At 51.9% G+C, this 71,411-nt stretch overlaps 1 long non-coding RNA gene across 1 annotated transcript; it reads left to right on the forward strand.

Annotated features, from left to right (window-relative positions):
- Positions 1–21,769: 21,769 nt before the first annotated feature.
- On the forward strand, positions 21,770–30,048 carry LOC136116229 (uncharacterized). The gene is made up of 3 exons (XR_010653389.2): positions 21,770–21,881; positions 26,660–26,850; positions 26,946–30,048. It is a non-coding gene; the product is annotated as an uncharacterized lncRNA (long non-coding RNA).
- The last annotated feature ends 41,363 nt before the right edge of the window (positions 30,049–71,411 follow it).

Below are 71,411 nucleotides of genomic sequence, written 5' to 3' on the forward strand. Positions count from 1 at the left end.
TGTACGGTGGTCCAATGTAACAGGAGGAACAACAGTACCATGGTGGAATTGTTCACAAGTAATAACCTGCCAGACAGATGTAAAAGAAATACCTCTGTCCATCATTAAAGTTGCAACAATTGCAGGTTGCATTTGTCAGAAACAATTGGATCCAAAGGAAGCAACCAAAATAGGCATTGATGGAGATAGAATTGATTGTAGAGGCGTTATAGGTAGTGTGGGACATCTGGTTTGGGCCTTAAGTGATGGGACCTGGACAACTCACCTACCAATAGGAGGACCAGTAAGGGAAATTACTCTGGGACTGCCGACCCTATGTCCTATTTGGAAAAAGTCACCCTTGAAAAATAGGCAAGAACTTCTACAGGTTAGGCACAAACGAGAGGTAGATGAAGATGTGTGGCACGAACCATCAAGCAGTGTCAAATTTGGCTGGGCACTAGAATCTTTCTTTGCACCAATTGCAGCCTACAGAAATAGAGAAATGATTGATAAATTGATTGGGCAAATGGATCGATTGGCTAGAATAACTAAAAAGGCTTTTCGGGAACTTAATATACAATTACAGGCTACGACTAAAATGACCTTGCAGAATAGAATGGCACTCGACATAATGTTACTGAAAGAAAATGGTGTCTGTGGATATTTGAAAGACAGAATTGATCGTTGCTGCATCCATATTCCAAACGTAACTTTGGAGGTCGAGAAGGACATTTCCCAACTGACCCAAACAGAGATGGAGCTGCAAAAAGAAAAGCAGGATGCAGAACAGAGCTGGATAGGCGCTCTGTTGAATACATTTGGCTTAAATTTGGGAGGATGGGTACATTCACTACTAGAAAGTGTAGTGGTACTTGAAATTGTGATTGTGCTTCTTTGCTTATTGTATGTAGGTATTAGGCGTGTACTTAGTCAAACAAGTGATCGCATTTTTAGTGTCTTGAGCAGGAATTATGATAATCCTGTATTCAAAAACCCTCCAGCTTATGAAGAATAATCGAAATAGTTGATGAAGGTGAGAATGCATTGTCTAAGAGTAGAAAAGCATTCTCAAAGGGGGGACATGTTAGAGATAGAATCAATTTTATAGGGGATTATACTAATACAATCAATACAGTCAATCTTAATAGGAGACTAACAGGATCAATTTTACAAGATGTTCTTTTCTGGGATGGGTACCAGGCTGATTCAACCTTTGCATACCGTGTTTTACCTAATAAGGGAATTGAGCATACCTTTATCTTATCAACCTAGCGTTTATCTTAGCCCAAATATGCTTAGAATGAGGAGAAATATATACAGTACCTCTGGAAAGTAAGCTAGTCAGCAGTTGTGCAATTATAGAGTAGTGCGCATGTGCAGCATCAAAAGGTGAAAAGGACAGAGGCGATGAAGACTACTTACTTCATCCTGAAGACCCCCTGAAAGACCACCAGAGGACACTGCGCATGATCAAAGTAGTTCCAAGGTGTTGCAATCGATGTTGCAATAAATGTTGAGCAACTGTTACATATTCTAATGATCCTAATGAATATATGAATATGTATGTGAATGGACTGCATAAATACTGTGTAACCTAAACTGACGATGGAAGCCAGTTTTGGGTGCGAACCCCTGGTTTCCCAGCGCTGAAATAAAGCACCGCATATAACTACGCCCGTGGTTATGTGTCCTGATTGCTAACATTTTGGCAACCCAGATGGGACCTCGCGGGCATTGCTGAGACGGCTCGCGTCTCGATCCTGCTCTGGCTAGCACCGAGGTATTCTTGGGGAGTGCGTCGGACGCGACCGGCTCTCTGCTGCTCACGACGGACCTCTGATTGGTAAGAAGGTGCTTTATCTGTTGTTTTACCTGGATTACTGGGTACCCATCTGGTCTGGTTCTGTTCTGGTCCTGTAGCCTGCTGGTCAGGCATCCGGTAGCCTGCCGGTCAGATGCGGCGAAAGCCACGCTCGGTTGGGCAGGGAGCTCCCGAGGTATTGCCTAGGCAGCCGTCCGTTAGACAGAGGGAAACCTCTGCAGGTTCGGCATCTGGTATCTGGTTATCTGGTTCTGGTTTTGCCTGTCTGGTTATCTGCGTGCACCTAGGGTCTGGTTACTTGTGCACACCTGGTCTGTTATTTGTGTTATTCAGGCTCACCACTTGGTCTGGTTATTTATCTGGTTGTCTGGGGTCGCCGGTTTCAACAGTGAATATAGATCATCGTTCTGGTAGTTTGACCTGTGTTCGCTGTTGAGACTGGTGATTTCAAAGTTATCCGTGCGTTATCTTTCTGTATTAACCCGTCTCTGCGTTACTCTTTTGTGTTGGTATGTGTGGTACAAAGATGTCACCATTAGACTGTTTGTTGAAACATTGGAAGGAGGCTGGATTTGCACAATCTATGAGTAAAAAGAAATTAGTTGAATATTGTACTCACTGGTGGCCTGAATATGACTTGCCTAATGAAGTACGTTGGCCACCGGAGGGTACTTTAGAACATGGAACTATTGTTGAATTAATGAGGTTTTGTCAAAGGGAAGGTAAATGGGATGAAGTACAGTATGTGGATCTCTTTTTCTATCTTGAACAAAAACAGGACTGGACGAAGGAATGTGGGTTAATGTTAGTCCAGAGGAACGGTATTAATGATAAATGTACGGGCTGTACGGTGGAAAAGAAATGCATAACGTGTTTGGCAGTAGAGAGCAGCCGCGGCAACGCTTCAGATCTGCCGTGTTTAGACGTTGCGCCTTCAGAAATTGATCCCTCTGCACCTAAACCCCTTAAACCCTCGGCACCTGTACGTCTTACTGAAAGTGATATCGATTCCAGTGGGGATGAGGGGGCAGCAACCGGAGTAAAAGGAGTAACAACTACACCAATATCCCACAGAACTAGGAACAGAGAAAAGGAAGCCCAAAAGGGGGGTGAACCGTCAAATGTAATAGCACCCTTGAGACAGGCGGGTGAACCGTCAAATGTAATAGCACCCTTGAGACAGGCGGTAGGAGTCGGGGGAGAACCAGTTTATGTAAAAGTCCCATTTTCACCAGGAGATCTAATGATTTGGAAACAATCAGCTGGTCCTTACCGGGAAAACCCAGACAAGGTTGCAAGCATAATTAAGATGATAATTAAAACGCAGAATCCCGATTGGGATGATTTGCAGGTGATTCTTGACACATTAATGGATTCTACAGAAAAAGATATGGTTATACGGGTAGCAAGAGATAAAGTAAGAGAGGATATTCGGAATGGGGCTGTGGGCGGTAATGTTGATGAGAATTTCCCAAAAGAGGAACCCCGGTGGGATTATAATACTGGGGCTGGTCAGCTTCGCCTCCGGAGGTATCAGGACTGGTTATTAATTGGCGTTCAGACTGCTATGCCAAAACAAATGAATTGGTCAAAATTGTATAATGTTAGGCAGGAAAAGAATGAATCCCCTTCAGCCTTTTTAGAAAGATTGAAGGAAACTGCAAAAAGATATATGGATTTAGATATTGAAACGGAACAAGCAAGGGTCCAGTTGGCTTTGATCTTTTTGGGGGAGTCTCAGGATGATATTCGGGAGAAATTACAGAAACTGGAGGGGGCACAATTGCGAGATCTGGATGTTATGTTAGAAACAGCCTGGAAAGTTTATAATAATAGAGAAAAGGAGCAGTCGAGGCGTTCTCAGCAAGACTTGTTGGCTCTGGTCCAAGGGCAAGGCAGGGGAATAGGAATGGAAGCCCGCGGCAGGGGAGCTAGAGGCGGCCGAGGGCGCGGTTTTCGGAATGTTCAGGGAACTCCTCTGAGGCCTGTTGTAAAGCTTGGTATAAATCAATGTGCTTATTGTAAGGAGGGAGGACACTGGAAAAATGAATGCCCGAATCGTCCGGGCCCTACGGGTCGGGTACCAAGCGCAGCAGGGAATGCAATACAAACTATGGTGTTGGGGGAGTATAATAACAACAGCTGACTATATGGCAGCACAGAAACAGATACCCAGAGTAAGGAACCCCTGGTGACGATACAAGTGGGGGATCAGGATGTGAGATTTTTTGGTGGACACAGGGGCTACTTATTCTGTGCTCAATTCTTTACAGGGAACAGTAAGTAATAAAAAGACGACGATTGTTGGTGCCACAGGGAAGGAAGAAGTACAGCCATTCCTACAACCCTTAGATCTGTGTTTTGGAGAAAAGGAGTTAACCCATGAGTTCTTATATGTTCCAGATCGTCCAGTTTCCCTTTTAGGACGGGACTTACTGACCAAATTGGATGCTGTAATAACATTCGAGAATGGAAACCTGGTAATGAAAATTCCAGAATCTAAGGTAGGACAAGTTTTGCTGTTAAAAGAAAACCCAGTAGCAGAGGTACCACAAGCTGTGGAGGAGGCAGTGATCCCCACGGTATGGGCGACTGACATACCTGGGAAATCGAAAACGGCCCAGCCCGTTAAAGTGGAACTGAAGGAAGATGCCAAGCCAGTACAGTTGAGGCAGTACCCACTGAAACTAGAAGCTAGGTTAGGAATAGTGCCTCTAATTGAAAAATTTTTGAGGTATGGAATTCTAGAGGAATGTGAATCAGAATATAATACTCCAATTTTTCCAGTAAAGAAGCCTGATGGTAGTTACCGATTAGTCCAAGATTTGCGGGCTGTAAACCAGATCACTAAGGACATTTATCCGGTATTTGTAAACCCATATACCTTGTTAACATCTGTGAAGGAGAAATAGAAATGGTTTACTGTACTTGATTTAAAAGATGCCTTCTTCTGCATACCCCTCGACCAGGAAAGCAAAAAATTGTTTGCCTTTGAATGGGAAAATCCACACAATGGAAGGAAAACTCAGTTAACCTGGACACGTCTTCCGCAAGGATTCAAGAATAGCCCAACTATTTTTGGAAATCAGTTGGCTAAGGAACTCGAGGAATGGACTACGAAAGGCCACATCATAATCCCTTGACAACGGTACCTGTTGCTACAATACGTAGACGACATTTTGATCGCGACTGAGACGCGAGAACTCTGCATCCAGGTAACGATTGAAATACTGAACCAATTGGGAATGAATGGGTACAAAGTATCGAAAAATAAAGCTCAAATTCTATCCGAGACTGTGATTTATTTAGGATGCGAGCTTTCTCAAGGACAGCAGAAAACACAAACCGTGTGCATGCTATCTGTGCTATTTCAGAACCACGAAACTTACATGAATTAAGATCCTTTTTAGGAATGACAGGATGGTGCAGGCTCTGGATCATGGACTATGGACTTACTGCCAAACCTTTATATGAGGCACAGAAGAATAAGACCTTAGTGTGGGGAAAGCCACAACGAGAGGCTTTCCAGAAATTGAAACCAGCTTTGATGCAGGCACCTGCCTTGGGTCTGCCAGACTTGAGCAAAGAGTTTCAGTTGTTTGTACATGAGCGACAAAGACTTGCCTTGGGGGTATTCACCCAACGACTGGGATCTTGGAGAAGACCTGTCGGCTATTTTTCTAAACAGCTAGATCCGGTAAGTGCTGGGTGGCCGGCGTGCTTACGGGCGGTAGCTGCTACAGTAATACTGATCCAGGAGGTCCGAAAACTAACTATGGGAAAAAGGATAGAAGTGTTTGTATCCCATATGGTGACAACAGTACTGGAACAAAAGGGGGGCCATTGGCTTTCCGCAAGCAGAATGATGAAATACCAGGTAATTCTGACAGAACAAGATGATGTTATTCTAAAAACTACTAACCTAATGAACCCTGCTGAGTTTTTGGGTGCAGGTACTGAAGAAGGAGACCTGGAACATGATTGCGTGGAAGTCATCAAATATACCCACGCAAGTCGCCCTGATTTGAAAGACACTCCGCTGGCAGAAACTGACTGGGAACTCTTTACTGATGGCAGTAGCTTTGTGGAGAACGGAATGCGGTATGCAGGATATGCCATCACTACTGCCAAGACAGTAATTGAGGCTAAGCCCTTACCATCAAACACCTCAGCACAAAAAGCGGAGTTAATCGCCTTAACCAGAGCATTGGAACTCAGCGAAAACAAGAAAGTTAATATATGGACTGATTCAAAATATGCTTTTGGAGTTGTTCATGTGCATGGAGCCCTTTGGAAAGAGCGGGGACTGCTCTCTTCACAAGGAACAAACATGAAGTACCAGGAGGAGATACTGAACCTGCTTAAGACCATTCAAAAGCCATCACAAGTTGCTGTAATGCACTGTAAAGCTCATCAAGGTGGAACATCAAAAATCATCGAGGGAAATCGGCTTACTGATCAAACAGCTCGGTCAGTAGCACGGCAAGTAAGAACAATGGTGGGCCTTGTCTCCCAGAAGGTAAGAGCAATTGATTTATTACCTTCAGAACCACCTAAATATTCTACAGAAGATGAAAAATTGGCAAGTCTAGTAAGAGCCAGCAAAAATAATTCTGGGTGGTATGTAACCACCAACGGACAAGTTGTGGTACCAACCACTATTATGAGAGGAATACTTCAGACGGAACAACAGAAGTGTCACTGGGGTGCAGAAGCATTGGTGGCTTACCTAAGAAAACAAATTATCTCGGTCCAGATGTTAACAATGGCAAAGTCTATTACAGCTAAGTGTGAAATTTGCTTGAAAAATAATCCTTTAGTAAGAAGAAAAACAGAAATGGGGAAAATTAAGAGGGGTGTACAACCTGGGGATTATTGGCAAATAGATTATGTAGAGCTCCCCAGAACCCGAGGATTCAGGTATATACTAGTTGGGGTAGATACCTTTTCAGGATGGCCAGAAGCTTTCCCTTGTCGCACCAACCAAGCAAAAGAGACTGTAAAATGGTTACTAAAGGAAATAATCCCTAGATTTGGGGTACCACTGGGGATATCTTCCGATAGGGGACCACACTTTGTGGCACAATTAGTAAAAGAAATCAGCAGATGTTTGGGAATTAAATGGGAGTTACATAGCCCATGGAGACCCCAGTCTAGTGGGCAAGTGGAGAAAATGAATCAAACTCTAAAAAGGCAACTTAGCAAGATCTGTCAGGAAGCAAAAATTCAATGGCCTCAGGCCTTGCCAATAGCATTGCTGCGCATTAGGATTAAACCTAGGAGTGGGATGTCAGTAAGTTCATACGAGATTTTGTATGGCAAACCATGTGAAGCACCAGACCCAAACCCAGAGGTACATGTGAAAGGTAATCAGGACTTGCACAATTATGTGTTGTCTCTTGGCAGGACATTGAATCGACTCAGATCCGCACTAGTGTGGAATCGCCCACTAGCGCTCGATAATCCGGTACATGATATAGAGCCTGGAGACACGGTGTATATAAGAACCCGGAATGAAGAACCCTTAAAAGAGCGCTGGGACAGACCCTATCAAGTACTCCTGACTACATTCACCGCAGTCAAAGTTGCTGGAGTAGACTCCTGGATACATTATACCCGAGTGAAAAGAGTTCCAAGACTGTGGAAATCGCAGATAGTGGGTCCTACCACGCTCAAGATTACATCGCAATAATGTCTGGTTTTCATTACCGAATTGTGATTTTGGTTAGAGCATTTGTACTTTTGAAAATTGGAGGGGGAAGTGCCACTCTATTCCACAAGGCCTCTGATAAACGGTGGGAAAATGGGACAATTCAAATGGGATTGCAAATTAGGCCACGAAGAGCAGTAAACAATGATGAAAGTACCCAGGTGCCACAGGTAGTACAAAGCGTACAGAATCAGGCAGAGAATCTGATGATAGGGCTAATTCGAGATTTTGCATTGACCCAGAATACCAGTAGCATCACTGCTTGCCTTCCAATTCCAAAATCGGCTGAATATCCAATACAGTGGGGAATAATATCTACCACCTTACCAGAAGTAAATAAAACTAGTAAAATAGCATGTGAATCTCACACTAGAATAGAAGAAGTCCCAACTGAGCGATGGGTAAAAAGCGGACCCCAGACAGAAGTAATGACAATAGAAGATTGTATGAGACTCAGAGGAAAACTTGGTCCAGGTGCTGGGTGGAAAACCAAGTGCACCTATGAAAGCTGGACCAAAGAGACGGTAAATGAAAAGGTTGAACGGACTTACTGGGAATGCAAAGATCAAAATAGCAAAAATAGAACTGAATCATGGAATAACATGTGGACACTGAGTATTGTACAACAATACCAATATAGTGAAGCATTTCCATGGTGTGTACGGTGGTCCAATGTAACAGGAGGAACAACAGTACCATGGTGGAATTGTTCACAAGTAATAACCTGCCAGACAGATGTAAAAGAAATACCTCTGTCCATCATTAAAGTTGCAACAATTGCAGGTTGCATTTGTCAGAAACAATTGGATCCAAAGGAAGCAACCAAAATAGGCATTGATGGAGATAGAATTGATTGTAGAGGCGTTATAGGTAGTGTGGGACATCTGGTTTGGGCCTTAAGTGATGGGACCTGGACAACTCACCTACCAATAGGAGGACCAGTAAGGGAAATTACTCTGGGACTGCCGACCCTATGTCCTATTTGGAAAAAGTCACCCTTGAAAAATAGGCAAGAACTTCTACAGGTTAGGCACAAACGAGAGGTAGATGAAGATGTGTGGCACGAACCATCAAGCAGTGTCAAATTTGGCTGGGCACTAGAATCTTTCTTTGCACCAATTGCGGCCTACAGAAATAGAGAAATGATTGATAAATTGATTGGGCAAATGGATCGATTGGCTAGAATAACTAAAAAGGCTTTTCGGGAACTTAATATACAATTACAGGCTACGACTAAAATGACCTTGCAGAATAGAATGGCACTCGACATAATGTTACTGAAAGAAAATGGTGTCTGTGGATATTTGAAAGACAGAATTGATCGTTGCTGCATCCATATTCCAAACGTAACTTTGGAGGTCGAGAAGGACATTTCCCAACTGACCCAAACAGAGATGGAGCTGCAAAAAGAAAAGCAGGATGCAGAACAGAGCTGGATAGGAGCTCTGTTGGATTCATTTGGTTTAAATTTAGGAGGATGGGTACATTCACTACTAGAAAGCTTAATTGTACTTACAATTGTGATTATACTTCTTTGTTTATTATATGCAGGTATTGAACGCGTAATTAGTCAAACAGATGCTAAGAATAACCACATTTTTAGTGTCCTGAGTAGGAATTACGCTAATCCTGTATTTGACAGCCATCCAGCTAGCCCTCCAGCTTATGAACTGTCACATTTGCCAAATCACCAACCAAATCAATAATTGAAGAGGTTGTTTCAAGTGAAAATCCATTGTCTAAAAAAAGGATTTTCAAAGAGGGGAAGATGATAGTAATCAACCTTACAAGATGTTTTTTTCCATGGAACAGGACAGGATGGGTCTTCCCTGAATATCGCTGGATCTGTTACAATTGAATAAATATTAGGATAGCAACCAGCCCTGTAGCCATAGAACTCTTGTAATCAGTAACCAAACTCTGTTCTTAAAGCTGACATAGATTTATGGTATATTCTTATAACGCAGGTAACTGTAACCGAGCCTTATTTTTAAGGTGGACATAGATTTACGATATATTCTTTTAAAGTTGGTACCGTAGAAAATAACTGATAATCATAGCATCTTTTAGACAGAAAGTTTGTGTTAGAATAGGTGTGGAATATGCTAATGGTTGTCAGGGGTGTAATGAATATGTATGTGACTGACTTGTATAATAAGGTATGGTCTGAATCAGCTGTTCGAAGCCAGCTTTGGTTGTGAACCCCTGGTTTCCCAGTGCTGAAATAAAGCACCGCATATAATTACGTCCATGGTTATGTGTCCTGATTGCTAACAGGTCCATTTGGCCACTCCCAGGTCCCTCCCGAACTCCTGGGTCCCTTGGTGCACTACTGGGTCCCTCCCGAACTCCTGGGTCCATTGGGGCACTCCTGGGTCCCTCCCGAACTCCTGGGTCCAACTCGAACTCCTGGGTCCCTCCAGAAATCCTGGGTCCCTCCTGAACTCCTGGGTCCGACCCAAACTCTTGGTTCCCTTGGGGCACTCCTGGGTCTCTCTTGAACTCCTGGGTCCCTTGGGGCACTCTGGGGTCCCTCCCAAACTCCTGGGTCCCTTGGGGCACTCTGGGGTCCCTCCCGAACTCCTGGGTCCCTCCCCAGCTCTTGGGTCCTCCCCGAACTCCTGGGTCTCTCCCTGAACAGCTGGATCCCTTGGGGCACTCCTGGGTCCCTTTCCGAACTCCTGGGTCCCTTGAGGTATACCTGGGTCGCTAGGGGCACCCCTGGGTCCCTCCCGAACCCCTGTGTCCATTGGGGCACTCCTGGGTCCTTCCTGAACTCCTCGGTCCCTTGGGGCACTCCTGGGTTCGACCCTAACTCCTGGGTTCCTCCAGAAATCCTGGGTCCCTCCTGAACTCCTGGGTCCCTTGGGGCACTCCTCTCTCCTTCCCAACTCCTGGGTCTCTCCCCGAACAGCTGGATCCCTTGGGGCACTCCTTGGTCCTTTTCCGAACTCCTGGGTCCCTTGAGGTATACCTGGGTTGCTAGGGGCACTCCTGGGTCCGTCCCGAACCCCTGTGTCCATTGGGGTTCTCCTGGGTTCCTCCCGAACTCCTGGGTCCGACCCGAACTCCTGGGTCAATCTTGAACTCCTTGGTCCCTCCTGACCTCCTGGGTTCCTCCCGATTTCCTGGATCCGTCCCGAACTCCTGGGTCCCCCCCGAACTATTGGGAGCCTCCCCGAACTCCTGGCTTTCTTCGGGCACTCCTGGGTCCCTTCTGACGAGCCTGGGACAGTGCTGGACGGCCTGTGGTGGAGATGGCCAAGGGCACTGGCAAGGCTGAATGTCCCTGACAGACCCAAGGGCTTTGTCCCCTTGTCTATGGCTGATGTTCCTGCCACCAAGGCCTACGAGGAGACACATCAGTTGTCACGGTCCCGGGGCCTCCCTGCGCCCCCTGGGGAGGCTGAGGAGGCGCCACACTACTGTCCTCCGCTTGGCATCGCACTCCAAAATGCAACTTTCACCTCAAATCTCCTCACAAACTCCCCCAAAACGCCATGTTTTTCTACCTCAAATCCCCTCCAAGTCCCCCAAAACACGATTTTTACTTTCAAATCCCCTCACAAACTCCCTTAAGATGCCACTTTTTACCTCAGATCCCCTCAGAAACTCCCCAAAAATGAGGGGGTTTGCCCTGAAAATGAGTATTTACACCCTACAGATGGAGCTCTAGGCCCAAAATAAGGCTTTAGGCCCTAGAAATGAGTATTTGGACCCTCAGAATGAGGATTTAGACCCTAAAAAGAAAGTTTTCTTCCCACGGCACGGCAGTGAGCGCGTCTGTCACATCCCCCATCCTGCACCCGTTTCTGGGAGCGCTGGACGGAGCAGCGGACTGTTCAAGACTGAGAGCAACGGGGGTGGAACTTGTAGAAACTGGGATTCAAATTTGGCCAAGGCCACCCTGAGAGCACCCAGGTGCCCAGGGCTGAGCTGACCCTGGGCCTCCCAAGGAGACACCCTGGCCTCCCTCCCCAGGCGCAGGGTCACAGTGGGGCCCTTTGTGACCTCACACTGTGACTCCCACTGCCCCGCATGTGCTCAGCGCAGCCGTGGCCCCAGCCCACACTGTCCGGCAGGACGGTGACGGGACAGGGTGCGAGCACGGAGCTGGCGAGAGCCCCGAGCGTAGCCCACGTCTTTCAGAGATTTATAGAATCAGAGAGTCATTTTGGGTGGAAGAAACGCTAAAGATCGTCGAGTCCAACCAGCCACAACCTATCTCTAGCTGCCCTGGCAGACTCACGCAAGGAGTCCCTGAGTGCAGCTCCCATCTTTCACTAGCGAGGAGCTTCCAACCACAGCCCACGTCTTTTACCGCTGCCCCTGGCAGACCCGCACCACCAAGACGTTTAGCTGAAGCTCCCCAGTTCCCGACTCTCACCCCTTCACCCCATCGAGCAGGATGGCGCAGAGACCCCCCAGCCGCCCCAGGCTGGCCCTGCAGGACGTCAGGGCTCGTGGGGTCGTCCGAGCTCCATCGCAGCACGAGGTGGATGTGGCCCAGCCACCAGAGATTGGTGAGTGAGGGGCCTTGATTGTCTGGGCAGGGTGGGGGGCAGCCCTTCCTCTGCTCTGTCCTGCAGACCTGCAAACCCTCTCTGCAGCCCTCCCTGCTCTCCTCCTTCATTAGATGCCAGCTGGTTACCTGTTTATGAATTTGAAGAGCAAAGCGTGAACTTCATCGTGACCTTTGTCGGCAACCCAGACAAGGTAACCACGGCTGTGTCAAAGGCGGCTGTGCCGGCGTCTGCTGGCAGGGGCTCTGCTGCGGGGCTGCTGGAGGGAGCTGGCTGGGCAGAGCTGCTGCTCCCAGGTCTCCAATGGGCACCGCACCCCGTGCTGCGGTGCCGCTGGGCGTGTCCCCATCTCACACTCCCTGTTTGTCTCTCTGCTCTACGTCTGCCAGGAGGAGAGCCAGACGATTCGTTTTCTCCTGAGCATCTGTGAGCTGTGTGACAGCAGCCAGCGCCGCGGTCTGACCCAGGGCCTAGATGTCTTCTGCCAGAGATACGAGCTGGCAGAAAATATCAAGGTGAGGGGATACCTGGCGGCTGTGGGGAAGGGATGGAGGCCCCTGGCACCGGCACCCTGTGAGGACAGCGTTGGGCAGGGGCTGGTGGCACTGGGTGCTGGCGGCTGCCAGGTCCCATCCCGGCTGTGCTCTGCAGGTGCTGCTGGAAGAGGAGCCCAGAGAGCAGCTGCGCATGGCGGTGTGGTGGCAGGCCACGCTTGCCATTGCCACATTGAGGTACCTGTCCGTGGCTCCTGGCGACTCCCAGAGCCCCATGTCCGCCTGCATGAGGCCTCGAGGCGCTGCTCCCAGCACCAGTGTCTAATTGGCTCCTCTGTCTCTTTGCAGCTCGGTGGAGGGAGTGCTGGAGGGCAAAGAGAGAAGTCTAATCCAAGTGGTCTTCTCCAGTCTCTTCTTGCCTCCTCCAGAAGAGGAAATGCCATACGCCACCTATTGCCTCTACTTCTTGGTAAGTGCTGGGTGAGCTACAGGAGCCCCCGGTCCCTCTGGGCTGCTCCCCTACCACCCCATGCTGCGATATGACCATAGATCCAAGGCAGGGCAGGGTCTCAGCTCTGCTGTCCCACCCTCATCCCTTCATCCCCTGCCTGTGGGCCTGGCCAAGTCCAGTTTCGCAGGCTGCTCTGCCCGCAGCAGATTATTTGCCGCTGGGTCTCTCCCAGGCACAGCAAAGCAGCGTGAGAGTCATCCCTTGCTGCTGGGAGCTCAGATCAGTCCCCTGCGGGCGAGAGGGATGGCAGGAAACATGGCCACAACTCCTTGTCTTCTTTGCAGACCATGACATCCATGGACTTCATGCTGCAGGAGTTGCTTCTCAACTCTCCTGCCTGCAGAGTCGGCGAGCTGCTGCAGAACATCTTCCAGGTCTGGGGCGTGCAAAGTCTGGGCTTCACAAGGGCTGTTCCTGGCCCTGGGGGACGGGATGTCCACTCTGGAGGTGACAGTCCCACCCCATGCTGTGCAGAGACAGCGCGCTGCCGGGAGGGTGCCCACCTCCCTGGGAAACCTGGGGCTGCCCTCCAGGCAACTCCGCGGCACAGTGGCCGCAGAGGGTGGCATCTGCCTTCCTGCCTGGCCACAGGGCTGGCCCGGGGCCTTTGTCCCAAGCCTGCCAGGGATCCTAGGGCAGGAACCCCACTACAGGCTTTGCTCGAGACCAGGGGAAGCCTTAATGGAGTGGGCCAGTCCATCCCAGCAGCTGAGCACTGCTGCTTCTGCTGGAGCGGGGGGCCGTTCCCAGGGCTCACCAGCAGCTTCTCTCTTCCCAGATGCTCTTGACTTTCACCAGTTCTGATAGAGCACATGTGCGGCTGAGGGCCATGGGGAGTATTGAATGCCTGAGCGCTCTGCTGTCCACACGTGCCACAATGCGGGTAAGGAGCCAGGCACCCTCCGGCCAGGCCGTCTCATCACCCCTGCACCCCAGAGCAGCCTGCAGCTCTCCCCACGCAGGGCTGCTGCCCAGCCAGCTGCTTTGGGAGCTGTGACCAGCACAATCCTGGAGAGCCCTGACTGCCCTGGACACACACTTGGCTTCAGGGCTTTGGCACCAGCTGCCTCCCTTCAATCATCCTCCTGTTCTTTTTCCCTCACCCAGGACTGGCTCCACTCTCAGAGAGACATACACGGCGATGTCAGCTATAGAGACATCCAGTTTCCAATCCTCGGACAGCTGCTGGGACATCTCCTTCTCCATACTTCTGGGGAAATAGAAAGTGAAGCCGAGGAAGCCGTGTCTAGCCTTCAGAGATTCATGGCTCGGCAAAACAGTAAGAGAAGTTGCTGTGGGCTTCACCCCCCTACGCACGGACATCTCCCCCTATGTCTGCTGCTCTTCCTGACCTCCTTCAGCCCTCACAGCTGCTTCCCACAGCATCCCAGCTGTCATTTTGCTGCAACAGCTAAGTGCTCTCCTGAACTCTGGGATCCATTCTCTGCTGCTCCCATTCCTCCTTCCTTTCAGGATCTAGAACCCCGCTCTTTTGTGGTTCCCAGAGCCAAAGCTACGGCTGATTGCCATGTCCCAAAGCCATGTGTTCCCTCCCAGTGCAGAGCAGATCCATCTCTGCATCCTCCTGGCTGGTCCTGCCAGTACTTCCAGCAGGAAGCTACTCCTGATGCCCTCCAGAAATCTCCTTGACCACTTAAGTCCTGCCACCTTGCAAGCAGATCTCAGGGCAGTTTGGGAAGCTTCCTGGCAAAGCTACTGTGTCTTAGTGACTTTTCTGTGTTTCCCTACTGTTTAGGCAGGAACAATCAAGCACAACAGCCCCCTTTGGAAGGTGATCTCCCCGACTTGGGGCTTTGGGTAAGCAGCTAAGACATACTAATCAGCTCTTGTTGGCGCTCTTGTTCGGCATCAGCCGGGGACTTGTGTGAGCAAAGATCTTCACAATCAGCGGGACTGCCGTGGTCTCCCTGTCCCTGCTGAGAAGGTTCCTGCTGTCCCCGAGCAGGGACGATGCGAGGGCTGCGCTCCAGTGTCCCAGCAGCAGCCCCAGTCCTCCTGGCCACCAGCAAGCTCTGGTTGGCAGCAGGGCCAGCACCCTGTGCCCAGGGCCCCAACCCGCCTCCCGCGCCCCGAGGCCTCTTTTCTCATCCTCCCCATGCAGACACTGCCACCCCTGCTGCCAGCTTTGCTGCGGGCACTGCCACCAGCACTGCTAGGCGACTCTGCAGGGCTGCTGGCGCTGCCCAGTTATGCAGCACCATCAGGGCACTTGGCGTGATATGGCTTTGCTTCCTTTCTTCCTCCTCTAGTCCTGTGCACCATACCTCAGACTTTCTGAGAGGACAGACATCGTCCTTGTGTTCATTGAGGCGATGAGAGACTCCAGCATCTTTGACAAGGAGCACACGAGGGACTTGCTGGACGTGGTCATGCAAAACCCTGGCTTCTGGCTGGCGGATGTAAGTGGCCTGTGGCTGGAGTGCCCTGCCTTTTGGCCCTGTCAGGTCTTGTTCCTCTCTCCATCCCTCCTTCCCAACCCCTGTTGTCTCAGGCACCTGAAGCCACATGAAGGCAGCAGAAAGGGATGGTAAGGGCAGCCGAAGAATCCACCGCACTCCAGCAACAGCACCATCCTCACCTGTGTCCCCTCCAGGTGCCAAAGATCACGAGCTGCATCCATGAAAACCTGGAGAGCACCAGCACGGCACCAGCCCGGCAGAGCCTGGACTCCCTGCTTCTGGTGATGGCTGACAGGAGACCGGGGGAGGTGGTCCGGACGCTGCTGAGGATCGCTCCAGCAGGAGACAGGTACTGACCCCAAAAGCCATGAGGGTTTGTCCCCTGTGGGGAGAGGGGCCCGGGGACTCTCTGGCTGCCAGAGCCAAGGAATCCTGCAGGACACCCCCGAGGAGCAGGACCCTCCATCCCACCACGCTTTCCAGCCCTGGGGGTCAGCCAGGCCCGCAGCAGCCACAGCTGAGCGAGCCAGCCCAGAGCCCCCCACCGCGCCCCTGCCAGCCCCACGGGAACACCAGCTCAGCCTCTGCTGCTGCCCAGGGCATCCCATGTGTCCTGCAGCGCTGTGGCCCAGGCTGCCCTGCTGACAGAGCGCTCTGGCTTGCAGGACTGCCCTGGCACTGTGGGAGGTAGTCTTCTCCGCACCCCGGATACCGAAGTTCTTCAAGAAGCTCCTCAGAGAACTCCAAGTCAGCAGAACATTCTACAGCCTGATCAGCTCAGCCACAGACCAGGCCTGCAAACTGCCCTTGGCTGTGAGTTACCAGGAAAGGCCTCGGTCACCTTCAAGAAGCCCAGCAGGCTCTGCCAGTGTCTCACTGCTGCCTTTGCTTGAGCTGATGCCCTCCAGTGAGCTTCAGTCGGAGGATTCTGGTGGCGAGTCCCACGTCCAGAGCTGTCAGAGGCATCCAAGCCTGGTGATAGCCTCCCTGGTCCTCCAAGTCCTCATGAGACTGGCAGAAAGACCTGACATGGTGAGCAGGGTGGCGTCAAGGGGAGCACTGTTGTCAGCTGGGGCTGGGGCAGCAGGTGGGGCGGTGGCTTGGCCTTGGCTGGGGGTCAGGCGGTGGGTGAGAGCTCCAAATGCCCTCCCTGCCATGCTGGAGCCTGATGGCTGCCGGGGGAGCTTTCCAGGCACAGAGGCTCTCCCAGGCATCTCCCCTTCAGGCCTGTGGGGAAAGGGAAAGGGGATGGCTGAGCAGGGCACAGGGAGTCCTCGCTTTTCTTCCTGCCCTGGCCCTGCTGTCCTGTGTCTCTGCCTGTGTGCCCATGGCCGCCACCTACCAGGAGGCTGCCACAGAGATTCCTGTGCCACCACCTGCCAGGAAGCTGGACAGGAGGCTGGTGCTCAGTGACCAGCTTGCTTGCCAGGGTGGTCTTTGAGTGTTTCACAAGAAGGAAACTGTTCTTCACACAGGCAAGAAAAATGCAGGTTTTCCTGCCGCACGTCATCGGGGTGCTCGACTACGCCAATGTAGACATCAAGACGAAGGCCCTGGAGTTCTTCCGAAATGTGATGGGTCACCTGAAGAGGGAGGAGACCAGCCCCATCACCAAGCAGCTGGTGGAAAAGCTCCTGCCCCTCTTTGATGATGTAAGGCTGATGGAGGAGACCGAGCCCTGCGGGCGGGCAGCTGTCACCCCATGGGCAGCACTGGGAGTAGGGTCCTCTCCACTGGGCTCTTACAGGATGGGTTCTGGGCTTTGCAGCCCAGCACAGCTTCCTCCTGCACAATCTGAGCCTGGAGCATCTCCCCTCACATCAGCCCCCATACTGCTGCTGCTCACCCTGGGCAGAGAGCCGCTGGGTTTGAAGTCCGACTTTCCTCCTTCCTCCCAGGTGTCCAGCCGGCTGCGAGAGCTCGCCATCCGCCTCTTCAGAGAGCGGGTGCAGTCAATGATGGGGCATGACAAGAAGAGCATGAAGAGCTATGTGTGCCGTGCACTGCTCCCCCTCTTCTTTCATCTGAGCGACGAGAGCGACAGCGTGGTCAAGGTACAGCTTCCACACTGAGCACTGAGGCAGAGGAGGGCGTGCCGATACCACATGGGTGGCCTGGGCACCAGGGGACAGGGCTGCTGGCAGCTGGCAGCCTCCACCAGCACAGCCCGTAGGAAGGGTCCCTGCAGACCCAGCGCGAGCCGCAACAGAGAAGCTGCCACGGCCATTTCCATCACCTGCCCTACCTGGTCCCGCAGGGCTCAGCAGCGGCCCGTGGCCACCGAGGCCTGAACAGGCACGTCCCTACGGGCTCCTCAGCTGTCCCTGCAGGTGCTGGGGCTCAAGCTTTGAGCCTCACTCCCTGTCCCCAAGGGCTGTGCCCAAGAGAGCTCCAGATGTTTGGGCCAGGGCATGTCTCTGCTCCCAAAGGGCAGGATTATCCCAGCAACAAAGCCAAGAGGAGGGGGACACCAGGTGCCATCTCCCAGCTTCTGCTGTTCTGCAGGCCGCCAGGGAAGCCCTCCTTGCTGCAGCAGAGCTGCTCCAGTGGAAACAGCTCAAGCACTCGGCACAGACACAGCAGACATGGAGGATTGCAGAGCGCTTGGTGAGGACAACGCCCAAGGCTCAGGGCAGATGGGTGCTGCCCCACATCTGTGGGCTGTGGGCTCTGCAGAGGTGCCTCGTCCGCCCTGCTGCAGCCCGCAGCTGCATCCTTGTTCCCTGTCCTCAAGAACAAAGCCCCCAGGGGCTCTTCCCTCTGCCCCACACCCAGTGGGAGGGAGGGCTGCCAGCACCCCTGGGACCCCTCGGCCTGTGTCTCTCTGTCAGCCTCAGCCCCACAGGGCTCCTGGCTGGGACACAGGAATGGCCTGGGGGGGAAGGGGAACGTGGGTTGTTGGGAGGAGAGACAGCGACTTGCTCACACCCTTGTGCTCTCTCCAGCTGGAGCAGGACAGGAGCAGGGCTGAAGAATACTTGAATCGCAGCCTGCCGTACCTGAAGGATGCTCAGGCCAGCTTGCGAGAGGCGGCCGCGAGGTTCATCGGTGAGTCACAGCCCCCGGGTCCCTCTTTCGGCAGCATGGCCCCAGTCCCCGCCGCTGCCCAGGCGCAAGGAGCAGCCCTGTGGCTGCCAGAGCCCCGGCTGCCCCGTGCAGGGCCTCGGGCTCCCCTCCCAGCCCTGCCCACGTGGGTGGCCTTGGTGGCCGCCTTGCTCAGTCCCACCATGTCAGCTACTGGTCTTCCCTGACGAGGGGAGGGAGCAGGGCTCTGACGGAACTCTGTGCCCAGGGCTGGCTGCGCGGCCCCTGAGGGACCGAAGGGAGGAGGAGAAGCTGGCTGAGATCTGCAGCGGTGAGTAGGGAGCATGGTCCGGAGGGGATGCCTGGGGGTCTCTGCAGACGTGGGAGCTCTGGGTTCTGCTTCTTTCTGTTGCAGCCCTTCAGCCCTTGGAGCAGGACAGCGAACCCTCCATCCGCTCTCTGGCGGCTCAGACCATCCTCATCCTGAGCAACCCAAGGGAGCAGCCAAGATCGCGATGGACCCTGCGAGCCCTGTGCTGCTGGTGCCGCTAAGCCCGGCGGAGGTGCAGCTCTTCTCGGGAGGAGGGCTGGATTTTAATAAAGCTGGAGGAGAATGCCAAAGCCCCGGTGCCCTTCAGATGTGTAGTGCCCTGAGCGTCCTGAGCAGACGGCGTCGTTCCTGGGCTCTCCCGCTGCCGCAGGACGTGGCGGGTTCACAGAATCAGAGGACGGTTTGGGTTGGAAGGGACCTTCACACTCATCCAGTGCCACCCCTGCTGAATGGGAACTGCGGAAGAACCGACATCCTTACGTTCCTTTAACTGCAGAGTGGCAGTCTGGGGGGATTTTGAATGTGTTAGCTCTGGTGGATACGGGGGCTGAGCTCACAGTTTTACGTAGTGATATTAAGAACAAAGATGCTACATCACAGATTTGTGGTTTGGAGGGACATCTGACCCCTGCTCTCCAAGCTACTGTTACCCTCACAATCGCAAATCCCAAGCCATTTACTGAAACAGTGTTGATTGCCCCAATTAAAGAATATATCCTGGGTATTGATGTCCTAGCAGGGCAGACGGTTGAAACCTTAAGTGGTCGTTTTGTTTTCGGCTCTCTGCACGCAGGATTTGCTATCTGGTCTGTAACTGTCTTGTGTGGATTCCCAAAATGGGATCCTGTTGTGCTGCCTGCACCTGCCAAGGTGGTGACTCTAAAACAATATCGCATCCCGGGGGGGAGGAAGGAATTACTGAGACTATTCGGGCACTCCAGCAAGTGGGGATCACTAAAGAAACCATGACGGCTTTCAATAATCCTATCTGGCCTGTTTGAAAAAACAGATGGCACTTGGAGAATGACTGTAGGCGATAGAGAATGGAAGAAAGTCACCCCCCACACCTTGCAGTTATGGTGCCAGCCCTTCTGAGAGCTTCTCTCTCTGCCTTTCTCCCAGAGACGGCGCAGCAGCGGCTGAGCACGGCTCACCAGAGGAGACGGCGTGAACAGCCCCGCCAGGAGCTGCCCGACTACCCTGTGACACAGCTGGCCGCAGCCCAGGACCTCAGTGCCCCGACCGAGGGTCTCCCCAGCACGCTGGGTGAGGCTTCCACACACTGCGGGTGGGAAGGGACTTGCCGGGGGGCAGCTGCGCTTGTACCAGTGTCTCCAGAGGCTTGGGATGCTCCTGGGGGCTGGGTTAGTGCCCCTGTATGTAAACCTCAGGTGTGAATTGGCCTCCGCGTCCTCTGCAGGGGCTCAGCGGAGCTCTCTGAGCCAGCGCAGTGCCCGGAGGGGGCAGGAGGGGAGAGGCAGGTGGGTTAAAGCCCGTTTGCCCTGGCTTTGTGGTGTCCCCATCCTGTGCCGTCAGGTCCCTGCTGGGTCTTTCCCCAGGCGGGGACGCCCTTGGCGGCTTCCCCTGCGGGTCTTGCTCAGACTGCGAGGGTCTGGGCTCCGGATGAGCACGAGGAGGGGTCCCCTTCATGGGGGACATGGCACGAGGGAGGCTTTGGGATGTTTCTCTTGTTGGTGAGCAACACCCTGGACTGCGACCCTGTTTCTGTGGCACTTTCTGGGATCATTCCCACACTTCCTTCCCCTCTTCTCAGGGGGATGATTACTTAGAAAAGGAGAAGATCCTCTTGGAGTCCCTGAAGAAAGCGCCATACACCACTTCACGTCTGTCAGCATCCCGTCCGTCCTTCTGCCCTTCTCTGGACCGCAATTTCTTTGGGGTTTCGCAGTTATTTCTGGAGATCCCGAGGAAAGTGCCCTACTGCGCTTCACCTCTCCCAGCGCCCGGCCATCCTCCCTGCCCCCGACCACCATTTCTGAGAGGGTTTCTTAGAGAAATGGGTTTAAAAGCCCAAGGCTCTTTCGCCTTGTGTTCCCTGCCCCTGAGAGGGCCCCAGCCTGGACTGTTTCTCTGCTGTACCTTTTAAGTTGTATTTTATCTTATAATTAAGGCATCTTTTTAACGCGCAAACATCTGAGACTCTGATACAGGGAACCTGGGGTCAAGAACGTTTCCGGGACAGTTTTGTGCGCATGAATCCGCGTGTGGCACTGCTTTGCTGATGGAGCTGGGAAGGAAATACTCGTCCTTCTCTGGAGCCGAAAACCACACACAGTGGTTGGAGAAACTGCCGGTTTGACTCGGAAGGATGGAGCCAGAATTTGAGGGCAGAAATCAGTTGCCCCAGGTCCTTGGGTCTGGAGATTGTTCCGGGATGTTCTTCTGGTTTTTAAAGGCCGTCTTCCAGAAAACAACAATCCAAGTGAAGGGTCCAGGCTGTGTTTTCCTCCCCACGCATTTCCCTGTGTGATCTGCTCTGTGACCCCGCGTGAGCAGGGGTTGGACTGGGGGTCTGCAGGGGTCCCTTCAGCCCGGGATTCTGTGACTCTGCCCTGCGGTTCCCCAGCACCCCCAGGATGTTCCACAGCCCACAGGCAACTGCAGCTTTTCCTTTTTGGGCCGATTTCTAAAAAAAACCTGGCTGTGGTTTTGGGCTTCACCTCCTGTCCGGGTACCCCGGGGTGACAGCGGGGCCTCTCCAGTCCTTCCGCGGGCTCTGCCCGGTCGGAGCAGCAAGGCCGGCGATGGGGAGGGGTTCCCGGGGAGGGCAGAGCGCGCCCCGCAGGGCTGCGGGGACGTTTCTAGGCAGGCTCCGCGCTAAACAGCCCCGTTGCTAGGGCAGGGGGGCATTCCCAGCCCGGCGCTGCGGTAGACAGACCCGTTGCTACGGCTGCGGGGCCTTCCAGGCCGGACTCCGCGCGGCGCGGCCCCCGTCGCTATGGGAACGGGGCCCTTCCAGTGCGGGCGGCGCGCAGCATGGCGGTGCCCCTGCCGAGCGCGGCGCTGAGCGGCGTCCGGAGCGGGCGGGCGTTCGGCACGGCTGGTGAGTCCCGGGCCGGGGAGCCCCGGTTCCCCTGGGCGGGCAGCGGAAGCCGCTTGCGGCGTGGCGGGGAGAGCGCTTGGGCGGCTGAATTCCTGGCGTGGCCGGCTTGGGGAGGCGGGGGTGGCTCCGGCTCTTCCCGGGCTCTCTCGGCCTCATCTCTTGGGCTCTGGAGAAAGCGGGAACTCTTTGGCAGCGAAGAGATGGAGTGAAGAGCAGAGGCAATGCCGCTGTTCAGCGGCATTCTTTATTTCATCAGCGCTGGGCAGCACTGGTAGAGTCTTGCACCTGGGCAGGAACAAGCCCAGGTTCCAGCCTAAGCTGGGGAAGGACCTGTTGGAGAGCAGTGTAGGGGAAAGGGAGCTGGCGGTCCTGGGGACAGCAGGGTGAGCATGAGCCAGCACTGGGCCCTTGTGGCCAGGAAGCCAATGGTACCTGGGGTGGGTTAGAAGGGGGTGGTCAGTAGGTCAGAGAGGTTCTCCTGCCCCTCTGCTCTGCCCTGGGGAGACCACACCTGGAATATTGTGTCCAGTTGTGGCCCCTCAGTTCCAGAAGGACAGGGAACTGCTGGAGAGAGTCCAGCGCAGCCACCAAGATGCTGAAGGGAGTGGAGCATCTCCCGTGTGAGGAAAGGCTGAGGGAGCTGGGGCTCTGGAGCTGGAGAAGAGGAGACTGAGGGGGGACTCATTCCTGGGGATCAATATGGAAAGGGGGGTGTCCCGGAGGCACCCCAGGTTCGTTTAAGGGACAACAGGGTCCAAACCAACTTTTGTTAAACCGGTGAGAAACAGGGTTTTAGCATCCAAAAGTGACTTGAATACAGGTTCAGATACCAGTTGAGGAAAATTATGAAGGGGCAGCAACCAATACGACAGGCGGTGCACAGAGTGCATGCACGTGGCTTCACCAAAACAGTGCCGGAGCCGTCCCTGAGTCCGGGAGGAGTCCGCACTTGCCTGAACACGGTGTGGGGTTATTTTGAAGAGATACACGTGCTGTAGTGAGTACGGAAAGTGCACACTCGCGATTCTGCGAGGGTAAATTTATAATACACTCGCAATCCTGCGAGGGTTAATACACGTGCAGATGTGCACGGAAAGTTACACGTGCTTGTGCGGAAGCAGGGGAGGAAAATACACACGCGATTGTGCGAAGAAATAATTGATACACATGCTTGTATTGAGCACGGAACGTTACACTTGCAAGTGTGCATGGAAAGTACACGTGCTTGTACTAAGCATGGAAAGTACGTGTGCAAATGTGCACGGAAAGTACACGTGCTTGCACTAAGCACGGAAAGTACGCGTGCAAATGTGCACGGAAAGTTACACGTGCTTATGTGGAAGCACGAGAGGAAAATACACCTGTGATTATACGAGGATTAATTTTACACAGGCTCGTATTGAGCATGGAAAGTTACACGTGCATGTGTGCACGGAAAGTATAAATACACTCGCAATCCTGCGATGGGCAGTTTCACTCACACCTGCAGCGGCAAGGCAGCGGAGTCTCCATCCCGGGGGGGCTCTCGGCGGCAGCATCTCGCTCGTGCTCCGAGAGACCCGCGACAAATGGGCGAAGTCTTGACGAGAGTCCCGTTTGTTATTGGCTGATCAGATCTGACTGTGGGCATTCCAGAAGCTTCTCTGCGCCCCCACTCTGGCTGTGGGTGCACCTGAAGCCTCCAAACATCCCCCACACTGGCCGCAGGCGCCCAGCGGCTCCCTGGCACCTCGGCGCTCCCTTCTCCTAACGGCCCTGGCCAGGGGCTCTGGGGCCAAACAAAAGAAGCTGTAGCAGAGAGAGGGGGAGATGTGTCTACTCCTTCCATGATGAAGGAGGGAGGGGGAGAGAGGGGGGTTTGCACCTTGCCACACCCACTGTCCTGTACTGTACCCCACTATACTGCCCCTTCACCCTGCATACCCCCTCCCACCCCCCCTGCACCCCAATGTCCTCCATGTGGTGCTGGTGGATGGATCCAGCTCAGCACAGGGTGGGGTGCCCGACTACTCTTCCTGGGCCCCCCCCAAATCCTGCTGTGAACCAGCAGGTCCCAGTACAGGCCAGCACCGCTGTGCCTGCCCTAGGGGGTTGCAGCCAGTGGGGGGTGCCCAGGAGTGGGTGCTGGCAGTTTGGGGGAGCACCCACCTGGCCCCAGCCCAGGGCAGCATGTTGGGGTGATCCTGGGTCCCCACACCATGACACCCAGCAGCAGCCACTACGTGTGTGTCACAGGGCTGTGCTTGACACACACACATACCCAAGCACCTCAGAGCCCCCACCACCCTCTCCCATGGGCATCCCCACTCCGATGCCTTCATCATCCTCACCTGCACCCCCCTGCTCCTGGACACCAATTTAAGCCCAGCAGCCCCAGTGCTGGGATGTGTTGTGCTCAGCTCTGTTCCCTGTGCCCACTGTGGGGGTTTCCTGCTTTATCTGCCCCCACTTAGGTGTTTTATTTCCCCCTGATGGATGCTGGATGTGCAGTGGGACCTGCTGCTGCTGCCATGGTCCCCCTTTGCTGCCCAGGGTGGGGGTGCTGGGACCACCTGCAGCCCCAGCTCGTTTAGGGGGCAATGACTGGCAAACCAGCCTTCCCCCCACCCCGGGGGCACCCATTCTGCCCCCCTCTCTGTGCACTCTAGGTTCTCCCCATCCCTCTTCCCCTCTGCATCCTCTCTCCAGTTCCTCTGATCCCGAATATCACAGCTCCTGTGCTTCCCCCTCACACCCCCCATGCCCCAGATTCTTTCCTGGTTCTCCCCCATTTCCTCTTTACCCCTCCAAATCCCCTCCAGCTCCGTTGCCCTCCGCAGGACTTTGCTCCTGTCCCCTGCTCAATCACCTCTATCCCCACCAAGCACCTTCAGCTTGGCTCTGGTCCCTGCGTGCTCACTCCCACCCTGTGTGACACCCCCTGCACCATCCCATTCCTTTCCCCCTCCCCATATACACTTGGATCCTCTCTGGACCCGTCTCCAAGACCCTCCCTGGGTTTCTGTGCCCCCTGCTCTGCTCCAAGCTCCTCTGGGGCCACCCAGACCCCTCTGTCCCTTCCTCTGCTCCCCGTGAGCTTGGGCAGGATGTTCCCCCCATGTCCCCCCTGGATGGGACCCTGCCCCACGATCTCACAGCGAATAGAGCCTGGAAAGAGGCTTTGCTGTCATCCGCTCTGGGTCGCCCATGGCGTGGCTGGGCTGGGACAAGCACCAGCCGCCTCCTTCCCCAGGGGAGCTGGAGCTGGTCCCATCATTGTGCAGGTTTTGGCAGTCGTTCTGCTTGCTGGTGTTCTTCAGATGACCTGAATCCCAGAGCACAAAATCTTTCCCATGGATATTTCTCCCAAACAGGCACGGGTGTCAGAGCCGGTGAGCTCCAGAGTGAGCGCTGTGCTGTCCCCGCGCTGTGCTTTGTCCCTGCGTGAGCAGTGAAAGCCTGGCAACTGTGTGGGGGTGTTATTTTTCCCTGCTAAAGTGGCTGAAGCATTTCAAAGGGTTTCCCCAGGTGTTCTTGGCAGAGAGCTAAAGCCAGGCACATTTCCCTGGCCTCTGCATCACCCAAGACACTTCATTTCTGCTTTTCCACCAAGCTGAGTGGTGCCGTCGATGTGCTGGAGGGAAGGGGTGGCATCCAGAGGGACCTGGATAGGCTGGGGGGTCCATGTGAACCTCATGAAATTCAACCAGGCCAAGTGCGAGGTCCTGCACCTGGGTCAGGGCAATACCCAGTACCAGCACAGACTGGGGGAGGATGGATGGATGGATGGATGGATGGATGGATGGATGGATGGATGGATAGCAACCCTGTGGAGAAGGGCTGGTGGGTGACAAAAGGGACATAAGTCCACAATGTGCATTTGCAGCCCAGAGAGCCAAGTGTGTCCTGGGCCACATCACCAGCAGGTGGAGGGAGGGGATGCTCCCCCTCTGCTCTGCTCTCCTGGGGCTCCCCAGAGAACCGAGTCCAACTCTGGGTTGTCCGGCACAAGACAGACATGGACCCCAGGGGCTCTGTCCCTCTGTCACCAGTGCTGCCTCAGTCCCACCCTGCTCCCTCCAGCATTTTAGAACGATGCTAAAACCCAACCTGTGGCTGGTGATGCCAACCCAGGCGATGTGTGGCTCAAAAATCAGCATCACATATATTAACCCTCCTAAAACCAACATGGAAATGGCAGATGTTTGTGCCTCCTTGTGTGGAAGCAGCTCTGGCTGCCTCCTCCCGCATCCCACCCTTGCAGCTCCAGGACAGACCCCACACTGGTGGCCCTGCCTGCATCTCCTGTCCCAGAACAGCCAAAGGAGCCGCTTGTTTTGGCCTCCAACTGGCTGATTTAGCCTGGTTCCCTTTCTCCATGAAGGATAAAACCCGGTGCTGAGGCTCCGGTGTCAGTCCCAGCCTGTGCCTACCCTCCGTTGTGTGTCATTTCATGTGATTTTGATCACATCCTTGAAAACAAAAAGAACCTCCAACCCACTCAATCTCAGCCCTCCCAAGGCAGAGATATTTCCGTGTGGTGAACGCTCCCATGCAAATTCTCCCATGTCCTATTTTAGGTTTCTCGCCGGCACCGGCTGCAGACAACTGCGCTGGAGCTCCTGTCAAGCCTTAGACAAGGTTCTCAGGGATAGGGGTCAGTGCCAGGGGTGGGTTATGGTTGGGTTCCATGATCTTGAGGGTCTTTTCCAACCAAAATGATTAATGAGTTTTTAGGGTTTATCCCAAATGATGGGAACCCCCGGTTCCAGCTCTGCTCTTTACCAAATACCTTTTAGAGGCTGAAGAGGAAGGAGACGCAACACCTCAGCATACGGAGGATCTTCCCCAAAGCTTCCCAGTGTCCCTTCTGTCTCTGCACATCAGGGCAGGGCACAAGGGACAAAGTACCACCAGCACGCTCTGAAAGGTCATCATTTCTACCAACTGCAACCTGATCTGGGTGAAGATGTCCCTGCTCACGGCAGAGGTTGGACTGGATGAACTGTGAAGGTCCCTTCCAACCCAAACTGTTCTGTGAGTCTGATTCTGGGATTCTCTGATTTTCTTCTCTATGACCTTCAGGCTGTCGGAATACCTGGAACTGGGACATTCCCTGCTGTTGACCAACAGACTCTGGGTCTTGGATTCGGTGATGTCGCTGCTGAGAGGTGGGTTTCTCGGTCAGCTGAGGCTTTGGCAGATGTTTGTGGACACACACGGGCCCACTGGTGCAGCCAGAGCCGTCTGGGGGACAGAGGTCCCAGGAAGTTGCTGGCTCCACAGGATCAAGGAGGGGAAGCCAGGCTGCCCCCGGCTTTCCTCTGGCCAGGAACGCCGTCCCCACCCCAGCCCATCCCCAGCTCTGCGAGGAGAACAGCTGGGTGAGGGCCAGGGCGATGGGGCTGCCTTCAAACCCAGGTGAGTGCTCCTCAGGGTTTGACCCCCATGCGTCCCGGGTGACAGAAGTGACCTAGGACCCCCCATTGCAGCTGGACCACAGGTTTGGGAGGAACGAAAAAGATCTGCTTTATTAAACCCAGTGGAGAAAGGGTACAAGGGGTGGCGGGGGAGTGCAGAGCCAAATGGATGGTCTGGGCCATCCAAAAGACGTGGGGTGGTGGGGGCATCCGAAGCACAAGGGATGGTCTGGGACATCCAAAGCTCTCCTGGAGCGACTGCTGCGTCTTCTTGCTGGCTTTCTTCTTGCTTTCGATCAGCTGCTGCCCCTCCTTCTTGATGTCTTCCCATGTGGGGACGTGCTCGTCATCTTTGTCATCAGATTCAGAGGATTCTGGAGGAGGGAACAGAGAGAAATGGGCTGGGGAGGGTCTGCACGGCCCCCTCCGCTGTGCCGGTGTCACCAGGGAGAGCCGGCACGTTTTGGAGGGCTGGTGGCTTCACAAGGAGCTTTCCTGCCAAGCCCTGGCTCTTCTTGCCCAGCATCCCAGGCTGAGCTGCAATGCCGCTGTGACCCATCTCCAGCTGCCGGGGCTTCCCAGAAAGGTCTGGAGCCACGCGGTGCTGGACGCCGCTCCAGCTTCGTTCAAAAGAGGTGGCAAGCTCCAAAAACTCAGTGGCTCCTCCAAGAGCATCCAATAGGAAGAGGCCACAGACAGACCCCAGCACTGGTTATTCTTCACAACCAGGTGATTTTGAAGACAAGGCTCTCCCTCCTTGCCCCATAGCATCTTTTCTTGTTCCTTCTGTGGTTCGATGCTCACCACCCCACTGGCTGCCTTCATGCTCCCACATCCCCACCTAAAAGCACCACCCATACTCAAAGGCTTGGAGACAGCACAAGGTCTGGAGAGAACTCATGGGCTGGACTCTGCTGGGACAGGAGAGACAGGCGAGGATGGTCACAAATCCCAACAGGCAGGGGCAGGGACAGTCCCCGTGGGACGCGTCCCCGCTAAGCTCTCCTACCGTCATCGCTGCTGTCTCTCTCCTCAAAGGAAACCACCACGTTCCGAGGATCGCTCGACATTTTTTTCTCCAGAAAATCCCTGGCCTTCACAAAAGTCTGTGAAAGACACCCTGGGTTCATTGCTGAAGGGGAGGTGGGTGTTAGAACCCAAGGGATGCCCTTGATGATCCCCTGGGGACAACACCCTGCAGTGCCCAGTGCCACCTGGAGCTGAGCTGCTCCATGGGGCCACCTCCATCCTCCTCACTTGGGACGGGCCATCAGGAGGAGCCTGGTGCGGGTCCCCGAAGACCCCAGCAGGGATGGAGACCCCACGTACCCCGTTGCTCCCATCGGGGATGTGCCTGTCAGGGACAGGTGGGCCGCCCGCTGTGCCAGGTACTGCAGCTTCTGGCCCAGGTACTGGAGCTTCTCCTCCACCCCCTGGGACAGGAGAGAATCATCCTGGAGACAGAGAGAACCACCTTGGTGGGCAAAATGAGCCACTTGGGGTGACGGTGGCTGCACCAAGTGTCACCGCGCTGTGTCACTGCACCACCCAGCGCTGGGTGGGTACCTGGCCGGGCACGGTGATGCCGTGCAGATGCAAGATGAGGTTGTCGATGTTGTTTTCAAACCCGAGGAGGAGCTCAAGGTCCCTCAGCATCTGGGCTCGCATGCGGTCCCGCCGGGCCTCTTGTGACTGCAGTTTTGCCCTGAGCTCCTCCTCCAGCATCCTGCAGCCAAGCACAGCCACATCCATACAACTGCACAGGGGTGCAGAGACACCACAAATCCGTTGCAAAAGCTGCTCAGGTTGCAACCCACCCCCCTGTGCCGTGAGCGGGGACATCTTCACCAGCTCAGGTTGCTCAGAGCACCGTCCAAGCAGAGTTGAGGGGCAGCATTTTCGGTGCAGGGCTTTAGGGTACAGGACTTGGGGGTGCAGGCTTCGGGTGTTCAGGACCTGGGGCTGCAGTAATTTAGGGTGCATTGTGTGGGAGGACAGAATTTGGGGTGCAGGATCTGGGGTACAGGTTTTTGGGTGGGGAATTTGGGGGTGCAGGGTGTTGAAGGACCTAGGGGTGCAATATTTGGGCTTTAAGGGTTTAGGGGGGCAGGATCTGGAAGTGCAGAGTTTGGGGACAGGATCTGCGGGTGCAGCATTTGGGGTTACAGGTTTTGGGGGTGCAGGGTTGAGGGAATTGTTTGAGGTGCAGGGTTATGAGAGTGCAGGATTTCCAGGTGCAGAGTTTGGGGGCGCTGGGTATGGGGCAGCAGGATCTGGGGGTGCAGGTTTTGAGGGGAAGGATCTAGGGGTGCAGGTTTTGGGGGTCCAAGGTTAGATAGGATTTGGGGCTGCAGGGATTTAGGGTGCAGGGCTCTGGAGTAAGGGGTGGGAGTGAGGCTTTGGGGGTGCAGGTTTTGTGTTTTCAAGAACTTGGGGTGCAGGGTTTGGGGGTGAAGACTTTTGGAGGGCAGGGTTTGAAGGGTGCAGGGTTCAGGTGTTCAGGACTTGGATGGAGGATTTGGGGGTGCAGGGTTGGGGAGAAGGATTTTGAGGTGCAGGATTTTAGGTGCACGGTTTGGTAGGGCTGAGTTTGGGGGTTCATGATTTTGGGGTGCAGGGTTAGGATTTGGGCGTGCAGGGTTTAGGGAAGCATGACATTGGGGTAAAGGTATTTGGGGTGAAGGGTTGGGTAGGACAGGATTTTGGGGTGCCGGGTTTGGGAAGGAAGGAAGGAAGGAAGGAAGGAAGGAAGGAAGGAAGGAAGGAAGGAAGGAAGGAAGGAAGGAAGGAAGGAAGGAAGGAAGGAAGGAAGGAAGGAAGGAGGGAGGGAAGGAAGGAGGGAGGGAAGGAAGGAGGGAGGGAGGGAAGGAGGGAGGGAAGGAGGGAAGGAGGGAAGGAGGGAAGGAGGGAAGGAAGGAAGGAAGGAAGGAAGGAAGGAAGGAAGGAAGGAAGGAAGGAAGGAAGGAAGGAGGGAGGGAGGGAAGGAGGGAAGGAAGGAGGGAAGGAGGGAGGGAAGGAGGGAAGGAAGGAAGGAAGGAAGGAAGGAAGGAAGGGGAAGTAATGTCGTGCTGGGGCATCGCTCCCGCTTTCCAAGGAAGAACAGCTGCACCCGATGGCAAAGGGCTATCAGGACTTGATCAGCGTTCATCAGGGTGTGAGGGGAGAAGGAGGTGAGGCCCACCTGGTGGAGAGCCAGCTGCAGGCTGAGGTGATACGATGTGCTGGCCCAAATCTTAGCGAACTCTGGAAGAACAAGGGAAAGACCCGTCATGCTCTGAGGCAGCAGCCGGGAAGCCGGCAGTGCTCTGCCCTGCCCGCGGGGGCACGGGGCTGTGCTCCACGCGGCTCTCGGAGGCTCAGGGCAGGCCCTGGTGTCTCCCCAGCAGGGGCCAGTTTTGCCGGGTCACATCTCTGAACACACAGAGCACACGTGGCCCACGAGCACCTTCAGCTCTTCCATTCAGACATGAGCTCAGCGTGGGCAATGCCCAGCGCCAGGCAAGGGCAGCCCCTTGGGGTCAGGGGCTTCTGCCTGGGCTGCCCCAGGAAGGCAGGGGCCACGTCAGGGAGGGAACCAGGAGCCCTGGCTGCCACATCAGCCCCTCAGCCCTTTGAGATGGTCAAGCAGGTCCCTCCTTGCAGTCACCACTCCTGAGCAACCACCCCCCACAGTCCTCAGGTTTCCATGCCTGATTTCAGAGATGTCCTTGACCCAGACACACATGTGAAATTGGGCCTGAAGGCCTTACCATAACGCTCCAGCTTCTCAGTTGTTGGAGTCGGGTGAGGCTGCCAGAAGAGGTCTCTTGCCATCTTAGTTCCACTCCTGCTTCAGGTCAACAACTGCAGAGAGTGGCTGGATGATGGCTTTACTGCTTCCTGCAAAAAGCCTCCTCTTTCTCCTCTCTGCTCTTCTCTCTTCCTTTTCTTTCTTCTCCTCCTTCTCCTCCTCCGTCTCCTTCTCCTTTGGAGCTCTGGTCAGTTGTGCTGTTGGACTAGAAGCGTCTCTCAGCCGAGGTGTTTCACTGGGTGGGGGCCCTGTCTGCCAGCCAAGGGCCATGAGCAGGGTGGGCTGTTGGTGGAGAAGTTTCTGGTGCTTTCAGGGGGTGGGGGAGGAAGGTGCATCTGCCACAGCCCCTCACAGTGTCTGGGAACTGGAGGGCACCCAGCTGAGGATGGTGCTGCCACTGGAGTGCAGCCATTTCCTCAGCTGCCTCTGAACCTGCTGCCCTTCCCATCCCAAAGCTACTGCCTTGAAATCATTTCCGGGTGCCTGAGGCAACGGGGCAAGGGAGGGAAGAACAAGGCCTGGAAGGGCTCCAGGGCAGGGCAGCCACGGGCCGCTCACCTTCCTCAGCCAGGAGCCAGGTTCTCTCACGGCCACATCCAGGATGCTGCTCGCCTCCTCCTTGTCACAGGTGCTGGAGTCTCTCATGGCCTCAATGGCCACAAGGGTTGACGTTTAAAACCTCTACTTGAATCTGAGCTGTGGTCAGTTGTGGTGGCGGACTAGAAGCTTCTCTCACCTGAGGGGTTTCACTGGCCAGGGGCCCTGTCCGCCAGCTGAGGGACACGGCTGTGACCGCAGTGCGCTGATAAAATAAAGAAGGCCGTGTCACGGGATCATCGACTCTGCTGTTATTTCTCCATTTGTGTGGCGTCTGGGCCAGCACCACCGCTCCTGAGCCGGGAGCCCCAGGAGGTGACGGGGCCCCAGGGTTTTGGAATTTGACAGTGGACTTGGAGGTGCGGGGAGGAAAACTGGCAGCTCCTGCACACCAGGAGGGGCTGTTGTCCATTAAAACGAACCAAGTGGCTCATGATGTTCAAAGCCGGTTTAGTCCAAAGGACTCAAAGACACTTATGCTTTTTCTATGGATAAACAACGTTTAATCCAATTCCTTAATTGTATTCTTTAAACATGTGTTCATTAGAGCATAAGCAAAACAGCGCTGGGTGCGCGGGGGATTCACTCCGCCCAGCACGCACACTTTTAACAATAAGAAGTGTGCTTAAATACAGTAAGGTATTACATATTCATAACGACCCCAGGAACGCCTCTACATATTCATGAAGTGAGTCTCAGATCACCATTCCCATAGCCCCTTCTCGCCCCTCCCCTGTTCGCCTGCGCAGTGTCACTTGGTGAATTTGAGGAGGGGTCTTTAGGGGTCTCTGGATGAAGGCTCCTTCAGCTCCGTCACAGTGGACTTTTTCCCTTTGGCTCATTACGAGGAACTGGTTGGAACTCAAGCTACCAAACCGACTGAAACCGGACTGGCGCCCCCTTTTTGCTGTAAATCTTGGCTGTCTTGTCTCCTCAAGGTTGCAGCTGGTGCTGTAAAACTTCTTATCTTGGCATTCGATGAAGTCCTGCTTTTTTTAGCACAATTGGTTACATACAGCTCTAAACTAGATATTAATTACGTGGTTTAAAATGTTAGCTTGTTAGTAGGCCCTTACTATATAGTTGCTTAACCCTTAAAACGTTAGTTCCCTCTATCAATAAAACTTCCTAAACAAGTTTCATAACTTTTTACATAGAACTTAACCACCTTTTTCCCTTTTCCAAGTTCAGAGTCCGTGCCTCATTTGGTTATATCTGTAAACATTCAACATCTTAGCGCGAATCACAACTGCATTTTTCACATTTTTCACAATTCCCCCTTTTTCGTTTTATCCTATTGATTCGTGCTTTGCCTCAAAGTTAGCTAGTACTTGCCTAGCGGCAGCTAGGTCCAGTTTGGTGTTATCTTTTAAAATCATCAATTTATACCCCGTTTCTTTTGTTGCCGTTTCAGGATCTATAGGCATAGCTGAGATTTGCATGCCTTGGACTACTGAATGTATTAACTGAATAAAGCATGGGATCATATATGGTACAAACAGTAAACCCAGAAATGCGCATACTATCATGAACCCTATTTTCTTCCACCAGACTACCATTTTGAGACCAATATCCATTAGGTGGTCTTGGCCACCAAGTGGGAGGAGTAGAGGTATTTGATGAATTTGCCCGCAGCACTAACAAGGGTTTGTCCAATGTATTCACTAAAATCTCGTTTACCATCCTCCCTTGATATGCATATCTGCCCTATTATTAAGTGACTTAATACCCATCCTTCTGGTCTTTTTTTTTCTTGAGTTACATGAGTTCTGTTCCGCACCAGTAATCCTTCTGGGCTTACACTCTCTCCTCTCCAAGGCCACTGTTCTGCCATGTGAGACCCCCACATATCCAGCATGATGTGACATTTAATTCCTGGGCTATCTTTTCCATAAGGTCTATGAACAGGTTTTTCCCCTACTGTTGGTAATTGTAATCCCTTGTCTTTTTGCCTTATTTCTTCATACCAATCACTGCTTTTCTGTACCACTTTCTGTTTCTCTTGCCTTCTTTTCAATTCCTGAGTGGCACTCTTAACTAACTCCTCCTTATACTGATCTTGCACTCCCTTCCATCTGAATAGCCCCACATACCAGCTTGTGTAAAACAGATACTCTGTTCTCACCTAGGGCAGGAGACAGAGCCTACACCGAGTCCACCTTTCCCTAGATTAGTTGCTACCCGTAACTTCTGCCCCTGGATTTCACATTTTTCCAATTTTGTTCTATCAATCATAACATCCAGAATTAACATGAGTGTGATAATTGAGAACATATTGTGTCAGTTGTCTTATTCTCACGTGCTTATAGCATTTGGTACAGGGATTGGGCAGGCTAAGTAGGGAACAACAAGTCACCACTCCTAGCAAGAGGATCAGGTCCAGGTTTCCGCACCCTCTGCCTCTCTGGCTGAGCAGGTTGCAGCCGGCAGCCGAGTTCGTCGTCTTCTCAACAGAAAGGGCAGTGTCCCCGCCTTTCCTATTTTTGCCGTTAGCGTGGCGATGTTTTATCGTTTCCCACCTCTTGGCCTTCACTTCCTAGGAACAACAGGAGCAACATGGAATTTGATTTCTCTTTCTACACTCTATTCTTCTCATCACTGGTGGACTCTCTAAATTCCCATTCATCCCTTCAGTAAATACCTCCCACCATTCTTGACTATTCTTTTTCTGTTCTTCCAGTGGCAACTAGAATCCTCAACCGAGCTCTAGTTTCCTTATCTTCTATTTTTAGACATTTATTATGCAATCCTGTTGGTAAGTTCCCTTTGTGGATATGCTTATACCACAGTCCATTTACAACCTAAACATCGAAAATAACAAGAGAATTACATATACAACTTGGTTCAACACATTTAACTATTAAACCATTCTCATTTTCATTTATCAATTTCAATTCCCCTGGTTCTTGAGTTACTTTCCAGGTTCTTTCTTCCATCAGTGGTCCTTTAACTCAAGAGATGTGTGTCCATCCTTTCTCTGCAGTCCAAACAGCTGTTCCTGTAGTTAAAAAAGCAAGAAAAAGACCCCTCCCATCATGGGGTTTTCTTCACTCTAGAATGATGAATCCAGGCATTCTGTTCTCTAATATTGGTAGCAGTGAAGGATATCAGGAGGTCTTGAAATGGACCTTCCTATTATGGTTCCAAAGTTCTCTGCAAAAGACTTCACATACACATAACTAAAATGTGGCCCTCTATCAGAGGATATAACAGCTGGAACTCCAAACCTTGGTGTTATTTCATGTATCAATGTTCTAGTCACCTCCTAAACTTTTGCTGTCCTGGTAGGGAACGCTTCTGGCCAACCTGAAAAAGTGTCAGTTAATACCAACAAATATCGGTGCCCCCCTTTTCCTGGGAGTTCTGAAAACTCAATTTGCCATTGTGGTCCAGGCCCATTCCCCTTACCCATTTGACCCATTTCTAGCTTGGGCGTATTTCTGGGATTAGTCTGGAGGCAAAGATCACACTGCTGTCACCTGTTTTACAGCGATATACAAATTTCTAGCTCCTGTTTCCCCTAATCAAATGTTTGCATAGTGGTTCTACTCCCCAAAATCCTTTCTTATGTTCTTCCCTTACTGAAGGCCAAACTAGATGAAAGGCGACAATAAGTTTTCCCTGGGGAGAGGGGGCGGCGGGGGGGGGTGAACCCACCCTTCCTCATTATATGATTCTTCTAAATCTATGATGAGTTTCGATTCTCTTTAGTATACTCTGGCTTACCTGTTAAAGAGACCTGCCCGCCAAGGACGAGAGCACTTTCTGTTTTTACCTTATGCTTAGCCGTTTGTTTTGCCTCTCTGTCCACCAGCCTTTTCTGATTCCGAGCTCACTTTCTGGTGTGCCTTAATGCACGGTTGCCATTTTCTTAGGAAGTTTAACTGCTTCCGGTAGTTTCAATATCTCCTCCACACATTTGATATATTTGTCTTGAGAGTTCAAAAGTCCCTTTTCTTTCCAAATTGCTCTGGGCACATGCACAACCCTTATGGTTAGCTGCTTCCGTTTTCAGAGTTTTCAGTAGGAATGTCTTTTAGATTTAGTCGATTGTATTATGTTGCTTCGATGGTCTCCAGGCAGTCATGATGAACTGGTTCTCCAAAATTACCACTGAGGAAAGAAGCTGGGTTGACAACGTTAGTGACGGTAATTTCTACACCATCTTGTTAGACACTGTGTGGGATACTAGCACAGTCATTTTCTGACCCATGGTAAATCTCCAGGCCTCCTGTACATTCAGTACCACTGCAGTAACTGCCCACAGGCATCCAGGCCACCTCTTCGCAGTTGCGGCTAACTGTTCGGAGAAATAGGCAACTGCTCGTCGATATGGGCTGAGATCCTGTGCCAATGTACCCAAGGCTATTCCCTGTTTCTCGTGAGAGAATAGGAAAAATGGTTTACTCATATCTGGGAGTCCTAGAGCAGGGGCTGACACTGAAGCCTTTTTAAGTTCTTTAAAGGCTAGTGTGGCTTCCTTATTCCATTGCAGCTGTTTCTGGTCCATAGGGTCCAGGTCATGCACGTCTCCTTGGTTCTAGTAGCGATTAGAACGTCATCCACATATTGTAGCATCTGTCCCTCATCAGACAAAGCTTCCCAGGATTAAAAATCTTTAGCGAGCTGATTTCCAAATATTGTCAGGCTGTTCGTGAATCTTTGTGGCAACACCATCCACGTGAGCTGGGTTTTACATTTATTTTAGGGTTTTCTCATTCAAATGCACGTATTGTCTGGCTGGCTTCATGGAGAGGGAGGCAAAAGAAAGCATCTTTTAAATGATAAACCAAGTCAAATTAGGTGTTAATACTCTCAGAGGGGTGTATGGGTCTGCTACCACTGGGTAGAGGTCCTCAGCTATTTTGTTTATAGCTCTTAAGTCCTGAACCACCCAATATGACCCATCTGGCTTGAGGACAGGCAACATAAGGGTGTTATAATTGGACTCACATTCCTTTAATAACCCCATTTGCAGGAATTTCTCTATTACTGGCTGAATTCCTACTTCTGAACCTGGGTCAGAAGGTGTATATCTAAGGGGAAATCCGCATACTCTGTGCGCGTTACACACACCGGAGCAGCCCAGCAGGAACGGGCAATTTTACAGCCTCTCTTCCTCGAGCCTGTAGTGCTGCCTGTGGTTGTTGTGACCCACGTGCAGAACCCAGTGCCCTCAGGCAATTGGCCTCAGCACAACAATCCAGCTGGTCCAGATCTCTCTGTGAGGCCTTCCCACCCACCAGCAGAACAACACTCCCACCCAACCTGGTGTCATGTGCAAACTTACTGGGGCTGCACTCGATCCCCTCATCAAGATTATTGATAAAGGTTAAATAGAACTGAGCCAAATACTGAGCCCTGAGGACACCACTTGTGACCGGAGGCCAAGTGCATTTGGCTCCATTCACCACAACTCTTTGGGCCCAGCCCTCCAGCCAGTTCTATACCCATCGCAGATAACACCATTCAGGCCATGAGCTGCAGCTTCTCCAGGAGATGCTGTGGGATACAGTGTCAAAGGCTTTACTGCAGTCTAAGGACACAACACCCACAGCCTGTGTGGCGGATTCACTCCCCACGACAGACTTTCCCTCATCTGCTCAGCCGGTCACCTTGTCATAGAAGGAGATCAGGGTGGTCAAGCAGGACCTGCCTTTCACAAAGCCATGCTGACTGGGCCCGATTGCTCGTCTGGTGTGTGTGACCTCACAGTCCTTTCCCAGCCATGTTCCTGCTGTTGGCCTGTCCCCTGCAGAGGCAGAAGTGACCTCACAGTGCCCTCCACAGCCATTGGCTTCCTACTGGACTATGAGCTCCTGAGACACAAGTGACCACATGGCATCGTACCCAGCCATCACCCTCCTTGTGCTCCAGTGTGTGACCAGATAACAGTGAGCTGCTTTCATCAAATGTATCCAATAGATTTCCTATCAAGGGTTTGAGTGGAGAAACGTTCCTCAGAGAAGCTGCTTTATTTACTCTGGGGCATTTTACATCTCTGCTTCTGACTCTTATTATTTTTCTCTTCTTCCTCTGTTTATTCTGATGTGAAAGAGCTCTCCAAGGAAAAGATCCATGGAATCCTACAATAACACAGGTTGGAAGAGACCTCTGAACACCATCTCTGTCCCACTGACTTTTATGACACCCCAAGGAATAGCAGATAGCATTTGTGCTCCCTTGGGTTCACCTCACCACATGCACACAGTGGACATGCACATGATGTGTGTGTTTACAACTCATCTGTACAATGAACACATGGGTTTTTGACCTAGTATTTCATAGAATCATAGGATGTCCTGAGTTGGAAGGACCCACAAGGATCACGGAGTCTAACTCCTGGTCCTGTACAGGACACCCCACAGTTCACACCGTGTGTCTGAGGACGTTGTCCAGTCTCTTCTTGAACACTGTCAGGTTGGGTCCGTGACACCTCCCTGGGAACCTGTTCAGTGTCCAGCACCTCTGGGTGAAGAACCTTTTCCTCATGTCCAACTGACCCTCCCTGGCACATCTTCTGCCATTCCCTTGGGTTCTGTCATTGGTCACCAGAGAGAAGAGATCAGTACCTTCCCTTCTTTCTCGCCTTGTGAAGAAGCTGTAGCCACCATGAGGTCTCCATTTAGTCTTCTCTTCCGCTCTGATGCTCAGAAACCCCTTGGTTTACTTTCTGAGCAGAAAGGAGAAGCCATGACCTGCAGGCAATGGGAAGGGGGATCCTGTCCCTCACACATGGCTCAGGGCTTTTCCTGGGACCGTGGGATGTGGGCGTGCAAGGCCCAGGGAAGGACAACACTGGTACAACAACTTCCAGCTTCCCCATGGGGCTGCAAGGAGGCAACGAGGCCCCAGTGCCATGAGGACAATATGGCTTCTTCTGGGCCTCAGTGGCAGAGGCAACTGCTATGGCCAAGGGGACAGAGACCTGGGTTCTGTGGGTGCCTTCCAGCCTTGCCAGTGCCCTTTGCCATCTCCATCACAGGCTGTTCTACACGGTCCTACCCCTGCCCCTCTTTCCCTGCAGGCTGCAGACACCCATCTCGCTTCCCCACCTGTTCTCAGCATTTCTTGTGGTCTTTCACCTGAGAGGAGAGAAGTAACCTCATCATGATCTTCTGAACCCCATGGCTGCTGCTGGCCTTTCAGCTTCTCTGACAGACACGACCATGTCCCTGCTGCTGTCCCGTCATGTACTCAGGTGGGATGGACATGACAACAAGTCTTCAAGGCCTCTTCCTGGGTAGGGCCTGTAGGTGCTTAGGCAGAGATACCTTCCCAGCTCTATTCCTGTTTCTGGCCTGCCACCTCCAGAGACAGAACTGACTTCACAGTTCCCTTCACAGCCAAAGTCTTTGAACTCAATTATGAGTTTCTGAGACACAAGTGACCTCGTAATCCCACACCCATCCATCACCCTCCTTATGAGCCAGGACCTGACTAGATAAAGCATGCTTGTTTTATCAAATTGATCAATTTTTTTTCCTACTAAAAACCTGAGTGGAGAAGCATTATTTAAGGGAATGTGAAATGTTGACATCCTTTCTATGTCCTCTCCTGCCTCTTTTATTTTTTGATTTTTTCCCTTCTTCCTGGTTGCTAATTGCAAATTCACTAACTGAAGTGCAAAGCCAATCCCACACCCAGAGATGAGATTTTGTTTATTCCAGAGCTGTGCAAGTCTGGATGCTGGAATAAAACCAGCACAACAGGTAGGGAAGGAACATCTATTATATCCAAAATCTTATCCCTACATTCAGACCCTCACTGCAGTCCTAAAGAGCCAAGTGTTTACACATTGGCATATTGGTTACATAATCATTTTATCACCATGCAAGCTTGTTGAGAAAGGGTCCCGGGCTGACCCCGGTTTCCTATTCTAGGGATGCATATGAGCACATAAGGTGAAAAGTACAGCTAAAGGACACTTTATGTAACAGTCTTGAGACAGATGTTAAAACAAGACTCAACTAATTGTGCAGACTCCAGAGTGACTGCACTGCAAGGACAGAATTCTTTGCAGGTTCTGTTTAGGTGTTTTAAAAGTCACTTTTATCTTTGGTAGCAGGGCAGACCGACCAAAACGGAGAGGATTTACATATTTTAGTTTAGCAATTACAGGCAGGATTTGTTCTTTTAACTGGTAAGGACTACATATTCTGTCTTCAAACACCTTTTCAAGGTAAAGATTCATTGAATCATAGAATAACTCAGGTTTGAAGAGAGCCCTGAACATCATCTTGTCTCACTCTGCTGCTCAAGACAGGGTCAACCAGGTGAGGTTGTTCTAGGCCTCTGCCCAGCTTTGCACTGTCCACAAAGGAGCTGAAAATGTGCTCCATGACACGATGCAGGGGGAGAATAAAGCCGTTCAACGGTGTTGGCCCCAGTACTCATCACTGAGGGTTGCCGCCTGTAAAAGGCTAAACACAGGACTTTGTACCACTGATGATATTTGGGCTTGGTCATCCAGCCAACTTCCCACCTATCACAACATCCACATCTGCATCCCAGATCTCCCCAAGCTGCTCTAAGGCCACCACAGGAGACCATGTCTGGGGCCTTGCAAAACTCCATGTACACAACATGCCTTTCTTTCCCCTGCCCATCTGGGTTCAGCAATCCCTTCCTTGTCCTACAACTGCCTGGAGATGGCTGCAGGAGAATGTGACTCGTCACCCTCCCAGGGACAGATGTAGGCTGACCAGCCTGTCATTCTCCCAGTTCTCCTTCCTGTCATTCTTGAAGATGGGTTTGACGTCTGCCCTTCTGAGGGACCTCTGATCCTCTCTGATTACTCTGGCACTTCTGAGACCACAATCCAGAATTTCCCACAGGGCAAGAGGGGCAGATGCAGGACTGTGTAGAACAACATGTGGTGGAGATGGCAAAGGTGATATAGCAAACAGGGACACTTGCGATAAGCCTGTCCAAGGCAGCTGAGATGAAACTCACTGCACCACTGGGGTTTGTCCCTGAAGTCACACACGCAGATGTTGGGGTTCTGTCAGGTGTGCACATAGAGATATTGAGGGACAGACACTTTCCCTTTTACACACAGAGGCAGGAGTCACAGTATCCCTCTGTCCTTCTGTTCCTGTTCCCAAAGAATGGGATGCACCTCAGTCCTATGTTGTTTCACCATGTTCTACATTTGTTTTGATGTCCCACACCATTAGGAAAGGAGATTGGCTCAAGGAAGCACATCCAAGTGCTGCATTCCGGTGGTTTCCTATGGGATATTAGTCCCAACATGATAGGACCTCAATGAACTGTCTGTCTCACAGGTCTTCATGGAACCACAAGGAACGGTGTTTGTACTGACTCAGATTCATATCACCTCATGTACATGATGTGCATGCTCAGTCTCATCTGTTCAATGCAAACATGGACATCTGAAATACTCATTCAGTGTAATTCCATGGAAGAGTAAAGAGCTCTGACCAGGGGTGAGAGGCCAGTGCTGGAAATGGTGGTTGGGAGGGGCCAGCCCATGACAATTGCCAGTGCACAGGGGCACAGCGCAGCCCCCGCTCTGCTGGTCCTGCAGGTCTCTGGCAGGAGGCCTGGCTGTGAGAGGACACTGGTGTGTGCCAGCCCTGCACACACACACTGTTCAGATATACACTCGTGTTTCATCTGTGGCCACTTTTGTGGGCATGTTCTTAAGAGAAGGTTTGGAAGAAGACCTAATCCTTTAGTCACTGCCCTTAGGAGAGCACCTTTCTATCTGGAAAGGCTGTTGTGAGTCAGCTCTGTCACAGCAGTGCCCATTGCCTGTCCCTGCCTGCGCTCACAGCACTGACACACAGCAGGATGGGGACCAAGCTGCCAGAGCACTCAGGTCTTGCACCAACACAAGGGATGGGAAGGAGAGTGTGGGAGTGGAACCAGAACAGCTCTGGAAGACCAAGCGCTTGTGCTGCCTGGCAGGGCTGCCATGCTGGACTCTTGTCCCTCCACCCATTTACAGGAACTGTCCCTGCAGCTCCAAACAGGCCTTGCAGGAAAGATACAGTGAAAGAAGAGTCACTACAGAACCCTTTATTTTGTTTAAATACACAGAGATCATGGTTCCTCATTTGCCCAGCCAGTGATTATAAAAGAACAGAGTGAATTAGAAAGGGGATGACAATGTTTTCACAATAGAAAAAAACACCGGTAACAACAGAAAATACAGATTACAGGCTGGGCCTGTAATTAGTTACATTAAAACTGCTATATAGAATAAGTTTATTGGTTTGGTAAACACCCAGATATCTGTTTCCACAGGGCATCCTTGAGCTCCTGGTTCTTCATGCTGTAGATGAGGGGATTAATAACTGGAGGCACCATCGAGTACAAAATTGCCACCAGCAGGTCCCCGGAAGGAGAGGAGATGGAGGTGGGCTTCAGGTATGAAAATGCACCAGTGCTGAGGAACAGGGAGACCACGGCCAGGTGAGGGAGGCAGGTGGAAAAGGCTTTGTGCCGTCCCTGCTCAGAGGGGATCCTCAGCACAGCCCTGAAGATCTGAACATAGGAGAAAAGAATGAAAATAAAACAAACAAATGCTAAACAAGAGCTGACCACAATAAGCCAGACTTCCCTGAGGTAGGAGTGTGAGCAGGAGAGCTTGAGGATCTGGGGGATTTCACAGAAGAACTGGCCCAGGGCATTGCCCTTGCACAGGGGCAGTGAAAATGTATTGGCCGTGTGCAGCAGAGAATAGAGAAACCCAGTGGCCCAGGCAGCTGCTGCCATGTGGACACAAGCTCTGCTGCCCAGGAGGGTCCCGTAGTGCAGGGGTTTGCAGATGGCAACGTAGCGGTCGTAGGACATGACAGTGAGAAGGAAATATTCTGCTGTAGCACAGAAAAAGAAAAAAAAAGCTGGGCAGCACACCCTGCATAGGAGATGTTCCTGGTGTTCCAGAGGGAATTGGCCATGGATTTGGGAACAATGGTGGAGATGGAGCCCAGGTCGAGGAGGGAGAGGTTGAGCAGGAAGAAGTACATGGGGGTGTGGAGGTGCTGGTCCCAGGCTATGGTGGTGATGATGAGGCCATTGCCCAGGAGGGCAGCCAGGTAGATGCCCAGGAAGAGCCAGAAGTGCAAGAGCTGCAGCTCCCGTGTGTCTGTGAATGGCAGGAGGAGGAACTGGGTGATGGAGCTGCTGTTGGACATTTGCTGCCTCTGCTGGGGACCTGTCCAAAGAGGAAAAGACAGTGACAGTTTACGTGAGACTTCTCTGAGGAAAAACAACATGTCATTTCTCCTTGAACATCCCGTCTCTGAATGAGCAATGATTCCTCTCATTCTCCATGACTACCATCTGAATGATATCGTTCATCACAGTTTAAAACGTAGCTTTAGCATCTGGTTTCCCTGAGAATACTTCTGGGACAGGACTCTCAGTGCTGGTGTTCGAACAAAAAGTGGTCCCCTTCCCCTCCCCACCCCAATACTAGACAGTAAGAGAACCAAGGACAGGTGGACAAGCAGGGAAGAACACTGCAGTGCTCCTGAAAATAAAGGAAGGACAGAAAGGTAGACAGGGATGCTGGGAAGCCTTCTCCCTGCGCAGCTGTGCTCACTGCCGCTCACATGATGTCACTGCAGGGCAAGTGCTTTTAGTATCTTTTTTTTTGTGTACCTCATTCCAGGAACCCTTCACCTGGAGGTCCAGGTGCTGAGGTGGAGACTCTTGACCTGGGCCCCATTGCTTTGGGGTAGAGGCTCTTCTGGGGAAGAGAGCAGACAAGGGGTTGCACTGGGAAATGTGTCTGCAATCGAGAGGATGTGAGAGAGGTTCCTAAATCCCATCCCCAGCATTTCTGGTAGCAGTTAACTCTCCCTGCCCATGTCTGTGCTGCCTGCAGCTGTGTCTCTGTCCCTGGGTCTGCTCCCTGTCAGTGTCACAGACCCCGTCCCACCCGCTGTGTGCTCAGCTCTGTCCTGCTCACACCTCCTGGCACTGCCCAGGGGCAGCTCTGTGTGCACAGGGCCTCAGGAGCAGCTCAGACAAGTCCTAACGAGAACTGGGGTCTCAGTGTCTTCTCCAAAGAGATAAATAAATCCCCATCTCCCACTGTACACCCAGACAACCAAGAGTGGAAAACTGAAAGTACAGAATCCTTCCTTTGCAGCTGTTTCTGTCTCGATGTTGTTGTTCAGAAGGACCCTCTGCCATGTCTGTGGGGTTGATCTGGAGCTGTTAGCAGCCCTGACCCACACAGCACCCTCCAACCTCACAAACTCACTGCCTGCCCTGCCGGGGGTCGCTCCTTCCACCCACAGCTGCTGCCATGGGATCTCCCCGGGCAGGCTGAGCGCTGACCCTGGCAGGTGGCAGAGTCCCTGCCCCGGCACAGCCCTGGGGAGCAGGGACCCTGCTCTGCAGGACAGCCCTGGGCACCCCTGGGTGCTCACCCAGCTTCACAGCTGTTCAGCATTGCCTGACAAGAGCCCCCTCCTTACAGATCCCACCAGCTGTGCCTGTGCCAGGTTTAGGAGATGCCTCCAGGAGCTACAGCTGCATTGCCCTGCACCCAGAGACTTACCATGGCAAGGGCTGCAAAGTTTTCTCCTCCAGTGAGCTCTCAGTCATCCTCCCAATCCTGACCACCTTTAATCTCTCTCTGCCTTGCTCGTCTCCCTGAGATCCCCAGGCAGAGCCCTCAGCCCTGCTGCGCTGTGCAGAGGAGCTGCTCCTGGGCAGAGCTGTCTCTCTGCAGCGTTGCCGCTTGCCAGGAGCTCCCTCTGTCCCAGGAGCCCAGCCCAGCTCAGCAGCACAGGAGCAGCCCAAGGCGCTTTAATGACCCCTCTGGTGGCTTTGGTCCTGAGTCCACGAACCTCAGACCCTGAGGGCAAGTTGAGGAAACCTCTCAAGAAGTCAAACTCAGATGCAAACTCCAGAGTTTCTTGTGATGTTAATGGGTCCAACTGAGGCACACAACTGAGAAACTGTCCCAGGGTCAGTTAGAGCAGAAAACTGGAGGCAGAGATCACAGGTCAGGAATAGCAAGGCGAAGGTCTCTCTGATGCTGAGTAAACCTGGTTGTCTTTCATTAATCAAAGGGCCCCCAGCCCTGGGAAGTCAGATCCTGTCCTTCCCACGTTGCCCAGGGCCCTTCCTGGACAGTGTGATGTGGGGCTGTGCAAGGCCAAGGGCAGGACTATGGTCCCACACCTCCCAGGTTCCTGGCTGGGGAAAGGAGGCCATGAGGCCCCTGTGCTGGAAGGACAAGGTGTCTCCTCACAGGCATCAGAGGTGCAGACAACAGCCATAGCCAAGGGGAGAAGGAGCTCATGTCTGGTGGGGCTTTCTGCCTCTTTACATCCCTTGATCATCTCCACCACAGCCTGTCCTGTGCTGTGGCATCCCCTGCACCTCTTTCCCTGCAGGCTGCAGACATCCCCCCTGCTGCCCCACCTTGCTGTTGTCTGAGCATCTTCCTTCCTTTGCTGAGATCTCTGCATCCTCCCCAGCTGTTCCTTGGAGCACAAAGCCTTGGGCTGATGCAGACTCCCTCTGCTGACCTGCTCCACCACAGCACTGCCGTTCCAGTCACATTCCTTGCTGCTCATGTCCAGCCTGGACCTCCCCAGCTGCACTTTGGGCCATTATTTCTTTCTCAAGCTCTTTTCCACTAGGCAGAAAACCTCCACCACCTCTGAAACCAACCTTCAGGCACTCTCAGGCTACTCCTCCACTGCTGCAGTCTCCCCAGCGCTGCTGGGCCAAAGCAGCCCAGGTCCCTCAGCATCCCACACCATGTGCACAAGGTGCTGAACCTGCCTTGGCATAGCCCTGCACTCTCCAGTTCCTCCCTGCTTCTCCAAACTGGGAAGCCGCACACTGGCACAGCCCCGTGTGTGTGGGGTCACAGCAGTGCTGAACCGAATGGGATGAGAACTCCAGGTGTCTGGGTGCCCACGCTCCTCCTCATGCAGCCCCGTGTGCAGCTGCCTTGTTCATGGTGAGCGTGCACCACGGGCTGGTGTGGGGACCTTGGAGTGCCCAGGCCCTTCTCCTCAGGGTCACTGCTCAGCGTGTCAGGTCCTGCTCTGTCCTGATGGATGGGGTTATTGTCCCACCCTGATACAGCACTGGTCACTTCTCTTTGTACAGCTTCAGAGCTTTCTGCTGGTTGAATACCAGATTTTCACAAGGTCTGGACTCACCCTGGACTGAAGCTCCATTTGCTCATCTGTTAATATTTTCATGCAGATGGTTTATCCTGATAAGGGTTTCTCTCCCAAGATAACAGGATAAGGAGTTACAGGACACTACAAATTCCTTCTCCTGGAGAAACTGTGGAGTCTTAGGGGTCTGCTACTCACAATGTCAGAGGTTTGGACTCACAGGGGTAGATTCCCTTCTTGTGAGAGAACAGCAGGAATCCATGAAATTCAGCCTGGCGACAGACAATGTCAGCTGAAGGTTGAGGAGTCACCATGAGAAGGCAGAACAACATGGGCAATGTTGTTGTCACTGGACATCAGCTACAGACTCAGTGATGAGGAAGAGGAATTAGATGAGGCCTCCTTCAGACAAATGAAAGAAGCCTCATGTTTCCAGGGCAGTGTCCTCATGACAGACCTTAGACATCCCAATATCTGCAAGGTACCAACCATCCAAGAGGGGTTGGAGCTCATTGACAACATCTTCCTGACAGAGGTGACTGAGGAGTCAGTGGGGTGAGGTGCCCTGTGGGACTTCACACTTACAAACCACAAAGAGTTGATCAGGATGGAACAGTCAGGGATGGGACAGTGGAGCTGAGGCTCCTGGGAGATGATCACAAGGCCAAGAGCAGGATTTCAGGAGAGCAAGCTTTGGCCTGCTGAGGGACCTGCTTGGGTCCTATGGGATATGACCTTGGTGTCTGCAGTGCTTTTCTCACACATTTCCTCCCTCCTCTCTCCCACCTGCTGTTGTGCAGCGTTTTTTACCCTTTCTCAAATACAATATCCCAGAGGTGCTGCCAGCATCACTGAGTGGCTCAGATTTGGCAAGGAGTGGGTCCATTTTGGAGCAGCTGAAATGGGCTCTGTCTGACATTGGTCAAACTCCTGTTGTCTTCTCAGAGAGGTGACAACTGTAGCACACCCACACCCACCCCCCGTTCCAAGACTTTGCCATAAACCCAGCACGGGGTGACAGTGCGTTGGATGTTACAAAATAACTGATCGTGAAGAAGAAATTGTAAAGATCTTCTTTCAGCAACGCATGAAAGTCTCCAGTCAATGAGCAGGTTCCTATGGGGCACTGTAATTGCCGTGACAGTCACTGGCCAGGCAAATCTGCAGTTGCCAACAGTCCAAAGGATCTTGGGCCAAATGCTTAAGAGAGCTGCCTGATGGGCCAACAAGGGTGATGCTCACCTGGATCTGGTACCAACGAAGAAGGAAGAGATGGTGAGGGATGTGAACATGAGTGTCCACCTTGGCTGTTGTGACCAGAACACAGTGGGGTCCCAGGCACCAGAGGGGAGGGAGGAAGGCCAGCAGCAGAGCACAGGCTGGTGGGCTCCAGAGGAGAAGACTTTGACATACTGGGGGATGGCAGGTAGAGGTGGTGATGTGGTAAAGTCATGGAGGGTGAAGGATCTCAGGAAATCTGATCAGCCTTATAGGACAGGCTGCTCCAAGCACAAGAATGATCCCTCCGAGTACCCATAAAAAGAAGCATTTATCTTGTGAGGCTGCTCCTCTGAACTGATGGAGCTGCAGAGCAAAAAGGCATCACACAGGAGGTGGAAGCAGGGGAAGCTGCAAAGGAGGAATTTAGAAACCTTGGCCACGGATGCAGAGATGATTCCAAAGTTGCTCTGGACTTGATACCTAAAGGGGAGGCTGAGGGCAGCAAGATGAGCTGATACAGCTTCCTTACAAAAAAAAAAAAAGGAATAGACAGGGAGAACATGGGCTTGCTGCTGAACTTTATAGGGGCAGAATCAGACAGGACTGAGGTTCTTCATGGCTTCTTTGCCTCCATCTTCACCACCAAGGTCTCCTGCGACTTTGTTCCTGAAGACAGGAGTCTGGAGAACACCCAGCAGTGGATGGGGCTCAAGTCAGGGGTGACCTGAGCAAACTCAGACACCATTACAGAACAGGAGATGGGTCACTTGAACAGCTCCCTGAACACAAGTATCACTGTGCTGTGGCATCTGAGATTCCCAGGAACACCCACCTCTTGGTACAGAGGAGTGTGACTCCTCTTGAGGTGTCCTGGCCTGTCTCCTCGGTCAAGTGATCCTTTAGGCACCCACTTCTCTGACACATTCAGTCGTTCTCAGGAGATTCTCTAGATCAATATTCATTGGAGATTGTTGATACCAGCTGTTGTGGAAATAAGGGTTTTGGGAGGGTGATGGAAATATTAGAGATTTGGTTTTATTACTCTTTATTATGGAAATGCTCACTGTTTGGCTACAATTCTGAAATCTCTGAAATCATCCACACCAGACTTGAAGCGTTTAGGAAAGTGCTGCAGAGAGCATTGTCTTGAAAGGGCGTTTTGGATGTTACTTAGCCCTCTGCTGCCACGATCCTGAACTGCAGGTACTGAAAGAATGAACAAACCCGTCATGACCTGAAGGGCAGAAACAAACCCCAAGTTTCTGAGGGTGTTTGGGACCCCACGAAGGACCATTGCTGACACAAGCAGTCCCTGTCCCTGGAGACAATGGTCAGCAGTCGTAAAGGTGATATGGAGGTGCCACGTCAGCCCTTGACGTTTGTTCATCACCAGAATGGCCAAGCCCTGACCCCAGGACCAGACAAAGGAGACCCTTTCAGTCAAAGGTTTCTCAGGCTCTGCCTGTGGTCACTGTGAGTGTTTTGTGTTTTGGGGGTGGGTTTGGTGCCAAGTGCTGTTGCTTTAACCACAAGGCTCTGGTTTTCTGAGGACTTGGCAATGCCTGTGAGGTCCCCCAAACCCATTCAATTTCTTTCATACACCTCGCAATGGTCACCAATCACCTGAGCTGTCCCAGTCCCACACTTGCTTGAATCCTCTATTTGGATCCATACCCATCCCTCCAGGAGGTCCATGCATCCGCCAGGTTCATGGAAGAGTCCTGAGGTCCATCCAAGTGTGGGCAGTGTAAGAGAGGAGCAGAGCAGGATCAGCTCATGGGCCATGACTGAGCACAAACACCCCAGCAGCAGCCATTCCCCATCTCCCAGGCACAGCTAAGCCCACAGCATGCAAATGGCACTGCCATATATCCTTAGTCCAAAAAAGCCTGCCTTCTTTCCAAAATCAACAACAATCTTTCTACTATTCCTCTTTGACCCCCAGATATCAGCCGCATTCCACTTGTGGCTCAGACATGGTTGTAAGGATTTGCTGAAGTCATCAGCCGTCACCCTTTACTACCCCACATCTCCTGACCCTCTCCCACACCACACATGGCCGGTCACTGCTGCTCAGGGCCTCACGCTCTACAGAACAGGTCTTGAGCTTCTTGGTTCTTCCTGGTGCTTGTTATAATCTTCCTCACTCCCTCCAGATCTCACGGTGAGATTTCTTGTTCGTGACAGGGCCTTTGAAACCAACTCTTACAAAATGGTTGTCCTTCTGTGATCATCTGTGCAGAAGAAATGATCACAGAAAAGCACCAAATATGTCAAATCTGATGCCGAGTGAAATGCAATAAAACCTTGTTGAGCCAGCTCTGTAGCTCAGCAAGGAGTTTCTCCTGAGAAAGGGATCCAACCTCTGCCACTCTCTGCAGAGGCACATGAGCAGCGTCCATGCACCTGGGGACACAAAGGGTGACTTTTGCAAGATCACCCTCTATCTGGACCATTTAAAAATGTACCTGTGGATGGGGTATCAAGCCTTACAGTACAGCAGAGACTGGAGTTCTGAGCTCCCTTCAACTCCCTGTGTGACAGTCTGTAAAATTAATTAACCCAGTGAAAAAGTTGGTTTTGATTCTCTTCACAGCCAGAAGCACCACATGGCTCAGGAGACAATCCAGGATACCCAACCAGCACTCACATGCCCTGAACTTAAAGTTCAGGTGTTCCATGGAATCTCAGCAGACACGTCACGCTGATATCTGGGTTCAAGGAGCTGGTCAAGAGCCTCGTCTGCATTTCTGTAACGGTGGCTTTGCTGCCTGGCTGATGTGCAGACTCTGTACATGGATGCTGACACCTCTTGAACAACCTGCTCTGAAAGGATGAACAAGGTGGTGTTTTCTTTCTGGAAGGGTATTAGGACAGCAAACAAGAGGAAGCTGGATTGCAGGGAATGAAAAAGGATACAAACGTTGTGATCAGGGTTGTTTATGGTTACTTGTAAAGCAGCCTTGTGCCTCATGCGAATTATTTCTGTGATCAGAGGGAACCTGAGAGCTTTCTCCAAATCAGAAACATGAAGGGGAAGGAAGGAAGGAAGGACAGTGTCATTCAGTCTCTAAGGCACCTCAAGAGGTGTCTTGACCAACCTCCTCCTCAAAGCAGAGTCAGACCAGATTAGTGAGGGGTCTATACAAACACATTGTGGTAACTTTCTGATGTAGAATGGATGCGCACTGCTGGGAAACAGCTTCCAGTGCTTGACTGTCCTCAGGAATGCAAAGTTTTTCCCCTTATCAATTGTCCTTCTAAGCCAAACCATCCAAATTGCCTTTTACCCGTCTACTTGCACACTGACACAGACCGTAATATCCTAACTTGGGCACAAGCACATTGTAGGGGATGACGCTGAATGCCTTGCTGACTTCCAGGTAACAGACCACCCCTGCTCTGCCCACATCCAAACCCTTTCCTTTCCTCACTGAAAGCAAAGAGGATGGACAGGCACAACCTGCCCTGGGTAAACCCCGTCACCTTCTCTTCCAGACACCCAGAAATGGGGTCCCAGTGGACATGTTCTGGGGCACAGCCCTTAGTTCCCCTGCTCACCCATTGGTCATTCTGAAAAGTGCACACACTGTGTGAGAGCTGCCAGTGGTCAGGGAGTCCCCCCAGTCTCCATGAGCTTTCCAAGATGGTGGAGAGTGGCCTCCCTGTGACATCGTCCTGCTGTCTCAGCTCCTGGGATGCTGCCCCTGCTGTCCCATAGACTGGAAAGGGTAGTGTTAGTTCCAGTGGCCCCTGACTTGATCCCCATCCTATGCTGCTTGTCCTCCAGATTCCTGTCTCAAGTCACAGAGGCCTGGACACATTGCTGGTGAAGATACAGGACAACAGGACACAGGGATTCTCACCTCTTTCCCTTATTAAATTGATCAGTGGCCACACACTGTCTTTGTTTCTCCTTTAAGTGTTCTTGCAGTAGTAACAGCTCATTATGGGCCCTTGAACTCCCTTACAGGTCCAGACTGAGTTCTGATCTGGGCTGTTCTGTGCTTGGAGGCTGCTGTCCTTGCAGACCAGATGAACTCACTTCTGCCACCCTGCCTGGCAGTTCATTCCACCCGTGTCACAGCTCTGTCTGCAGCACTGACAGCTCCAGCTCCCCCAGTCAGGTCCCTGGCTGAGGACATTGCCTCACATCTGGGCTGAACCACCCCAGCTGTGGCACCAGCCCAGCTCTGACCTGCCACAAGAAACTGGTACCAAGTGTCCAAGAGCCCATGTGTGCAAAGGCTTTGCCTCAGAGCACAGACATGAGATGGTCAAAGATTGATGAATGTCTCTCTAGACCTAGGAGTATAAAACCAGAATATGATGCTTAAACTCATTCAAATGAAGAATTTCCCATCCACAGTTTACAGAAATTTGCTGTAACATTCCTGGTGTCCTGCCTAAAGATGGGACAAAAAAATATGATTCTCATACTGATTTATTTTTTAATACAGAGAACACAATGCTGGCAAGAAGTGTCTGTTTAGAGGAGAGAGAATCAACATCACTGATTACTTGAGGCTGTTTGAAGGGATGTGCCCTTGGAGCCCCAGGGACACATGGAGGGAACCCAGAGGGGACAGAGAAAGGGACATCATGGGCTGCTCCTGTGCTGCTGAGCTGGGCTGGGCTCCTGGGACAGAGGGAGCTCCTGGCAAGCGGCAGCGCTGCAGAGAGACAGCTCTGCCCAGGAGCAGCTCCTCTGCACAACGCAGCAGGGCTGAGGGCTCTGCCTGCAGCACCAAGGGCAGAGGAGCCAGGCACAGAGAGGGGAAAGGCAATGTAGGTGGTTCGCTGCTGAGGGCTCATTGAGAGACAAATCTTCACAGTCCTTACATGGTAAGTCTCTGGCTGTAGGACAATGCAGCTGCATTTCCTGGAGAGAGACCCTAAAGATGATTCATCCCACAATCTACAGGGTCTGTCAGGTCTTTCTCACAGTATCTCTGTTGTAGAGAAGAACACACTCCAGAGCAGGGCTTCCGTGCAGCACCATCAATGGGAAAGGGCATCATGGCACCTTCTGCTGAGGGTGACTGCAGGGGGAGCTCCCAGGGGTGCCCAGGGCTGTCCTGCAGAGCAGGGTCCCTGCACCCCAGGGCTGTGCCAGGGCAGGGACTCTGCCGCCTGCCAGGGTCAGCACTCAGCCTGCCCGGGGAGATCCCAACAATACTGAGGGGAGAAGATGTCACATGAAGGAGCAAGCCCGATAGGGCAGGAAATGTGTTTCTGCTGTGGAGATGGTGCTGTGTGGGTCAGGACTGCTCACACCTCCAGATCACCCCAAGATTTTTCCAGGGGGATGCCTCAAGGACAAGATCAGTGCAAGGATTACCAGACAGATAAGGAGCTTTCCTGCGCCTGTCTTTTCAGTTTCCTCTCCCAAGGAGTGGGGGGTGCAGGAAAGGATAAAATGAAAATGAGCTCTCATGCTTAAACAAGTCACTGAGACTCCTGAACTGCAACTCTGAGTGATCAGTACATCTGCCAGAAGGCTCATAACATCCCTTCACCACCCCTCTGCCTGTGCACAGCACCTGCATCACCTTGGCTGGACCCCTCAGCCTAGTCTGACCTGTCCTGTTTTCCAGCCTGCAAACAGGAAGATGCCCCCAGGCAGTGCCCTGTGAACAGGCAGGATCTGTAGGGCCGGGGGAGGGCACAGAGGGTGGGATGGGGTCTGTGAGCACTGACAGGGAAGAGGCATGGACAGGGAAACACCTCCCAGGGGGAGAATCTCCAGGCAGCAGGGAAATGATCAGAAATGAGAGGAAACTAAACCTGGAGTGGTTATGGGAGGGAGAACAGAGAAAAGACCCTGTGATCCTCTGCAGTGCCGATCCCTCCTGTGAGCAGCCCCCTGGCCTCCTGTCCCACCCAGCAAAGCCTCTGCCCTCAGGGCCGGGGGCTCCAAGGCATGAAGCAGCTCCTGTGCAGCCAGAGCTCCAGTTCCTCTGCAGAGCACAGGGGCTGAGAGCAGCTGCCCGGCAATGTTGGTGGCTGGGAGGTGGCTGCACAGCTGGGGAAGGGTGACGCTGTCTGAGTGCCCGGCTGCCTCTGCCCTGGCCTCTCTCACACCCACCCTCACCGCATTGTCCTTCTTGCTCCCCTGCTCTGGGTCACTGCTGTTGGGATCTTGTTCTTGCTGTCAGGCTCTCTCGGGATGGCAGTTTCAGCTGCAGAGTCACAGCCTGACCTTGTGGGTCCTTTCCTGCAGGTGTGTCCATGGGAACGGTTGTCCCAGCTTTTCTCTGCTCTGTGGAGCCGTGGGCAATGCAGTCTGTGGGGATGGGGAATGAGCTGAATCTCCCTGAATCAAATGCCGACATTAGGACTGTTGGCTGTGTCACTGAGGTTTCCTTCCAAGCTGTGAGTTTCCATCCAGGATGCAAACCTGTCCTACAGCATGTGTGTGTTATGTGAAATCCCCACAGATAAGCACAAAGCTGCTGTGACAGAGAAAATGCTGTTTGGTTTTTGAAATGAGCCATGTGTGTCCTGGTTCGAATGTGAATGCTGAGACCTTAGGAAAGGGTGAGACATGTTTTGGTTCCATTTGACAAAGATGAACCCCAGCTGGAGGAAGGTCTGGAAGAAGGAGAAGGGGGTGTGGAGTAGGGGGAGGATGTGTGAGAAATGGCTTTGATTTCCTCAGAGAAGTCTCCTCTTACTTGTCTGTTTTGCCCTGTGACAGTGCCCCATGTGCAGAGCCAGCAAATGCCCAACAGCAGCTCCATCACCCAGTTCCTCCTCCTGCCGTTCACAGACACACGGGAGCTGCAGGTCTTGCACTTCTGGCTCTTCCTGGGCATCTACCTGGCTGCCCTCCTGGGCAACGGCCTCATCATCACCACCATAGCCTGGGACCAGCACCTCCACACCCCCATGTACTTTTTCCTCCTCAACCTCTCCCTCCTCGACCTGGGCTCCATCTCCACCACTCTCCCCAAGTCCATGGTCAATTCCCTCTGGGACACCAGGAACATCTCCTATACAGGATGTGCTGCCCAAGTCTTTTTTCTCTTGTTCTGTGCTACAGCAGAATATTCTCTCCTCACCATCATGTCCTACGACCGCTACGTTGCCATCTGCAAACCCCTGCACTACGGGACCCTCCTGGGCAGCAGAGCTTGTGTCCACATGGCAGCAGCTGCCTGGGCCACTGGGTTTCTCTATTCTCTGCTGCACACGACCAATACATTTTCACTGCCACTGTGCAAGGGCAATGCCCTGGGCCAGTTCTTCTGTGAAATCCCCCACATCCTCAAGCTCTCCTGCTCGCACTCCTACCTCAGGGAAGCTGGGCTTATTGTTGTCAGTGTCTTCTTAGTTTTTTTATGTTTTGTGTTCATTGTGGTGTCCTATGTTCAGATCTTCAGAGCCGTGCTAAGGATCCCCTCTCAGCAGGGATGGCACAAACCCTTTTCCACCTGCCTCCCTCACCTGGCTGTGGTCTCCCTGTTTGTCAGTACCGCCGTATTTGTCCACCTGAAGCCCCCCTCTCTTTCTTCCTCATCCCTGGACCTGGTGGTGTCTGTTCTGTACTCGGTGGTGCCTCCAGCAGTGAACCCTCTCATCTACAGCATGAGGAACCAGGAGCTCAAGGATGCCTTGAGGAAACTAATGACGGGATGCATTTGAAGTGCTCATCAACTGCTCTCTAACAGATAACAGTTTTAATGTAACTCATTAGAGGCCCAGACTTCTGGGTGTGTGTGTTAGTGGTATTTATTTTTTAATAAATCATGATATTTTTGTCATCCGCTTTCTAATCCATCGCTTCAGACAAGCCAGAAGGGAAAGACTCCAGCCTGGCTGAACAGAGAGTTTCAGGTGGAACTCAGGAATAAAAGAATTCAAAACCTATGGAAGGAGAGTCTGGCAAGCCAGGAGATATACAGGGATGTCATGAAGCTGTTCAGGAAGGAATCAGAAGGGCCAAAGCCCAACTGGAGCTGAATCTGTCCAGTGCCATAAAGGAAAAATAATATTTCTATAAATACATTATCCACACAAGGAAGGTAAAGAGAAACGTCATCCTTTATTGGATGCAGGAGGAAACACAGTGACAAGGATTAGGAAAAGGCTGAGGCCTTCTTGCCTCAGTCTTTAATAGTCAGAACAGTTGTGCTCCAGGTCCGCAGCCCCCTGAGCCAGAAAACAGGGATGGGGAGCAAATTGAAGCTCAAAAAATCCAAGGGAAATGGCTGGTGACCTGCTACAACACTTGAATACCCACAAGTCTATGGGGCCAGATGGGATACACCAAGGGTGCTGAGGGAGCTGGCGGAGGTGATCACTGAGCCTCTTTCCATTATCTACCAGCAATCCTGGCTAAGTGGGGCGGTCCCGGTTCACTGGAAGTTGGTGAAAGTGACACCCATCTACAAGACAGGACATAAGAAGGATCTAGGGAACTATAGTCCTGTCAACCTGACCTCAGTCCCAGGGAATAGTATGGATCATATCATCCTGAGTGCCATTATGTGGCAGACACAGGACAACCAGGTGATCAGTCCTAGGCAGCATGGGTTTAAGAAAGGCAGGTCCTGCTTGACAAACCTGATCTCCTCCATGACAAGGCACCCTGTATAGGGGATCAGGGAAGCTTTAGTAAGACTTTGACACAGTTTCCCACAGCATCTCCTGGAGAAGCTGCAGCTCATGGCCTGGATGGTGTATCTGCGATGGATAAAGAACTGGCTGGAGGGTCGGGCCCAAGGAGTTGTGGTGAACGGAGCCAAATCCAGTTGGTGGCCGGTCATGAGTGGTGTCCCCAGGGCTCAGTATTGGTGCCAGTTCTGTTTAATTTCTTTATCAAGGATTTAGACAAGGGGATCACGTGCACCCTCAATAAGTTTGCAGATGACACCAAGTCTGTTGGGAGTGTTGACCTGCTAGAGGGTAGGAAGTCTCTACAGAGAGATCTGGATCAGGTGGATCAATGGGCTGAGGCCAATTGTATGAGGTTCAACAGGGCCAAATGCTGGGTCCTGCACTTGGGTCACAACAACCCCAGGCAGCGCTACAGGCTGAGGGAAGAACGGCTAGAAATTTGTTGAGGACGGAAAGGACCTGGGGCTGTTGTTGACAGTGGTTGAACCTAAGCCAGCATGTGCCCAGGTGGCCAAATAGGGCCAGTGGTATCCTGGTTGGATCAGCAATAGTGTGGCCAGCAGGACTAGGGCAGTGATTGTTCTCATGTACTGAGGACTGGTGAGTCTGCACCTCGAGTCCTGGGGTCAGCTTTGAGCCCCTTATGACAAAAAAGACCTTGAGGTTCTGGAGCAAGTTCAGAGAAGGGAACGGAGTTGGTGAGGGGCTGACGAGCAAGTGTGATGAGGAGCAGTTGAGGGAACAGGAGATGTTTAACCTGGAGAACAGGAGGCTGAGGGGAGACCTTATGAGTGTCCACAACTACCTGAAAAGAGGTTGGAACATGGAGGATGTTGATCTCTTCTCCCAAGTACCGAGGGATAGGACAAGACGGAATGGCCTTAAGTTGTGCCAGGGGAGGTTTAGATTGGACATAACGAAACGCTTCTTCATGGAAAAGGTTGTGAAGCAGTGACTAGGGTTCCCAGGGAAGTGGTTGAGTCATCATTCCTGGGGGTGTCTAAAAGATGTATAGAGAAGGTTCTCTGGGAAATGGTTTAGTGCTAGAGTTAGGTTATGGTTGGACTTCATGGTCTCCTCTAAATAAAATGATTTTATGGTTCTACGATCCTGTGATTCTATGCTTGAAGGGCTATTTCCCAGATGGTGGAGCTTTCCTTGGAGATAGGAATCATAGAAGCATAGAGAGTGTTGGAAGGGAGCTTCAAAGGTCATCTAGTCCGACTCCCCTGCCATGGGCAGGGACATCTTCAGGCAGATCAGGCTGCTCAGAGTCCCATCCAGTCTGGCCTGGGAATTCTTCAGGGATGGGGCATCCACCACCTCTCTGGGCAACCAGTGGTTGTGTTTCATCACCCGCATTGTGAAAAATGTCTTCCACATGTCTGGCCTCAGTCTCCCCTCTTCTAGTTCAAAACCATCACCCCTTGTCCTATCACAACAAGCCCCGCTAAAAAGTCTGTTCCCATCATTCTTATCGACATGTTTTAAGTACAGAAACATGGGAATAAGGTCTCCCAGGAGCCTTCTCTTTTCCAGGCTTAACAACCCCAACTCTCCCAGCCTGTCCTGCCAGCAGAGCTGTTCCATCCCTCTGATCATCTTGGTGACCCTGCTCTGGACCCTCTCCAACAGTTCCATGTCTTTCCTGTACTGAGGGCTCCAGAGCTGGATGCAGGAGGTCTGGTGGGGTCTCACCAGAGTGGAGCAGAATCCCCTCCCTTGACCTGCTGGTCATGCTCCTTTGGATGCAGCCCAAGATACATTTGACCTTCTGGGCTGCAAGCACACATTGATGGCTCCAGTCCAGTCTTTCACCCACCAATTTCCCCAAATCTTTCTTGTCAAGGCTGCTCTCCATCCCTTCATCCCCAGCCTGTACTGATACCCAGGGTTGCCCCAGGAGATGCAGGACCTTGCGTTTGGTCTTGCTGAAGCTCAGGAGACTCACATGAACCCACTTCTCCAGCTTATGCAGGTCCCTCTGAATGCCCTACTGTCCCCCAGGTGTATCAGCAACGCCACTCTGTTTGGTGTCATCTGCAAACTTGCTGAGGATGCACTTGATCCCACTATGCCACTGATGAAGATAATAAATGGTACTGATCCCAGTATGGACCCATGAAGGACACCACTTGTCACCAGTGTCCGTCCAGACATTGTGCCATTGACACTCTCTGGGTGTGACCACTGAGACAGTTCCTCATCCGCAGAACAGTCCAGTCATCAAATCCATATCTCTCCAATGTAGAGAGAAGGATGTGGTGAGGGACTATTTCAAAGGCTTTACAGAAGTCCAGATAGATGGCATCCATAGCCCCTCCTTTGTCCACTGATGTAGTTACTCTATCGTAGAAGGCCACTGGGTTAGTCAGGCAGGACTTGCCCTTGGTAGAGATGTGCTGCCTGTCTCAAATCACCTCCCTGTCCTCCTTGTGCCTTAGCACAGCTTCTAGGAGGATCTGTTCCATGATCTTCCCAGGCACAGGTAAGAGGCTGACAGGTCAGTACTTTTCAGGGTCCTCCTTTCTACAGCAGAGAAACACTGCCACAGAGCACAGCTTGGAACGTGGAGACTGTACATGAGGAGGGAGAAATGTGACCCAAATGGCAGTGCTGTGGCACAAGAAATCATCCAGGAGGAGCATAAGATCAGTCCATGTCCTTGTGTTTCAAGGAACAGAGCATGAGACTGGAGACACATCAGTCAACGTTTGGAAATACCAGGGCGAGAGCAAGGGGAGGAAGCGAGATGGGTGTCTACAGCCTGCAGGGAAACAGAAGCAGCTGTGAGACAGTGTAGGACAACCTGTGGTGGAGATGGCAAAGGGCACTGGCAAGGCTGGATGTCACCAAGAGAACCCAAGTCTTTGTCCCCTTGGCTATGGCCATGGCCTCTGCCACCAAGGCCTGTGAGGAGACATGTTGTCCTGAGGCACTGGGGCACCTCATGGCCTCCTTGCACACCCCCAGGAAGGCTGGGAACTGTCACACCATTGTCCTTCACTCAGCATCACACAGGCCACATACCCCTGGCCCAGGAAGAGCCCTGAGCAATGTGTGAGGGACAGGATCTGCCTTCCCAGGGGCTGGGGGTCAGGCCTTGGCCTCTCTGCTTCACCCAACAAAACCAGGGTTTTCTCAGCACCTCAGCTGCCTGCACATTTCCCTTTGTTTATCTGGCACCATGGCCTCCAATTCTCTGCTCTAACGAGTCCCTGGGGAGGCTCTGCTGGTACTTGCCCTCAGTGGAACTCATTAATACTTCAAGGTACTTAGTACTTTTTTCTTCTGGCTTTGACTTCTGGAAAGGTTTGTGCAATCTCCTCCCAGCACATGAGTAATGTTCAAGGACTCAGCACCAAATGCACCATGGGGCTCATTACACTGAAGAAAGCTCTATCAAACCATGTCTCTTCTTGTAATTGTCTTTCAGTCTTCTCTAGTTAATCAGAGAGTTTTCTTGGTGTAATAATGGAGAATGATTTCAAAAAGCTTCTGACAACAATGTCTTTCTATTGTAAAGGGTGCATTTTATTACTTATCAGTTTGCAGAAGACCTGATTGCAGCATTATCTGATGTGGATCCAGGGTCTCTCCTAAGCAGGTCTGGACTGGCTGGAGAAGCTGTCCCTTGAGCTCTCACACCGTGTGCACAACCTTGCTCCTCACCTCCCCAACCCCATCGTTTCTCTCATTGGCCCCCTGGGCCTTGCATCCCTTTTCCTTACACCAGACTTCTCCACTGCAGTCTGCAGCTGGACGTGCCAGCTCCTTTGCACCTGCTCCCACCTGCTCTCCTTGGAGACCTGGCTGCACACAGCAAACAGGGACTTTGCTTTACCTTTGAACTAACAAAATAACACTGATGAGAGTCATGATTAAAACACATCCTCAACTGTACACCATGGACAAACTGCCACCACTGAGGTTCACCTTCTCCAAGGCAGAACCGTGCAAGAAATGTTGTAGATAGGAAGGTAATTATAAAATAAACACAATAAAAGAGTTGGCTAAAGACAGAATTAGACAGAGTACTGAAAGACAAGAAAACTTATAACTCCTTGAAACTGAAAGCAGCAACTGGATTGTGGAAAAGTGTCTGAGTGATCAAACTGTAAGAGGAAGGGAACCCCAGAGAGCAATCGCAAGTGCTTGTGTGCAGATCAGCTGCTGGAAATGGGACTTCAGACATGGTCGGTTTAGTTAGGGCAGGAGGAAATACCTGGAAGATGAGGGAGATCAGATGCGCAGCCTGATAGAGAGAGTGCTGAGAAGGCAAATCTAGTGGAAGATCAGTAGTTCTCCTGTTGCTCTTAATGCACATGCTGAATAGTCTCATTTTGATCTCATGGGAAAACACTGGTATTTAAAATATTCAAAACAAAGAAAGGAGAAATAAAACACCAACAATATGTGATGCTTAAAGTTGCAACAAGACAGTTCCTTCACTCTACATCTTTCATTTGATTTCTTTTTCCCTTCAGTTTTTAAAAATGTTCTCTAGATTTCTGTCCTGCCAAAGCATCCAGCATTAAAAAGATAATCCTTTTTCTTTCGTGGAGTCGAAGGCACCAAACAATCCACTGCCATGGACTGTCAGTGCCACTTTTTACCCTTGGCACAGAGTGAGTCCTGCTGGAAGCTGTTGGCCACTCTTGCCTGACGGAGGGAAGAAGGAGAAAAAGGTTAATTGAACTGTTCTCTTTTTAGATGGTCATATTGACAGTCATCTTAACACACCTGTGTTATATGTCTTTCTATGTGGTCATGAGCTCCCTTTGAACCTGAATGACACTGCCCTTCCTTCCCCTTCATGTTTTCAGTTTAGAGATTCTCCCTGACCACAGGAACAATTCACATGAAGTGCAGGGCTGCTTTACAAGTACCCCTGAACAGTCCTGACCACATTCCTTTTCGTTTGACCCAACCCAACTTGTTCTTTTTTGCTATACTAATGCTCTTCCAGAAAACACTGCCCATTTTGTTAATCCTCTCAGAGCAGGTTGTTCAAGAGGTGTCAGCATCCATGTGCAGAGTCTGCACATCAGCCAGGCAGCAAAGCCACCACTGCAGAAATGGAGACAAGGAACTTGACCAGCTCCTTGAACCCAGATATCAGCGTGAGGTGTCTGCTGAGACTGCAGTGAACATCTGAACTCGAAGAGCAGAGCATGTGAGTCCCCATTGGGTATCCTGGCTTGTCTCCTGACCCATGGGGTGCTTCAGGGTGTGAAGAGAACCAAAAAAGCCATTTGACTGGGGTAGTTCCATTTTACACGTGTCACACTGGGCAGGTGAAGGGAGCTCGGAACTCCAGACTCTGCTGCACAGTTGGGACTTGAGAGACTGGATACGCATGTAAAAGTGTTGTGTAAGTGTACATCACATAAACATTCTGACTTCCTTTGTGCCTTTGCACTGACCTGGGATCTGTTCCTTGGCCTTCTTTGCCTCAAAAAGAAACTGTTCTCATATGCCACCTCCACATCACACCAGGGAAAATAAAAAAGGAGGAAAGTTATGAAAGAAGCATGATTTTGGGGTAATTCTTTCCAACAGGTGTAATCTTTAGATGATTAAAATAAAGGTGAGACGAAAAGCATTGCTCCAAGAACTTATTTCAGGACACAACTACTGAGGCATAGTAGATGTTTTGAAAAGTAAGAATGACTGTTAGGAATGCAATTAAAGAGCTTTACTTCATAACCATCATCAGTGAGAATAAGGAGTTCCCTGTTACTGTTTTTAGTGATAGCACCACTGTTCAAAACCATCTTTCAGAGCATCTCTGTTGTCCCTCGGCTCCAAAGCTCAGCCTGCTCAGATTTTGAAGGGATTGCTTCAAACCCCTGTGACCCAAATCTCTACAACTGTCTCTCCTCAACAGCCCTTTACCCCAGGAAGGGGAAAACTCCCAATGCAGGCACCAACCAGTGCCCAACCTGCCTGGAGAGTCAGGACAGCTGTGCCACACAACAGCAGCCTCTGAGGGAAGCTGGAGGTGATGGAATTGAAATGGTTTCAAACCAAATCATAGAATCATAGCATAATGGAATCATTTAGGCTAGAAGAGACCCTTGAGAACATGGAGTCCAACTGTAAATCAAACACTGTCAGCTCCACCACTATACCAGATCCCTAAGTGCCACATCTCCACATCGTTTAAATACCTCCAGGGATGGAACCCCAAATACTGAGCTGTCAGGACACCATTGGCTGCAGTTGGACATAAGATACTGGTCATGACTGTGAGTTCAGCCCTCGGTGGCAGAATGTCTCACACCCTCACTGAGGAGGGCAGGGGGTTGGGAGATGGGAGCACGTTTCAGTTTCCAGATCCCAGCACAGAGCCCAAACCATCCTACCCTTGAACTCTGGCATCCCATTTCCTGAGATACAAAGCTGGTGGCCTTCTGAGGATAATCAGGTTAAAAGGCATGAGAAGTCCTTCAAATGTTTGCATAACTTATCTAGACACAGGGGTAACTCACCAGGTCTTTACGGCATTTGACTCGGCATCAGTTTTGACATAATGGGTGCTGTCCTGTGACTGCCTTTTCTGCACAAATGATCATAAAAACACAACCATTAAGTAAGACATGGCCATAGGGGGCTGTTATGGACAAGAAAGCTCACCATGAACTCTGGAGAGAGCAAAGAAGTTTATTATTATCACCATGACGAACCAAGAAGCTCAAGGCCTCTTCTGAAGAGCGGGAGGCCCTGAGCAGCCATGATTGGCCATTGTAGGTGTGGGAGAGGGTGAGGGCATGTCAGGGAGAAGCAGTGAGATGGCTGATGGCTTCAGTGAATCCTTACAGCCATGTCTGAGCCCAGAAATGGAAAGCAGTTGATGTCTGCAGGTGGAGGAGGAACAGGAGGAAGAATTTCCTGGGAATATGGAAGGAAGAAAGCCCTCTCTTTGGTTAATCATGTATGGCAGTGACATTTCCATCCTGTGGGCATGGCTGTGCCTGGGAGATGGGGAATGGCTGCTGCTGGGGTGTTTGTGCTCAGTCATGGTCCATGAGCTGACCCTGCTCTGCTCCTCTCTTACAGTGCCCACACTTGGATGGTCCTCAGGAATCATCCATGAGCCTGGACGATGCATGAACCTCCTGGAGTGATGGGTATGGATCCAAATAGAGGATTCAAGCAAGTTTGGGACTGGGACAGCTCAGGTGATTGGTGACCATTGCCAGGTGTATGAAAGAAGGTGGATGAGTTATGAGGAACTCACAGGCATTTGCAGCTCCACAGAAAACCAGAGCCTTGCTGTTAAAGCAACAGCAGTTCACATAAAACCAACTCCCAAAATACAAAACACACTGACCACAGGAAAAACCTTGATAAATATTTGAGAAAGATCTACCAGGTCCCAGGGGTCAGATCTCAGCCATTCTGGAGATGAACAAGCATCAAGGGCTCACATGGCATCAGAGCCACCTCCACATGGCCCTCCCCACCTCTAACCAGTGTCTCCAAGTCTTTCCTTGACCAGCCTCCAGGGACAGGGACCTGCACTGGTTGTTTCCTTCACAGCTGTGTCAGCGATGGCCCTTCATGGGGTCCTAAACACCCTCAGAAACTTGGGGTTTGCTTCTACCTTTCACTTCATCAGAGGTTTGTTCATTGTTTCAGTAGCTGCAGTTCAGGATCATGGCAGCAGAGGGCTCATGAACATCGAAAATGCTCTTACAAGCTAAGGCTCTGTGCAGCATTTTCCTAAAATTTTCAAGTCTGGTGTGGATGATTAGAGAGATTTCAGGAATAGCCAAACAGAAAGTATTTCCATAATAAAGAGCAAGAAATCAGTATTTCTTCTGTTTCCTTCCCTGCTCACCCTTCCCTTCCTTTCCAGAGCTGTTCATCTCAGCAGTTTCGTTTTCATACAGTTCTGGAGAGTCTCCTGATAAAGACTGAATATAATGGAAAAGTGGGTGCCTAAATCACCATGTGAATGAGGAGACAGGCCAGGACACCTCAAGAGGAGTCACACTCCTCTGGACCAAGAGGTGTTCCTGGGAATCTCAGGCAACAGAGCACAGTGACACTTGTGTTCAAGGACCTGGTCAAGTGACCCATCTCCTTTTCTGTAATGGTATCTGAGTTTGCTCAGGTCACCCCTGACTTGAGCCCCATCCACTGCTGGGTGTTCTCCTTTAGGATTAAAATCCCAGGAAACCTTGCTGGGAAAGATGGGGGCAAAGAAGCAATGAAGAACCTCAGTCCTGTCTGAATCTACTCTTACGAAGTTCAGCAGCAGACCCATGATCTAGACAGGGTGTCTGTTCTTTTACTGCAAATGAAGCAATGTCAGCTCATCTTGCTGCCCTCAGACTCCCATTCAAGGATCAAGCCCAGGCCATCTTTGCCATCATCCCTACATCCATGTTATAAATGTCTTCTTCTGCAGCTTCCCCTGCTTCTACCTCCTGTGTGCTGCCTTTTTGCCCTGGAGCTCCATCAGTTCAGACAAGCACCCTCAATGAGATAAATGCTTCTGTTCATGGGTGCTTGGAGAGAAAATTCTTTGCTTGGAGCAGGCTGCCCTGTAAGGCTGATCAGATTTCCTGAGCTCCTTCACCCTTCAGACCTACTTTCTACTTCCAGACCTACTTCCTACTTTGCCCACCATCCCCCAGTATGTCAAAGTCTTCTCCTCTGGAGCACACCAGGCTGTGCTCTGCTGCTGGCTTTCCTCCCTCCCCTCCGGGGTCTGGGACCCCACTGTTTCCTGCTCGCGACAGCCAAGGTGGACACTCATGTTCACATCCCTCACCAGCTCTTCCTTCTTCATCAGTACCAGATCCAATTGAGCATCACCCTCATTGGCCCACCAGGCAGATATGTTAAGAAGTTGGCCCAAGATCCTTTGCACTGCTGGCACCTGCAGCTTTGCCTGGCCAGGTAATGTCAGGGCGATTACAGTTCCCCATAGGAACCTGCTCATTGACTGGAGACATCCTAAGGTTGCTGACAGAAGATCTTTTCCATTTCTTCTCCATGATAGAGTAGTTTGTAACATCTAACTGGATTTACATGGTGAAGTCTTGGAACTGGGGGTGAGTGTGTCTGTGCTACAGTTGTCACCGCTCTGAGAAGACAACAGGTGTTCAACTGACATCAGACAGAGCCAGTTTCAGCTGGCTCCAAGATGGACCCACTTCTGCCAAATCTGAGCCACTCAGTGATGCTTGCAGCACCTCTGGGATATTGTATTTGAGAAAGGGTAAAAAACACTGCACAACAGCAGGTGGGAGAGAGGAGGGAGGAGATGTGAGAGAAAAGCACTGCAGACACCAAGGTCATATCCCATAGGACCCAAGCAGGTCCCTCAGCAGGCCAAAGCTTGCTCTCCTGAAATCCTGCTCTTGGCCTGGTTATCATCTCCCAGGAGCCTCAGCTCCACTTTCCCATCCCTGACTGTTCCATCCTGACAAACGCTTTGTGGTTTGTAAGTGTGAAGTCCCACAGGGCACCTCACCCCACTGACCCCTCAGTCACCTCTGTCAGGAAGATGTTGTCAATGAGCTCCAACCCCTCCTGGATGGCTCGTACCTTGCAGATTTTGGGATATCTCAGGTCTGCCATGAGGACACGGCCCTGAAAACATGAGGCTTCTTTCATTTGTCTGAAGGAGGCCTCATCTAATTCCTCTTCCTCATCACTGAGTCAGTAGCTGACGTCCAGTGACCACAATGCCCATGATGTTCTGCCCTCTCTTGCTGACTCCTCAACCTTCAGCTGACATTGTCTGTCCCCAGGCTGAATTTCATGCATTCCTGCTGTTCTCTCACAAGAAGGGAATCTACGCCTGTGAGTCCAAACCTCTGACATTATGAGTAGCAGACCCCCAAGACCCCACAGTTTCTCCAGGAGATGGAATTTGTAGTGTCCTGTAACTCCTTATCCTGTTATCTTGGGAGAGAAACCCCTATCAGGATAAACCATCTGCATGAAAACATTAACAGCTGAGCAAATGGAGCTTCAGTCCAGGGAGAGTCCAGCTCTTGTGAATATCTGGTATTCGGCCAGCAGAAAGCTCTGAAGCTGTACAAAGAGAAGTGACCAGTGCTGTATCAGGGTGGGACAATAACCCCATCCATCAGGACAGAGCAGGACCTGACACGCTGAGCAGTGACCCTGAGGAGAAGGGCCTGGGCACTCCAAGGTCCCCACACCAGCCCGTGGTGCACGCTCACCATGAACAAGGCAGCTGCACACGGGGCTGCATGAGGAGGACCGTGGGGACCCAGACACCTGGAGTTCTCATCCCATTCGGTTCAGCACTGGTGTGACCCCACACACACGGGGGTGTGCCAGTGTGCAGCTTCCCAGTTTGGAGAAGCAGGGAGGAACTGGAGAGTGCAGGGCTGTGCCAAGGCAGGTTCAGCACCTTGTGCACATGGTGTGGGATGCTGAGGGACCTGGGCTGCTTTGGCCCAGCAGCGCTGGGGAGGCTGCAGCAGTGCAGGAGTAGCCTGAGAGTGCTTGAAGGGTGGTTTCAGAGGTGGTGGAGGTTTTCTGCCTAGTGGGAAAGAGCATGAGAAAGAAATAATGGCCCAAAGTGCAGCTGGGGAGGTCCAGGCTGGACATGAGCAGAAAGGAATGTGACTGGAAGGGCAGTGCTGTGGTGGAGCAGGTCAGCAGAGGGAGTCTGCATCAGCCCAAGGCTTTGTGCTCCAAGGAACAGCTGGGGAGGATGCAGAGATCTCAGCAAAGGAAGGAAGATGCTCAGACAAGAGCAAGGTGGGGCAGCAGGGGGGATGTCTGCAGCCTGCAGGGAAAGAGGTGCAGGGGATGCCACAGCACAGGACAGGCTGTGGTGGAGATGATCAAGGGACGTAAAGAGGCTGAAAGCCCCTACCAGACATGAGCTCCTTCTCCACTTTGCTATGGCTGTTGTCTGCACCTCTGATGCCTGTGAGGAGACACCTTGTCCTTCCAGCACAGGGGCCTCATGGCCTCCTTTCCCCAGTCAGGAACCTGGGAGGTGTTGGACCATAGTCCTGCCCTTGGCCTTGCACAGTCCCACATCACACTGTCCAGGAAGGGCCCTGGGCAACGTGGGAGGGACAGGATCTGATTCCCAGGGCTGGGGGTCAGGGTTTGGCCTTTTGGTTAATGAAACACATCCAGGTTTACTGATCATCAGAGACATCTTTACTTTGCTTTTCCTGACCTCCAGTTTTCTTCTGTATCCAAACCTGGTATTGTTTCTCAATAGGTTCCCTCAGTGGGACCCATTAACAGTACAAAAAACTTTGGAGTTTGAATCTGATTTTGACTTCTTGAGAAGTTTCTTCACCTTCCCCTCAGGGTCTGAGGTCCATGGACTCAGCACCAAACCCACCAGAGGGGTCATTAAAGGGCCTTGGGCTGCTCCTGTGCTGCTGAGCTGGGCTGGGCTCCTGGGACAGAGGGAGCTCCTGGCAAGCGGCAGCACTGCAGAGAGACAGCTCTGCCCAGGAGAAGCTCCTCTGCACAGCGCAGCAGGGCTGAGGGCTCTGCCTGGGGATCTCAGGGAGACGAGCAAGGCAGAGAGAGATTACAGGTGGTCAGGACTGGGAGGATGACTGAGAGCTCACTGGAGGAGAAACCTTTGCAGCCCTTGCCATGGTAAGTCTCTGGGTACAGGGCAATGCAGCAGTAGCTCCTGGAGCCATCTCCTAAAGTTAGTCAGGCACAGCTGGTGGGATCTGTAAGGAGGGGGCTCTTGTCAGGCAATGTTGAACAGCTGTGAAGCTGGGTGAGCACCCAGGGGTGCCCAGGGCTGTCCTGCAGAGCAGGATCCCTGCACCCCAGGGCTGTGCTGGGACAGGGACTCTGCCGTCTGCCAGGGTCAGCGCTCAGCCTGCCCAGGGAGATCCCCTGGCAGAAGCTGCTGGGGAAATGAGCATTCGCCCATAAGGGCAGGAAAGGTGCTTCTGCTGTGGAGAGGGTGCTGTGTGGGTCAGGGCTGCTCAGAGCTCCAGATCACTCCACAGACACTACAGAGAGTCCTTCTGAACCACAACATCAAGACAGCAACAGCTGCAAGGGAAGGAGTCTGTGCTTTCAGTTTTCCACTCTTGGTTGTCTGGGTGTGCAGTGGGAGATGGGGATTTATTTCTCTCTTTGGAGAAGACACTGAGACCCCAGTTCTCATTAGGACTTGTCTGAGCTGCTCCTGAGCCCCTGCACACACAGAGCTGCCCCTGGGCAGTGCCAGGAGGTGTGAGCAGGACAGAGCTGAGCACACAGCGGGTGGGATGGGGTCTGTGACACTGACAGGGAGGAGACCCTGGGACAGAGACACAGCTGCAGGAGCACAGACATGGACAGGGAGAGGGTGATAGACCAGAAACGCCTGGGAGGGGATTCAAGACCCCCCTGCCATCCCCTGCAGTGCAGACACATTTCCCAGTGCAACCCCTGGTCTCCTCTCCTCCCCAGCAGAGCCTCTGCCCCAAAGCCATGGGGTCCAGGTCACGAGTCCACCTCAGCAGCTGCACCTCCAGGTGAAGCGTTCCTGGAACGTGGAACACAAAAAGGTGCTAAAAGTACTTGCTCTACAGTGTCATTAAGTGAGTGGGAGCGGCACAGCCGGGTAAGGAGAAGGTTCCACAGCATGCCCGTCTGCCTTTGTGTCCTTGCTTTATTTTTTCGTAGCACTGCAGTGTCCTTCCCTGTTTCTACACCTGTCCCTGGTGCTCTTGCTCTCTGTGGTTGGGGTGGGAGAGTGGGTCAGTTTTAGTTCTGACACCAACTCAGGCGGTTTTGCCCCAGAGCTGTGTTCATGGAAATGAGATGTCCAAGCTGCATTTTAAACTGTGATGAACTGTTTTTCTCACTTGGTAAAAAGAGAGAATGAGCAGAAACATCCCTCCATCAGGGAGGGGTTTTTCCATGAGAAACAGCCTGTTTATTTTCTTCAGAGAAGTCTCCCCTAACTTGTCACAGTCTTTTGCTCCTTGCACAGGGCCTCATGCCCATAGACAGCAAATGTCCAACAGCAGCTCCATCACCCAGTTCCTCCTCCTGGCGTTCACAGACACACGGGAGCTGCAGCTCTTGCACTTCTGGCTCTTCCTGGGCATCTACCTGGCTGCCCTCCTGGGCAACGGCCTCATCATCACCACCATAGCCTGGGACCAGCACCTCCACACCCCCATGTACTTCTTCCTGCTCAACCTCTCCCTCCTTGACCTGGGCTGCATCTCCACCACTGTCCCCAAATCCATGGCCAATTTCCTCTGGGAAACCAGGACCATCTCCTTTTTAGGATGTGCTGCACAGCTCTTTTCATTTGTGTTCCTGATAATAGCAGAGTACTCTATGCTCACCATCATGTCCTATGACCGCTATGTTGCCATCTGTAAACCCCTGCACTACGGGACCCTCCTGGGCAGCAGAGCTTGTGTCCACATGGCAGCAGCTGCCTGGGCCACTGGGTTTCTCAATGCTCTGCTGCGCACGGCCAATACATTTTCACTGCCACTGTGCAAGGGCAATGCCCTGGACCAGTTCTTCTGTGAAATCCCCCACATCCTCAAGCTCTCCTGCTCACACTCCTACCTCAGGGAAATTTGGCTTCTCATGTTTAGTGCTTCTTTTTTTGTGGGATGTTTTGTGTTCATTGTGGTGTCCTATGTGCAGATCTTCAGGGCCGTGCTGAGGATCCCTTCTGAGCAGGGACGGCACAAAGCCTTTTCCACCTGCCTCCCTCACCTGGCTGTCATCTCTCTGTTTGCCAGCACTGGCATTTTTGCCTATCTGAAGCCCCCCTCCATCTCTTCCCAATCCTTGGACCTGGTGGTGTCTGTTCTGTACTCGCTGATACCTCCAGCAGTGAACCCCCTCATCTACAGCATGAGGAACAAGGAACTCCAGGGTTCCGTGTGGAAACTGATAACTGGATGTTTTCAATAACAAACAGCAACAAACTCTCATTTTCTCCATAGCAGTTATAGTTTAACTCACTGCAGGCTCAGCCATTCTTGTTCTCTTGTTGTTCTTGTCATGTTTTGTGATAATGTTGTCATCCCTTTCCTAATTCACTGTCTACCTTTTTTTCTGACCAATTTTTATGTAAATGAGAAGCCATTTTGCCTGTGTTTAAAAAAAAAAAATAAAGGGAACTACAGTGTTCTGTCTAGGTTTGTTTTTCTCCTGAGATCTTCTTTTAAGTCCTTTTTGGAGACACAGGGAGTTTCTGTTTGCATTGGTGGAGGGGAACAGAATCCATCATGGCAGCCCTGCCAGGGATCAGCAGCCCTTGTTCTTCCAGAGCTGTTCTGGTTCCACTCCCACACTCTCCTTCTCATCCCTTGTGTTGGTGCAAGGCCTGAATGCTCTGGTAGCTTGGTCACCATCCAGAAAATAAAGCAGGGACAGGCAATGGGCACTGCTGTGACAGAGCTGGTCTCAGAACAACCTTTCCAGATGGAAAGGTGATCTCCTCAGGGCAGGGTCTGAAGGTTTAGTTCTTCTTACAATGTTTTTCTCAAAAACATTTTCAAGAAAGTGGGCACAGATGCAACACCAGGGTACAGCTGAACAGTGTGTGTGTGCAGGGCTGGCACACAGCAGTGTCCTCTCACAGCCAGGCCTCCTCCCAGAGACCTGCAGGACCAGCAGAGCAGGGGCTGGGCTGTGCCCTGTGCACTGGACACCCCTTCAGAAGGTGCCTCAGGTCAATCACCATGCACTGGCCACTCACAACCACCATTTCCAGCCCTGCGCTCTCACCGAAAGAGGCTGTTCTTCCCTCCATGGGTAGACACTCAATGAGTGCTTCAGCAGTCCATGTTTGCTTTGGACAGATGAGATGGGAGTATGCACATCATGTACGTGAGGTGACATGAACGTGAGTGAGCACAAACACCATCAACTACTCCTTTCCATTCTGTGAAGGCCTGTGGAACACACGAGGTCTTGAGCTCATTTCATATTGGGAGGAACAACCTATGGGAAATCACCTGAATGCAGCACTGGGTTGTGCTTCCTTTGACTGAGGTCCCCGTGTCCATTCCTCATGATGTGGGACATCTCAGATGAGTCCAGAGCAGGTGACACAGCACAGGGGTGAGGTGTCTCCCATCCTTTGGGAGCGGCAACAGGAAGCCAGAAGGACACTGTGACTCCTGCCTCTGTGTGTAAAAGGGACAGACTCTGTCTGTGAGCATCCCTGAGTGCATAAGGAGCCCATGAAACCAGTGGACACCTGACAGAACCCTGATATTTATGTCAAAAGTGCCATAGAAACCAGAATGGTTCTTGGGTCCTTAGAAAACACAGACCTCAAACCCATCTTCAAGAAGAGTAGGAGTAGGAACTGGGAGAATAACAGGCTGGCCACCCTACCTCCCTCCCTGGGAAGGGGATGGGACACGTCCTTCTGCAGCCATTGCCAGGAATGTGAAGGACAAGGAAGGGACTGCTGAACCCAAATGGACAGGGGAAAGAAAGGCATGTTGTGTACAGGGTGTTTACAAGGCTCAGCCATGGTCTCCTTCTGGCCAGAGTGGTGCTGATGGGGCTCAGGAAGTGGATGCTGGGTGTGAAGTTGGCTGAACCATCAAGCCCAAGTATCATCAGTGGTACAAAGTTCTCCATGCAGCCAGTTACTGGTGTCATCTCTCAGTGACCAGCACTTGGGGAACACTGTTGAACATCTTTATTCTCCCCTCCTATGATGTAACGGAGTGAACTTTCAGTGCCTTTGAGGATGATGAAGTCCTTGAGCAACCTCACCTGGTTCACCCTGCCCTGAGCAGGAGAGTGAGAC

The sequence above is a fragment of the Patagioenas fasciata genome, unplaced genomic scaffold (genome assembly GCF_037038585.1).
Source record: "Patagioenas fasciata isolate bPatFas1 unplaced genomic scaffold, bPatFas1.hap1 Unplaced_9, whole genome shotgun sequence".
In the NCBI taxonomy this organism is placed as follows: domain Eukaryota; kingdom Metazoa; phylum Chordata; class Aves; order Columbiformes; family Columbidae; genus Patagioenas; species Patagioenas fasciata.